This window comes from Zea mays, chromosome 6 (assembly GCF_902167145.1).
Source record: "Zea mays cultivar B73 chromosome 6, Zm-B73-REFERENCE-NAM-5.0, whole genome shotgun sequence".
Lineage (NCBI taxonomy): Eukaryota > Viridiplantae > Streptophyta > Magnoliopsida > Poales > Poaceae > Zea > Zea mays.
This window is the reverse complement of record NC_050101.1, coordinates 20,618,648-20,690,736: the sequence shown is the minus strand read 5'-3', so window position 1 is coordinate 20,690,736 and position 72,089 is coordinate 20,618,648. Positions and strand designations below refer to the sequence as shown.

Here is a 72,089-nt window from a genome sequence, read left to right as displayed (position 1 = left end):
GCGCCCTCCGACGGTGAAAGGCGGCGACGACCCCGGCAGCGGTGAGGCCTCGGTCGTGGAGCCTCAACAAGGTGTCCAGGAGGGGCTCCAGCTTGGGCTAGTGCTCCCACGTAACGCCCCACCGCCAGCTCTCCCCCACAGCAGTTACGACCCGCTTGGTATACCAGGGCAGCCTGCCATCGTCGTTGCGGAGATAGAACTAGCGGTTCTGCCACCCCTTGTTCGAAGAGGTCAGGGAGGCAGGGATGTAAAGGTGCGCCCGATCCAACCGCAGCTGGAGCGTACAGCCACCGGCCCTCACCGCAGTGCGGACCTTCTTCACCTCCGTCGGCAGAGAGAAGGGCTCCGCGTGGCAGAGGTGGACCCATAGATCCCAATGGGGGTCAATCCCGAGATACCCCTCGCAGATAGCCGCAAAAATCGCCGCCTGCGCGATGGAATTCGGGTTGAAATTGTGGAGTTCAACCCCGTAATAGTGCGGGAGCGCTCGCATAAAGCGGCTCGATGGTACCCCGAACCCACGCTCGTGGAATGATATGAAGCTGACGACATAGCCCTCAGGCGGGTTCGGCTCCTCTTCATCCCTGGGCACAAGCCACTCGGGGCGCACTCCAACGGTGGAAGGGCGGAGCAGACCTCCATCGACAAGAATCCGCAGATCCTCCGAGGTCACGGTGGAGTAAGGCCATGGGTCACGGGGCGGAAGGACGTTGACTCTCTCGGCCATGGCAGGAACGAGAAGGCGACGGCAGCAAGGTATGCGGATCTCTTGTCCCTCTCGCTTCATTCGATTACAAGCTTTGGCCGTGGCCGAAAAAACAGAAGAGGCTGAGGCTGAGTGCGAGTGCGGGGTGAGAGCCACGGGCAGCCTCCTCTCCCAAATATATAAAGGAGAAGAGGAAGGGGAACCGGCGAATCCGCTGAAATTCGAAACCGACCTCCCCGCATTTAATAACGAATCCAAAATGATTTCGTTCCTCGAATCCCGCACGCACGCGCACGACGGCGGATTGCCCGCGGGCGTCACGTCCTGTCACACCGACTCATGCCTGCGGGCCACACGTCTCGCCCGACTGAGAAAACTATGGACGTCACTCTGTCTCCCTAGGGTGAGCGCCTAAAAAGGCACACCCCTCTCTCTTTCCCTCTCTCTGCGGATGATGGAATGAGGGATTTCGTGGGGACTTCCTTCCCGGCGAAGGAAACGGGCTCCGAGCCCTTTACTGATCATGGGTTCGAAGGTTGGCCCCTCGGCGGGGTTCGACAACCGCCCCAAAGCAAAGAAAAGGATAAACTTGAGTTCATCCCATGGGCTCCGAGCCCTCTACTGTTCAATGGTTCAAAGGTTGGCCCCTCGGTGGGGTTCGACAACCGCCCCAGAGCACAGAGTCAGTGATGAACATGGGTACGTCCATACACGACCGAGGCTCAGGCTACAATCCTGAGGTACCCTAGGGCATGTCCGAGACTAGCAGGAACGATTCATAATGGTATCCCACCGGAGGGAGGCGCCGAGCCCTCGGATCCTATCGAATGGATCCGGGACCAGTGAATCACCAGCAGGTACGTTGGAGCGCGTCTCTAGACCGCTAGCCGACCCCTATCGAACGGGGCCTAGGCCTCCACTCGGATTACCCATTAATAGCTCACCCAGGAAACGTCATGCTCGTTGCCCACCGAGGGTAGCATGACGCTTTCCCCCTCTTCCTCCTTGCGGAAAGGCAACGTAAGAGGCGTATCATAAAAGTCAAGGCGGTCCCTGATCGTCCTCTTGCCCTGTGCGGAGGCTCGGGGGCTGCCCTTGCACCAAGGCTGCGGCCAAAATGTCTCCACAAAGGAGAAACTAAAAGGCCTCGAAGGAGTAACCACTCCTCCAAGGCCTCGGGGGCTACACCCGACGGCTGCGCTCGCGCGCACCCATCGGAAAAAATCTACCAACTCCCAAAAAACCTGGCAAAACGCCCAAAAGATTCCGCAGAACCTCCAAGCAAGAGCCTACACTTCCTTGGAGGCTCGGGGGCTACTGTCGGGTACCATAATTAGGGGTACCCAGATCACAACCCTAAAATGCCTAGACAACCGGGTAAGAAGAGGTCACACGCAAAAACGATCCCACCCTTGCCAAGGCCAAAAGGGACCTAAAACGCGGTTCGCCCGAGGTCCCCCTGGGCTGACAGAACACCTACGGTTCGCCCGAACCTCACCACAGGGGAAGGGCGCATTCGCGACTCGCCTGAGGCCAGCCTCGAGCGGGAAATGCATTTTCGTCTCGCCCGAGAGCACCTCGGGTGAAGCTCCAGGGCGTGCCCGCCTCGGCCCACCGCTCCGACCCCAGAACGTGCGCATTTAATGCTGTCTGTACGGCCACCTGCCCCACCGCAGGTGCCAAAGTCAACAAAGGACGACATGACTACGGTCTAATCTACTTTTACCGCCCATGACGATGATCAGAGCGCGAATACAGGGCACTATTCCTCCATTCCGAGCACTATTTCAACCCCCCAGAGCGTGGCTATAGGCAACGCCCGACCCCGGCCTCGGCCTCGGGAGAAATCCCCGCCTCGCCCGAGCACGGCCTCGGCCAACTGCCCCAACAGGGAAGCTCGGCTGCTCTACTGCAAACCCTGCTAAAGGTATGGGGGCTACAGAAACGACAAGACCGGTGTCACTGTCCAAGATGACGACCGGACCGGATTACCACACGCTTTTCCGCCATATTGAGCGCTGTTTCAACTACTCCGACTCGACACCCTCAGATACGTCCCATTCGCACCTCTGTACAAGACGGGCTCGGGTAGGCACCCATGCTCCCGAGCTAGCCTCGACTCTCTACCTAATCAAAGGACGACTCAAAGGAGAAGGCCATCCCATTGACCATGCTGCCACAGGGATCGGACATCCGCTACAGGGATCGGCCATGCCGCTACAGGGCTCGGATGCGCCTCCGGCCGGCCATGCCGCTACGGGGCTCAGAGACGCCGCCTCTGACCACAAAAATAGCACAGCAAACATCTGTACACATGGGCCTCCTTGCGACTATAAAGGAGAAGCCCAGGGCCTTCTATAGGTAAGGTCAACCATAACACTTCACCGCTCACTCCTCACTCCGCTCCTGATATTGGCACTCGCCTTAATCACACTTAGAGACTTGGGACTCCTTCCCTCTCTCGACTCGCTTGTACCCCCTACTACGAGCACTTAGGTGCAAGATAATACAAGTCCCCTCCCCCGCTGGAAGTAGGGCCTTCTCTTGCCGAACTAGGATAAACCTTGTGTGTCTTCTTGCATCAACCATCCGGGATAGGGACACGCAGCATAAATTTACTAGTTGGTCAGGACCCTCGGGTTCCAAACACCGACACTAAGGGAATGCAGAGCTAAGGTTTGACGAAAAAAGCTCCGAAGTCGTTCCTAAGGGCATGCAGAGCTAAGGTTTGACGAAAAAAGCTCCGAAGTCGTTCCCAAGGGAATGCTACGAAGCTTCGGGTGAACTTCGTACGCTTTGTTTCGAGTGAAAAGAAGGGAAGGTGTTTTTCGCCTTCGGCTCAAAATATTAGTAAGATTTGGTTTCACACGCAACAAAGCATTTGGAGTAAAAGAAAGGGCAGCAAAGAGTAAAGTGTTATATTACAGCAAGCATAAGTGTTTATCTCAAAATTACAAAAGATCTCTTCGGCTAAATAGTCAAGCTAAGCTTCGGTCCTTTTTTACTTCTTCACCATCTTTGCTTTCTTCGTTTCTTTGTTCTGCAAAAAAAAGAAGCAAGGTAAGTACCCAAGAAAGTTTATGAATCAAGCTTCGGCGGTACTAGTTGAAGGACGAACATTTCTGGTATACTCTTCGGCTTCCAAGGCAGCTAACTGATAGCCACCTTTGTTCCATAGCTCAAAGAAAAATTTATTCGTCGCGCTGAGTATGTTTTTTGAAGGAACCTTGATATCTTCAACGGCTATGCCGAAGCCAGCTTCCCCAATGGCCTTAACATGGTCGCAGCCATATTTCTCAAGTACCGAGGCCATTCCGCGCGACCCAATCATCGTGCAATAATCACTTCAGGCATTGATAATGTTTTCAACTTCGCTTAATTCTTTTTCGATCCAACCAAGGGCCCCTTCGGTGTTGCCGCTCGCGAAGGAGGTGGCCTTCGAAGTTGCAAAAATTTCTTCATATTATCACAACACCGGGAGGCAATGGCGAAGCATTTGTCTCGGAGCTGGTTCAAAGTCGCCAGTAACTTCTGATTTTCTCCGTCTTTACTAGCAATATCCTCTTTTGTTGCATCAAGGTTTGCACGAAGCTCATTGATAAGGTTGTCTTGTTCCTTCGCTTTCGTCACATCGGCACTGTGAATTCTTTCAGCCTCGGCTACCTTCTCTTTCAAAGATTTTACTTCAACTTCTTTTTCTTCTAGAGAGCTACGAAGTTTTTCAACCTCGTCTTGAAGTGTTGACAGCTCCATGTCTTCCTTCTCTTGTTGTACTCTTAGGGCCTTACTTAACATTAGTCCCTGCATTACGAAGACACAACAATCTAATTGAACATAGTTTTACCCCCAAAGTTGCTTCGGAATAAAAAAAAGAGAGGTTTCTTGTTACCTTAATGCTAGTATAAGCCAAACTATGAGAAAGCTTCCTCTTCTTAACTTGACTAAGCCGGTCCTCAACCTCTGGGAAACCAATGCTTCGGGTGATATTTCTTACAATCCTTGATTCATCACGATCAGGCACACACACACTACAGGAATTCACTTAATTCCCGTCGGCCAGAAACCGACGGGAATAAGCATATACCGACGGGAATTACTTAAATCCCGTCGGTTTAGGGCTTATTCCCGTCGGTTTTCAGCCGCCAGGCGTCCCTTGTCGGGGATACGTTTATCCCCGTCGGCGGCCGACGGGAATTATTAATTCCCGTCGGCCACTAACTAGCCGACGGCAATTAATGCTAACTCCCGTCGGCCCACAAGGCCGACGGGAGTTATGAGTTAATTCCCGTCGGCCCAGTAGGCCGACGAGCGTTATTAGTTAATTCCCGTCGGTTCCCCAGGCCGACGGGAATTAACTGGGCCGACGGAAGTTATTAGTTAATTCCCGTCGGTTCGACCATAGCCGACGGGAATTAACTGGGCCGACGAGAATTACCCTATACTGCTACAAAAACAGCACTAAATTAGGACACTATTTCTGCACACATAACATATATCACACATAACATAAATAACAGATAACAGCCACATTTCAAACACATTCATTCATAATAAAATCACGCATTATAAACATAACATCCACCAACATTTCAAATATAAGTTCAACCACCACATCGAGTCAACGAGTACGACATAGTATTGAAATATAAGTACGACATATGTTCAAGTACGATCAAGAGTCCACGAGTTAAGAAACATGTTCATGTATTTAGAGATAACCACCACTTTGGTGGTTAGAGCTTTGACCGCTGCCGCCACCACCACCAGGAGGAGGGAACGCGAAGAGCGAGTCAACAAATCCAGTCCCTACTGCTGGATCAGACCCACTGCCACCCGCTTCAGGCGTAACCTATGCAAGTTAGCAAATATCAACACGTTAAATGCAAATATCAAAAAGTATACAAGTGTATAAATTAATGGAGAGTTATCAAACGTACCCTATCTCCAGGTGCAGGTATATGTGTCGGAGGGGTGGTGAACTGTGGTGGTGGAACTGGTGTGTTTGCAAATTGGCTCCATTGTGGTGGCGGTGGAAAATTTGATGTCATGCCTTGTTGCTGCATTAACTGTTAAACACATATGTGTTACTACCGAAGATGTTGTATTGAAATATAATAATTTAGAGTTCGGATTATGTGTACTCACTTGATACATCGCTTGATTATGAGCATTGCAAGCTTCCATAAATTCGCGTTGTTGTCTCATCTCTTCGCGCATCCTCATAATCTCCAACTCCTGCTCGTTCGGTCGATGAGAGCATGAGCTACGGGAAGATGAACCCGTCCTCTGAGATCTCACCGACGACGAGTCAATGAATCCGTCGAAGAGTGCGTATCTATAAGTTATTCAAAAAATGTGATTATTGTATAGTCAATTTAGTGTCAACCATATAATTTCATAAGTTAGAGCTTACCGTCCATGCGCTTTGCCACCACCACTTGCGTACACCACCGAGGGATCCACCGGTTCATGGCGCCAGTCGAAGTCAGGGCCATGGCGACGAACCATCTCCTCCCCATATGCCGCCTATACATCATTGACAACCTTACAAATGCAGGAATTTATATACTTTGAACGTTTGAACTTTTGAGCCAAAACTCACCAAGCGATCCGTGGCTGTCTGGCTGCAGAGCTGGTCAGGGTTGTTCGGGTCTGGTCCTTTGTGGCCCTCCTGGTAGACCTCAATGTCACTAGGCTTTTAGCCACTCGTAGCTTCCTGTATAAACAAAAAACATTCATAAGCAATCGTATTATTTGCTGATCGACATAGATAGATCAAACTTACCATTCTTTTAGCTTTTCGTATCATGTCGTCACCGCCAAACTTGTGGTTAGGATTGGTTCCTCGACATTGTCTGTGATGCGCTGACGCTTTCTGGAAGCCTTCGGAAGCCCAATATCGACACCAAGCATAGTACGCATCAGGCACGGGCGCCATCCATGGAACCATCACCTGCACACACACAATGTTACATATTATCAATCACAACAATAAATATAAAGGGTAAAACAAATTGAATACTAACCTCACGATATTGATCCTCAGTCAAATATATCTTTGACGACCCTTCCTTTTTAGTCAAGGGGCCTGCTTCTTCCAGATGCTTTTGAAAATACAGGTTTGTAGCCTGAATTCTCGCATAGTATATGGCATCCTTCACCAGCTTCTTTGCATTGTTTTGGAAGACACGTTCAGCGTGCCCCATGTAATCCTCTCCGTCAGGCAACCGATATCGAAGCTACAACATAAAGAATACAAATACAATGGTATAAGTCATAGATTTACAATATTAAGAAACATAACAAAAATAATAAAGAATTCATACCCAAAAGTCATTACGCACAAGTCCCTGTCTGTCGGTGTGGTTTCGTTCCTTTTTAAACTTGTACTCGTCCCAGGTACTGACGAGCACCTCATCCTCGGTATCACCGTTTGACACCTTCACTATACCAGGGTAGTGAAGGCGGCAAAGAGAACCCAACGTAAGGTTAACCTGAGTGTGGTGTCCCTTGCCGTCAAAGGACAGGTCCTCCCAATTCCTGCATTACACAAAAACATTAACAATACACATAATAGTTATATGAGATAAGTTAATATATTACACTCACCGATCTCCATGTGGCATGATTAAAGTCCTATCAGCCTCTCGCTCTATCGCGTGACGAGGCTTTACTGAGTGGCTTTTTCTTGAGCGACGTGTGCGTGTCGCTGAAGAGCCTCCCGAGCCATCATCCATCGGGTTGTCAGCCGGTTCGCCCTATTGGCCCCACTGGTCCCACGCCTGTTGCTGCTCTCTCTGGTGGTCCCACTGGTCCCATGGCTGGTGATGCTGTGCGGCCTGGTCCCATGTCACGTGCTCCACCTCCTCATTGTGCTCGACCTCCTCATTGTGCTGCTCAGCCTCATTGTGCTGCTCCTCCTCAATGTGCTGCTCCTCAGTGTGCTGCTCATCCTGGTACATACAACTCAAGATTTATTTCTAAATATATAAACAAATTTATTTGTACAAGATATGTTACCTCATCTCCTTGTACCGCGCTCAACAGCTCTCGACGTCTGCTGCTGCTCGAAGAACTGCCTTGAAAAAGGCCCAGGCCCTTGAACAGCCCCTTTACTGACTTCTTTGATTTTGGCGGCATCCTGCATAAAAAATAAGAAAACAACTTTACTTGTTAAATATAAACAAATTAGGATCAAAAATGACATAATACTTAAAATATAAACAAATTAAATAACAAAACAACTTTACTTGTTAAATATCATCAAAATCAGGATCTATTTGTTCTCTTCTATGCAGAGGTCGCCATGTTACTTTTCTCCTAACAGGTTGTCTTCTCCTTTTCTCGGGAAAAGTTAAGTCGTTAACGTCTGCAACTAGTGAATCTAATGCCGGTGCAGGATCAATATGAAAACTAGTTGGCAACTCTTCTTCTTGAAACACCTCATCAACCTGCTCAAGGTGACCAATTTGATATTCGTCCTCACCAGGAGTGTATAGGCGGTCGCGGGGATTTACATTGTACACAACCCTCCATTTAGACAACTTTTTGCATGGATATGTCGAGAAATAAACTTGGTCTGCTTGATGGGCAAGGATATACGTGTCGTGTCCTTGAAGCAATTTTTCAGGTTGGATCTGTGTCATCCCAAATTCGGTCCTATAATACTTCGGGTCATACCATTTACACTCAAAGAAAACTAGCGCTAAAGGCTTATTTCCAGCAAATGTAATCTCGATTATATTTTTGATTTTCCCGTAATAGCAGGCTTCGTGTCCTTCCATGTCGGTTGCCCTAGTAACGACTCCACTATTTTGAGTGGTGGCCATAGGATGACTTGATTCGAAAATGCTTGAACGAAAGCGATATCCATTGACGTCGTAACGTCCATAGCTTTTGGCAGTTACGCTTCCAATAGATAACTGACGTAAGTCATCATTCAAATTCATTTCCTCCCCAAACATCTATGGCAATCAAAGTAACATATCTTGCCACCAGCACTAAGACGAAAACAATCTGTATCTTTAGCACAATAAGGACACGTCAATCTACCATGCACGCTCCATCCAGAGAAAATACCATACGCCATAAAATCATGAACCGAGAACAGATATGCAACACGAAGATTGAATTTCTGCTTCTTGAAGCAGTCATAGGCTTCCACACCTTGCCATAGCTTCTTTAACTCTTCAATCAGTGGTTGAAGCATCACATTGAGGCGTACGCCAGGATGCTCAGGCCCAGGTATAACAAGACATAGGAACATAAACTCATATTTCATGCAAAGAGCAGGTGGAAGGTTGTACGGTATGGCAATGACAGGCCAACATGAATACGACGCAGCGGTCATATTGAACGGTGTGAAACCATCAGTTGCCAATCCGATACGAACGTTTCTTGCATCGCTGGCAAAATCTGGATCAAATTTGTCAAGAGCCTTCCATGCATCACCATCTGACGGGTGCACCATTAACCCATCTTGTCTGTCCATACAATCTTTATGCCACCTCATGTGCATAGCGGTCTTCCTCGAGAGAAACAAACGTTTCACTCTAGGAGTGAGAGGCATGTACCGAAGCTGTTTATGTGCAACCTTTGTCACCACCTTCTCCCCATCTTCATTTACAAGCTCCACGTACCTTGACTTCCCACATTTTAAGCATTTTTGTTCTCTGCCATGTTCCTTCCAAAAAAGCATACAGTTGTCTTGGCAAACATCAATCTTCTCATACTCCATACCAAGACCTTCAAGCAATTTTTTGGACTGGTACATGTCTTTGGGCATCTTGTGACCCGTAGGAAGAACCTCGCTAATCAAATCCACAAGCTCCTTGTAACAATTAATTGAAAATGCAAATTTTGACTTGATTGACATCAGTCGGGTCACGAATTCGAGGACGGTCACGTCAGTTTGCCCGTGAAGAGGCTCTTCTGACGCTTTGAGTAGGTCGAAGAACTTCTGAACCTCCGGTGTAGGTGCATCATGATGATCTGGTGCCAGTTCAGGCTGCAGATCCTCAAGCATCTGGTCCATCCTATCAACATCATCTTCACCGTCATCAACTTCTACTTCTGTTGCTCGTTCAGCATCTTCACCATGGAGATACCAGACCTTATAGCCTGGCACGAAACCATGCGAGCACAGGTGTAGTGTGACCTGCCTCTTGGTGTGGCTCGTCATATTTCTACATTTATTGCATGGACACCTAATATTATCTATTTCTGACAAAGCAGCTGCATGGTCCAGAAACATCTGCGTCTTGGCAAACCATTCACTAGTGTGACACCCACCCTTCTTGAAACCTTCATACATCCAATCACGTCTATCACCCATTATTGCGGCTGTGTGTACGAGTAAAGAGTGTGTGAGACAATATCACGTTTCTAAACGTAACACATACATCTATAGGTAAATAGTAAAACTATATGTATATACATAAATAACTATATATATACATAAAAACTATATATATATACATAAATATATAGTTATATACATAAATAACATTAAATTTATTCAATAAATAACATCAAATTCAACAATTTAAACCTTAATACAACCTAATATGATAAGTTAAATCTATTCAATAAATAACATCAAATTCAACAATTTAATAGAATAAGTTAAATTTATTATAATAATAGAATATAATTAATACTTATACGTAACATCAAGGCACACATGTGATATTAAACTAACTCTATGCCCACTCTAATCACATGTTATATTAAACTAACTCTAATTACACTCTAATCACACCCTAAACTAACTCTAATCACATGAAAGTTAACTCCCGTCGGCCATAAAAAACCGACGAAAATAAACATTTATACACACATTTAACAATATCACTCGCATTTATATTAAATAATTCAAACAATAATATACCTGGGCGGCTGCGGCACTCCGCGGCGGCGGCGTTGGTGGCGGCGAGCAGCGGGCGATGCTTCGGGGGTGGGCGGCGCAACGGGGACGGGCTACAGACGGCGCTCCGGGGCCGGCAGCGCGGCGGACAGCGCTCCGGAGGCGGGGCGGGCGACGGTTGTTGCTCCGGGAGCGGGCGGCGCTCCGGGGGCGTGGGCGGGCGGCGGGCGGCGCTACGGGGGCGGAAGCGACGCGGCGGGCGGCGCTCCGGGGCGTTGGCGGTTGCGGGCGGCGCTCCCGTGGCGGTGGCGGCCGCCGGGCACGCTCCTAGGCGGTGGCGGGCGCGCGGCCGGGTCGGTGGTGGGCGGCGGGCGGCGCCGGGGGCAGTGGTGGGCGGCGGGCGCGCGGCCGGGGCGGTGGTGGGCGGCGGCCGGCGTCGGGGGCGGCGTTTCTACGGCGGCGGCGAACGAGCAAGCTTGGAAACCGAGAAGAGAAGAGAGAATGAGTCGCGCGGGTGACCGCCCGGCACATAAAACATTAACTCCCGTCGGCTATCGTCAGGGCCGACGGGAGTTAACTAATTCCCGTCGGCTGGCGGGTGAGCCGACGGGAGTTAAACTGAAGCACGTCGGCTGGCGGCTGGGCCGACGGGAGTAACACTAAAGCCCGTGGGCTGGCTTTTAGCCGACGGGAGTTACTTAATTCCCGTCGGCCCGAGCAAAGGCCGACGGGAATTAATATTGCCGACGGGAATCTTCTTGATTCCTGTAGTGACATAAGCATTTCATTCCCCCCGCCGACGAGCATAGCTCTAGCTTCGTATCCCATAGCTTCGCCTTTATTTTCTAGCTCTAAGACTTCCTTGTCATTCAGCTTGCCACCGCCAAGATGTCTCACAAAGAATCCAAGCTCATCTATTTCTTCACCGGTAGTTTGGGTAGCGATAGCTGTATCCGTTCTAGCTGTAAGGCTTGGCTCTTCTGGCTCCCCCTCTACCTTCTCGTGCCCCGAAGATCCACCACCTTTGGCGGACTTTTTTCCATCATCTTCCTCGGAGGATGATGAACCGCCGAAGGCAGCACCTCCAAGACCCAGAATGCGCGGGCTCTCTACTTCCTCTTTAGACAAAATATCCTTGCTTTTCGATGATTGGCCACCTTCGTCAGTACCCTTCGTAGTTGGCATAAACCGAGTTAATGTCGGTCCCAACGGACTTAGAGTGGAGAATGGTAATGGTCGAGTCATTACCTCGAGAATCCGGGTGCAACCGAATGACGAGGTAGTCGTGGTGCTATCCTTTCCTTGCTCTTGGGCAGCTGCAGCTTTTTTCGTAGCTGGAGTTTTCTTCGCAGTTGTACCTTTCTTCACAGAAATTTTGACTTTCTTCTTTGCCAGGCCCGAAGGTGTCTCTTCGTCATGTTCGGATTCATTATCATCCTCTGTTTCGGCATCGGCATTCTTCTTTGATGTTTTGCCAGCACCTTCAACACCCCTTTTTCTCTTTTCCCCGGCTTCGGCATTGGCTGCCGGATCTTCGTAATCCGGGTACTCAAACCCTGTGGCATTCATAACTCTGTTAAGACGAAGTTTCCCTCGGCCTCCGAAGATAGAATGCATATCTTCGTGCTCCCTAACAAGATAATTTCCGCAGATCTCGTTACACTTCTCCTCTATCAACCTAAGCCAACCAACCGAAGGAGCTTTATACGAAGATTGCTCTTTAAAGTCAAAAGCCAACGTAACAAGTTCTCCATCCTTCGACTTCACCTCCTTCGGGAGTTTCCACCCAGTCTGAGTTGGGTAGATATTATAGGCAAGTGCCTCTTGAATCAGATCTCGAGATCCAATCTTTTTGATAACTGTATTAAAAGCTTTGAAACACTCGTCAGCAACTTCGTTCATCTCACATTTCGGCCGCTTCAGAGCAAAGCTAACCTTCAAAGGGCTCATCAATATACCCTTGAAATCTTCACGTTGTTCTGAGTCAACTTCGGCATAACACCATTCCTTCGTCCAATCTCCATGCCACTTGGTTCGGTATGCAAGAACGGGACCAGTTGTGTCCTTTCGATATGCGAAGTTGTAGCATCCGAAGTTGTTATGGAGGCCTGATTCATCCTTAGCCTTCGTCTGATAATGCAAATCATGAACTTTGCAGAATGCATCAGCATCGGTATGACCTCCCTGGCTTCGTACAGCCCAAATAAAAACGCACAGGCGAACCATTGCATTTGGAGTTAGCTGATGCATGTATACCTCATACCGTTGTAGCACCTTTAAAATCATCTTGTACATAGGAAGCCAAAGTCCTGCCTTGAAAAAACTCTTATAAACGACAACTTCGTCCTTCCCTGGCTTCGGCGTTGTCTCCTCCCCAGGGAGGCGCACGTTGACCGTGTTGCTAAAATAGCCAAGCTTCCTCATTGCTTGCAGGTCTCTTTCCTTCAGTGTAGAGCCGCCAATCTCAATATAGCTCGGTTTCGATGGGCTATCCTTCGGCATCTCTTGAGCAGGCCTCGATGATGACGAAGCCCTCATAGCTTCGGAGATCAGCAACGTATCTTAGCGTGCCTCCGAAGAGGTAGGCGTGATCAACTTAGCAGTGGAGCGGATTCTAGCCATCTGCGAAGCTGCACTCGCCGAAGCTAGTACTCGAAGTGCAAATAGATGGAAAGCTTCGGAGGCGCAAAAAATTTTGACAGTAAGTGGCTATGGGCAGTAAATGTGGCTGGCTCCAGTCGGCCCGGTCGCTTTTATAGTGAGCATCGGGCGCGAAGCGGCGCGAAAAGGCGCGATACGCAGGAAAAATTCCCGCGTAAAAACCACAACACCCTTACCTTCTCCATAACGAGCTTCGGGAAGGTGTTTTTCGTACCTTCGGCATAAGGCCACCCAATTTTGATTTTTGCAATCTAAGCTCGTTATGAAGAAACGAACTCATCCCGCAAAGGGCTACTGTTGGGGGCCTACCTTGCCGAAGGTCCTCAAAACACTTGTATTTCGGTATAATAAAGTGTGTTTCAGGTGTACAAAGAAGGCTGGACAAAGCTGGCTTTCGGCCGAAGCAACAAATACGCAAGCTTCGTCTATACGCGCAAGAGGTGGAAGAACGAGCCGAAGCCATCAGCTTCAGCAGGAGGAAAGCTTCGAGCGCAAGCTAACGAAGGAAAAGAAGTCCAAGACTTGCACAGCAAGAAAGAAAGGGAAAGGACAGCAATATCCCTATATCATTTGTAAATCATGTGTGTAAACCTTAGGGCTATGAATGTAATTTGCTAGGAAGCTATTCAACTTCCCTATAAATAGGTGAACAGTGCCCTGCATAAATTCACCTTTTTGGGTGCCGTAGCTTCGTTTTACTTAGCCTCCGAAACATCTTCGCCCTATCTTGTGTCAAGAAGCCGAAGGTATGATTGTAATTTTATTCAATATGAGAGGAGATGAAACAAATACTAAGGCATATAAGATGAGTTCTTGCATCTTTTCTTACATTGTTTTCCCATACAATCGTACTTCGTCCTCGCACATTATCAAAACCTTCGTCCTTGAGTTATTACTCCGAAGGCGTATTAACTCAAGGACGAAGGTTCCCGTATTTTAACTTTGTGTTGTCTTGTTTTTGATGCCATGTAGCAATTGAGAACAAGTGACCAACAAGGCCGGAGGAGTATCATCGTGATCTAGTTGTGTGTTGAGTGAGTTCTTGCATATACATAATGAGATTGAAGACCGTACAATTCATAAGCTACTTCGTGATCTTTGGTGGAGCATTTGTGGCCACGTCATGGTGTGTCGTAGTGAGATTTAAATTTGTTTGATTATATGGTTGTATGTGGACATGCTTGATTATTTATGGTCATATGTGGACATGCTTGATTATTTATGGTTCAGACCATTTCTGCATCCAAGATCTTTGTTCAGACCATTTCTCCATCCAAGATCTTTGTAAAACTAAAAATTAATATCAAATTATTTGTATTGGCGCTATGTTAAGAAACTGTCACACCCGGATTTAAGGGCAAACCCGGGTGCGTCTCAAATGTCTGCTAGGATCAAGTCTCACACATATGATGACTCAGGGTACAGAAATCAATGTCACATCTTTATTAAATAATAGATGTTCTATACAAAATAACTAAATAAGATACACCACATGTTAACGACGATCCTCCACACCAACATAGTTGACTGGGAGACGACGACCTAGATCTCTCCGAAATCATCTTCATGATCCTCCTCTTCTGGATGCACCTGTTCTTAACCTGTGTTGGGGGTTTAGCAAGGGTGAGCTCCCATACGGTCATCGCTCAACAAGTTGTGGGGTACAGTGTAGTGTAAGGCTTACCAAGGATAATGGTTAAGGCTGGGCATTGCTTTTAACTTTGTTGGTCAAAATTTTATTAGCAATTACTAAGTATAGGTGAATACACCCCCAATTAAAGAATTGGTCATAAATAAATAACAAATCCCACATTGCAATGCATGACAGGTTAAATTTAATTCCATAAATTACTCATGTGAGGGTCCGAGCCGCTCTTGACCGTGAGCACGGCTGATATACCAGTTTTACACTCTGCAGAGGTTGCGCATCTTTACCCACAAGTCATGTATCCCATCTAGCCAGGGTTTGCAAGGCCCTTAGACACTTCCGAGGTGAATGGCTAGGGATCCACTATGAGGCCTTTACAAAGTTCCACTAGCTTCAGAAAACCCGCTATGGTTTCTTGAGAAGGGCGCGATATAGGAATCCCTCGTCCGAAAAGCCATCGCAGCATGATCGACCCGAGAACCCCCTATACCGGCAGCTCCTCATACCGCCCTTGCCCCTTTCGGGTAAGGTAGTCCTCCACTAGCTTTCCTAATTAATTAGCCAAGACCAGAGCCATATAGTCTTGTGGTAGCACTGTTTTATCGGGTGGTGCTCCATGTTCCAATTAACAAAAATTATCTTATCATGCATAATAATAAAGCCAACAATAATAAATCATAATGGAACATGGTCATGAATCATAAGTATCATTAACCCAAAACCTGGTAAAGCACTAGCAATACTACCCAATAATTCATTTGTATGCAAGGTGTAGGGTAAACAAAACTAGGTAACCTATTAGGTCCCATCAGCTTAACCTAACTGTGCCACAGTGATTAACATAACATTATTAGGCAAAAGTATGTGATCAAGGACACAACTTGCCTTTTTGGTGCACCTCCAGGTACTTCTCCAAGTAGGTTCCTCGTGACCTCACTTCTACTCGTAGCAATATATACAAATAAACAAATAATGGATATGATAACATTACACCAAAATATGAGAACAAACTATGTAGGAATATTCTACGCGTCACTACGAGGTCGTAGGTTCGAGAATCACTAAAATCGGAGTTACGGTTTTAAAAAAAATTATGGTTTTCGGAAGACCTACGTGATTAAGCAATTCAAACTAGGTCTTATGTTGATTTTATAAATCATGTGAGAAAGATATCCCAGAGAAGTAACTAATTTGACTTCAATCTAAGTTATAACTTGATTATAGATTATATCTTAGTAAGTTTATAATTATGGACAGAATAACTTTGATTAGCAAGATTAATCTACTAAACATAGGTTAAATAAATATCTAATAAAAGTATGTGATGTGATACAAGTAATGTTGTTACAGCATAGGTAATTTTATTACGAAGCTAACGCAACTGGAACGGGTTAAATCGGAGTTAAAATGAGAAATTTATGAATTAAACAAGTTTGAGTTGTTTTTATTATTAATTTTGATGCCAAAATAGCTACCAGGGGCATAAATATAAATACCAGGGATCTAACCGTAAGTATATTTAACGTGAGAGGGACGGTGGGTTGATTCTAAGAATCTCCAGGTTTCTTTAGAAAAATGTCGTGGCTGTGTTACATGATGCGCTCTGGGCCGTTTGATGAGAGATCAAGGGCCCAGATTAGATGACAAAGAGGTACGCTCCCAGAGCCACTGGATCAGAGATCCATGGTACAAAATCCTATGATGGAGCGATCCGATCTAAACCATCCTTTAGCCGATCAATGGCGCGGATTTTATGCGCCGAAACGGTATGGCTAAACCTAATCTCAACCGTCCAAACACCGATCGATGGCCAGAATCCGTCCTCCTCAGCCACCGGCGGCCAGAGTGGCAGCGCCGCCCCACCACGGTGGCGAGCATGCCGGTGATGCACCATCTCGCTCCCTGTTGCCCTATTCTCTAATCCGAAGCGCTCTACACGATGCCCGGAGGCTTGCGAACTGCCCGAGAGTGACTTACCGGCGATTGGCGTCGCGATGACCCATGTCCCCGTGCGGTGGCGGATGATAGACTACGGTGAGCAATCATTGGTGACCTGAGGCCTTATCTCGCCCACCAACGCCACCGCAAGCTTGCACGCGCACCGGCAATCGTCCTCGACCACACCATACCCGTAGAGCGACGATGGAGGAGCGGGACCACGGTGGTGCCATCTCTTCTCCCTCTCTCTCTCTCTCCGCTCTTGGTTTTTTTTGGTGGCGGCTGTTCGATCTATCGCAGTTTATGGCCAAAGGGGAGGCAACCTCGACACTTATACCCGGAGCAAGGAGAGGCCGTTCCGGGGTGCTCGGCTGGCGAGGATCTTTTGTGAATTCGTTTTACGATCCACCAGAGTTTGTTACGGTCTTGCGGAGTTCGTTACGATCCTGAGCTAGGAGACGATGACGCTGACGAAACGAGGCCACAAATCAGCTGGGATCGTCCCACGCGCGCGCGCAACGGGGCACTGAAGTGCGGGCCCCACCGGTCGGCGATCTGTGTGGGGCTATGGGCTGGCGCGGGATAGGGTAAGTGGGCCGGTGGAGAGTTTGCTTAAGTGGGCCGGGGCAGGTTCCAGCCCGAGAATCAACAGGCTTGTTTCTTTCCCTTTTCTATTTCTGTTTTCCCATTTCATTTTCTATTTGAAATTCAGAATTCAAAATTCAAATTTGCACACAGATGCAACAATACAAAATATCAAGCATGTATTCAAGGTTTATTTTTATATTAACCATTTATTCATTTGAATAGGTACTTCTCATTATTTAGTTCATGAAAGAAATAATTAAATAAACAAACTAAAAATCTTTCCCATTGTTTTTATATTTCAAACTCAAATTCCAGTGTTAGAATTCAAATCTAAATTTGATTCATCTAATTTTTTCCGTGTATTTATCTTAGGAGACTAACCTAAAAGGTGAGAAAATCCTTATTAAAGGCACTCTAAATTTTAAATCTTCAGAAAAACCTTCTAAGTCACCATAATAGGATTTTGAGGTGTTACAAATTCTACCCCCTTAAAAAGAATCTCGTCCTCGAGATTCATAGAAAAGGGATGCAGACGGTTTAGTTTGCAGTTTAGCTTTTAGTTTCTGATTAGTTCAAGAATCAAAGGTTTTCTTTTCTTTAATATTAACTAGTAGGTGATTAGGAAAGGCATGGGTATCTTTTATGTCTAGCCACTTATTAGGCAAGATGAGATTTGGTTAGAGCAAGGATAGGTCGGGATAAGAAAGGTTAGGGCAAGGAAAGACTCCATCACGATTCACGGATAGTGGAACTTGATTCATCTGGTGATCTGTTTGACTCCTTCCTTGATGAGGTTGATCTATTTCTTCTTCGGTCTTGGTGTCTTCATCCGAGTTAGGAACATGTAGTTAAGACATATTGGTAGGTAAACCAAATAGCTTAGTAGGTAGAGCAGATGGCTTAGTAGGTGGACTACGCTAAATGAAATTAGGCAGAGTCTGGTTTGGTTGTTTTGTTTCTAGATTAGTTAGATAGGTTATGTAACCTATTATGTAGGTCAGGTAGTTCTATATGGCCGAGTTGGTCTAGGGCACCAATTTAGGTTTAAGTGAATTAGGTGAGAAAAGAGTTTCTAGGTGTAGAGTTTAATGTATTAATTAATCTTGGTTATTTTGCTCTACCCTACAAATTGGTGCAAGAAATGTGAACCGATTGACTAGACCTTATTAGATTAGATTGGATCTGTGTAAGTTAGATTAGTTAGGATATGATTAATCTGTTAGGATAAGATAGAATCTTTTAAGATGGGATGGATCTATTAGAATAGATTTATCTTTTAATGGGGGATAATCTAAGTTAAGTAGTTTATCTTATGAATATATCTTTATGCCTAAATATATATGCAGATGCAATTGCGGACAAAACTCCACAACTCGTCACACTCAATCAAACAGCCAAATCAAACAAGGTTCATAAGAACAAGCACTCAAGCGCATAGATACCTACAAAATAGTTTCTCTTTTTTTCTAGGATTAGGACTCCTATTCCCTATGGTCACTTTAGGTGTAGGATTCCAAGGTGTGAAATCCTCTTTTGTCTTTAGAAGAGAAAAGATAAGAATAATCAGAGTAAAGCAGCAGTAGATGAGAAGAGATCAAGGAAAGTTTAGAAAGAATCAGAGTAGCAAAGGTAAGTAGGTAAAGGGTTTGTCCAGGTCCATCTAGGTTACGTCCTACAGTCAACATTGTTCTGATACCACTTCTGTCACACCCGGATTTAAGGGCAAACCTGGGTGTGTCTCAAATGTGTGCTAGGATCAAGTCTCACACATATGATGACTCAGGGTACAGAAATCAATGTCACATCTTTATTAAATAATAGAGGTTCTATACAAAATAACTAAATAAGATACACCACATGTTAACGACGATCCTCCACACCAACATAGTTGACTGGGAGACGACGACCTAGATCTCTCCGAAATCATCTTCATGATCCTCCTCTTCTGGATGCACCTGTTTTTAACCTGCGTTGGGGGTTTAGCAAGGGTGAGCTCCCATACGGTCATCGCTCAACAAGTTGTGGGGAACAATGTAGTGTAAGGCTTACCAAGGATAATGGTTAAGGCTGAGCATTGCTTTTAACTTTGTTGGTCAAAATTTTATTAGCAATTACTAAGTATAGGTGAATACCAACCCAATTAAAGAATTGATCATAAATAAATAACAAATCCCACATTGCAATGCATGACAGGTTAAGTTTAATTCCATAAATTACTCATGTGAGGGTCCGAGCCGCTCTTGACCGTGAGCACGGCTGATATACCAGTTTTACACTCTGCAGAGGTTGCACATCTTTACCCACAAGTCGTGTATCCCATCTAGCCAGGGTTTGCAAGGCCCTTAGACACTTCCGAGGTGAATGGCTAGGGATCCACTATGAGGCCTTTACAAAGTTCCACTAGCTTTAGAAAACCCGCTACGGTTTCTTGAGAAGGGGGCAATATAGGAATCCCTCATCCGAAAAGCCATCGCAGCATGATCGACCCGAGAACCTCCCTATACCGGCAGCTCCTCATACCGCCCTTGCCCCTTTCGGGTAAGGTAGTCCTCCACTAGCTTTCCTAATTAATTAGTCAAGACCAGAGCCATATAGTCTTGTGGTAGCACTGTTTTCTCGGGTGGTTCTCCATGTTCCAATTAACAAAAATTATCTTATCATGCATAATAATAAATCCAACAATAATAAATCATAATGGAACATGGTCATGAATCATAAGTATCATTAACCCAAAACCTAGTAAAGCACTAGCAATACTACCCAATAATTCATTTGTATGCAAGGTGTAGGGTAAACAAAACTAGGTAACCTATTAGGTCCCATCAGCTTAACCTAACTGTGCCACAGTGATTAACATAACATTATTAGGTAAAAGTATGTGATCAAGGACACAACTTGCCTTTTTGGTGCAACTCCAGGTACTTCTCCAAGTAGGTTCCTCGTGACCTCACTTCTACTCGTAGCAATACATACAAATAAACAAATAATGGATATGATAACATTACACCAAAACATGAGAACAAACTACGTAGGAATATTCTACGCGTCACTACGAGGTCGTAGGTTCGAGAATCACTAAAATCGGAGTTACGGTTTTAAAAAAATATGGTTTTCAGAAGACCTACGTGATTAAGCAATTCAAACTAGGTCTTATGTTGATTTTATAAATCATGTCAGAAAGATATCCCAGAGAAGTAACTAATTTGACTTCAATCTAAGTTATAACTTGATTATAGATTATATCTTAGTAAGTTTATAATTATGGACAGAATAACTTTGATTAGCAAGACTAATGGGGACATATCCTGTGCAATCGCTCATTTGGTGCAAGCGTGCAATCAAGCGATCTGGTGCATCCAATCAAGCGATCTGGTGCATCCACCTGAAACCTAGTACTTTTTTACTTTTAACCCCTTTCATATGTAACAGTTGGATGGTTTGATTGGATGCACCAGATCGCTTGATTGCACGCTTGCACCAAATGAGCGATTGCACAGGATATGTCCCCAAGACTAATCTACTAAACATAGGTTAAATAAATATCTAATAAAAGTATGTGATGTGATACAAGTAACGTTGTTACAGCATAGGTAATTTTATTACGAAGCTAACGCAACTGGAACGGGTTAAATCAGAGTTAAAATGAGAAATTTATGAATTAAACAAGTTTGAGTTGTTTTTATTATTAATTTTGATGCCAAAATAGCTACCAGGGGCATAAATATAAATACCAGGGATCTAACCGTAAGTATATTTAACGTGAGAGGGACGGTGGGTTGATTCTAAGAATCTCCAGGGTTTCTTTAGAAAAATGTCGTGGCTGTGTTACATGATGCGCTCTGGGCCGTTTGATGAGAGATCAAGGGCCCCGATTAGATGACGAAGAGGTACGCTCCCAGAGCCACTGGATCAGAGATCCACGGTCCAAAATCCTATGATGGAGCGATCCGATCTAAACCATCCGTTAGCCGATCAATGGCACGGATTTTATGCGCCGAAACGGTATGGCTAAACCTAATCTCAACCGTCCAAACACCGATCGATGGCCAGAATCTGTCCTCCTCAGCCACCGGCGGCCAGAGCGGCAGCGCCGCCCCACCATGGCGGCGAGCATGCCGGTGATGCACCATCTCGCTCCCTGATGCCCTATTCTCTAATCCGAAGCGCACTACACGATGCCCGGAGGCTTGCGAACTGCCCGAGAGTGACTTACCGGCGATTGGCGTCGCGACGACCCATGTCCCCGCGCGGTGGCGGATGATAGACTACGGTGAGCAATCGCCGGTGACCTGAGGCCTTATCTCGCCCACCAACGCCACCGCAAGCTTGCACGCGCACCGGCGATCGTCCTCGACCACACCATACCCGTAGAGCGACGATGGAGGAGCGGGACCACGGTGGCGCCATCTCTTCTCCCTCTCTCTCTCTCTCTCCGCTCTTGGTTTTTTTTCAGTGGTGGCTGTTCGATCTATCGCAGTTTATGGCCAAAGGGGAGGCAGCCTCGACACTTATACCCAGAGTAAGGAGAGGCCGTTCCAGGGTGCTCGGCTGGCGAGGATCTTTTGTGAATTCGTTTTACGATCCACCAGAGTTTGTTACGGTCTTGCGGAGTTCGTTACGATCCTGAGCTAGGAGACGATGACGCTGACGAAACGGGGCCACAAATCAGCTGGGATCGTCCCACGCGCGAGCGCGACGGGGCACTGAAGTGCGGGCCCCACCGGTCGGCGATCTGTGTGGGGCTGTGGGCTGGCGCGGGATAGGGTAAGTGGGCCGGTGGAGAGTTTGCTTAAGTGGTTCGGGGTAGGTTCTAGCCCGAGAATCAACAGGCTTGTTTCTTTCCCTTTTCTATTTCTGTTTTCCCATTTCATTTTCTATTTGAAATTCAAAATTCAAAATTCAAATTTGCACACAGATGCAACAATACAAAATATCAAGCATGTATGCAAGGTTTATTTTTATATTAATCATTTATTCATTTGAATAGGTACTTCTCATTATTTAGTTCATGAAAGAAATAATTAAATAAACAAACTAAAAAATCTTTCCCATTGTTTTTATATTTCAAACTCAAATTCCAGTGTTAGAATTCAAATCTAAATTTGATTCATCTAATTTTTTTCCGTGTATTTATCTTAGGAGACTAACCTAAAAGGTGAGAAAATCCTTATTAAAGACACTCTAAATTTTAAATCTTCAGAAAAACCTTCTAAGTCACCATAATAGGATTTTGAGGTGTTACAGAAACCGCAAGTATAAATGCATATTTATTTTCTGTTTTCTTAAGACTACCTTCAATAGAAATAATTTATTTTACTGCGGTGGTGTTAAGCAAATAACCAGCAAAAATATATTTACAATGGGGAAAAAAATTCTTTGCATCCGTGATGCAAACAAAATCCTTTGCAGCCCCTCACATTCACCACCTGAAGGCCCACAAAAACAGATCAAAATTTATAACTTAACCCCTTGGTAATTTGTTTTTCTTCTATTCATGTGGGTCTTCAGGTGGTGGATGTGGATGTGAGGGGCTGCAAAGGAGTGCATTTGATGCAAAGAATTTTTTTTCCTACAATGGCGGTTGGTGGTCTGGATCCACAGTTTCATTTCTAGTGGCGCCTATACATTATGAACGACGGCCAGTAAAATGAATAGCAACTATCAACGAAAATCAATTGTGTACTAGTGACAGATTGAGTGGGGGAGCTAAAGCTGTTTTCATAAAATATTTGGTTGCACAACTTTTCATGGTATAAAATTAGAGATTTGCTAAAATTCAAGTGTCTAAAATTTAGTTTTTTTTAGGCGACAGTTATTGCATACATCTTATACTAAAATTGCAGATATCGGTCGTTGCAAATTTCTGTAAGCGCATTCTATAATTTTAGCTACCGATAATAAAAAAAGTCGTTAGACAAAACTACAAATCAGACAAAATCTGACTTGTGTTGCCACAAAAATAATTCTCTACTACTTATTAAGGCTCTAAGGGTAGCCTGCCGTTCTGCCTTTGTTCAATCTGGATCGTCCATCGCTGTTGTTCAATCTGGATCATCCATCCGCATCGCTGTTGTTTAATCTGGATCGTCCATCCGCGCCCGCAAAAAATTGATTGTAGCAGGGACGTTTATTAATACCACTAACTGATTACACAAGCTGACTGCTTTCTCTGTAGCAGACACGTTTATAAGTTGCTACCGCACTTTTTTGCTGGCCGATATGGTACCATTTATTTGCGCCGCGGTAGAGAACATGTGTCGAATTTATTTGGCTGACCGTTATGAGGCCCATCTATCAATTCAATTGTATACCGCTAAGGCCCAATCGCGTCAGCTCCACTCCCGCGGCATCCCTCACCACGGCCTCCACTTCTCCGAGTCAGTTCCCCTCCGCGCCCACAACCCCCGCCGCGCCCACCCCCACTCCCGATGCGTCCGCTCCAACCCCGATAGTCCTCGCCCCTCCCCGGACAGGGCCAAGGAGGAGCAGTACGGCCAGCCCCTGCAGGCTGAGTTCTCCTCCCCCTCCCCGGACTCCGGCGGCGGCGGCGGCTCCTGCGTCACCACCGAGTCCGACGAGGACGCCTCCTCGCCTTCCCCGGACGTGGTGCGGCGTAGCCTGGCACCGCAGGAGCGCACGGTCCTCCTGGAGCGGGAACACTCGCTGCCGCCGTCGCAGGCCGTGGACGGCGACGACGACGACGACCTGGACGCCAACGTGGAACGCCATCATGCAGAAGACGCGCCCGGCGGATCCGACTGCTACCCCTCCAGCTCCAGCTCCAGCTCCCGTCACGCACCATCAGCAACGGCCGCCGCCGAGGGCCCGGGACCCGTCGGTCGGCGCCGAGGAGATGAACAGGCGATTCGACGACTTCATCAAGAAGAACTGCAACTCCTTCGGCCGGCAATAGGCGACCTCTGCTCCGTTACGATTCGGCCACCTCCCCGCCGTACGATGCGTATATACAGTACAAGCAGGACGCATGCATCTTTGGTTTTCCATCTCGGTGTGCCGCCGGAGCTAGCGGAGGGAGGCGGGTCATTCGATTCGCCATGCTTAGGGTTGGAGAATCACTAGAGTAATAGTATATACGTACATGGTGGGGAGTCAAACCAACAGAGGAAGAATCCGTTCTTGATCAAGATTAGTCGGCTGCTTGGTTAGCCGTGATGATGAGCTGTCGTGTTCGATCGGCGCCGCTTTCCGCAAGAAAGCAAGGAAATTGGTCGGCTTCTGCGCTACCAGTCTGGTCCACTTCGTTCACCTTTCCCTTTCGGTGCCATCAACATCTAACTGTACATGCATGCTTGCTTAGTGCTGACCGCCGCTAATGCGCTGGATATTTCTGGGAGTGGAAACGAAAGTGTACTCTGAATTTCAAGTTACTGTCAAAAGTAAGATCCTCTGATGAAGGTGTGTAGTCTGAATTTCAAGTGCCAGCAATCTATGTTTTCCAGTCAAAAAGTATTATTACATGACAGTGCAGATGTACTAGGGTTGCATGTCGCCTGGTCGCACTAAATGGCTAAAACGAGCAAGAGATGCCTGCAGTCAAATTCGCCATGAACAAGCGGCCAAGCCAAGCCAAGACACAAGCGGATTCATTTCAATTTGAAAGGCGAGTTTTCATTCTCCTTAGATAACTAGAACTTTCCTATAACAAGTCAGAGAAGCCACCACAGCTAACCAGAAAGCATATTTTTACATACCAGGCAGATCATTTGTGTGCTGCTACCAGCTTGCTTCAGAATTTGTTAACACTGTATTCCTGTTCTTAACTAGCTTCAGAAAAACTTACCCTAATTAACTGCTGACAGAAATATTGCGGAGGACGCGATCAATATTACATAAACTGAAGGAACAGATCAGTGACGATACTCCAGTTATTCGAGCTGGTGCTGGAACAGGCATATCTGCGAAGTTATTCGAGCTTCACAGACACCTTTGTCATGCCGCCGCGGCTGCCCTCTCCATCCAGGTACCTCCTACGTCACCATCCAACGCCCCCTTCTTCGCCCATCATGTCTAATGAGGTCTGAAATCTGCTCGCTGCTCACGGCACGAATTTTTCTTTGAGTTTTCGGGTAGTTTAATCGACCTGCGAGTCTGTGCTTCGTTCCAATGATACACATGATTTTTGTGATGTCTGTTTCAAGGGAGAGATGCTTGCAATGGCTTATGAAAATGTCTTTCTGTTTTAGTTTTGCACTATGTTCTGTTGTGCAAACCTCTTCCTTTTCTTGTTTGGTGAATGACTGCAGAACCAAACTGATAGCAGCACCCAGCTCCTCAGGTTGTCGTCTAATGCCTACGCATCATTTTTTTGTTGGGAGGGGGGGGTCATATTTCATATTTGGCACCTGAATTAAAAAGGAAATAATTGTTGTACCAATCCTTAGGTGTGCAAAATCATGGCTCTATTTTAAATCGTCAATAATACTCCTCATCCTGCAATTTGTACAAATGGTTAAGCGAAACAAAACATGATAGTTTTGATAGAACTACATTACCATGCTTGTAAACTATTGAAGGAAATAGAGGGTTCACAAGGATTTATGTTCAAGTTTCATTCGAATAAAAAAATGTAACAGCCGCCTCATAGTGGAGGGAAGGCTTGTGAGTAAAAATCAATTTATAATGATGGTGTTATATATTATTTCTATTGAAGCATTCATCCAAGCCCCTTTCAATTTAGCCATGGAGTACAAGGGGAAAACGACTTCTAGAAAAGAAATGAATACCCATTGTGCTCACCATGTCCCCCTATGGTAGCAGACGCAATTTCGCAAAGGGTAGATCAAGATCATCGTATATCTATAAAGAATAGGAGAATAGTTTAAGTGAGAAATGATTCTGGGAACATGACAAAGTACTAGCTCAAGGACAACATTTACCACAACTAAATGATTTAATGGTATCTTGAAGTATGAAACCAGCTGCCCAACCTACATAAACAACAGTAAGGAGAAAAGGGCTAGGGAGAACAATTGATTTCCAATCTGCAGTGGAGTAATTTCACTTACAGACTTACCACTTGCACTCATAAAAGTCTGTGGCTTGGCAAGCATTACAGGGACATCACCAATGAGGCCTAAATTAGAGTGAAGCATTATATTTAGAAAAACATACATGCCTATTTTAATTACATTAGATACATATCTAATATGTATTTCTTTGATTTCAGTGGTTTATACTGTATGTTGTTTTCAGGTCATATTCACCAATGATTGCTATGTGTTTGCGCTGTGCCCTTTCGCAGGACCTCAATTTCAGATGAATTTAAAAGACGAGGAGTACTAATTTTGTATACGGTTATATTTCTTCTGTTAATCTTATAGGATAACACTAATTGGATGTTACTATGCATAAACTTATATATCAATGATTTATGGTTTTAATATAGTATAGGAGTATCAAATTAGAAGAGTTGTTTCCCTCACGTTTTCACATTGTTCTCCTTTTATGGTATGTCACTTGCAGAACATTGGAATAGATACAACATTGGCAACAATGGTGAGGGACGAGCATGTTAAATTTACACTGAAATTTGAGTACGGATTTGGCTATGAGTAAACAAGCAGGTGACAACAGTACCTTTGTGCTCTACATCTCTACTACTTATTAAGTAAGTAATAGTAGTCTGCCTCTGACTGTTCTGCCACCGCCCCGTTCTGCCATGGACAGACAGTCCCGCGCCGCCCAAAAATCTGAGTAACAGACAACACACTAACACTTTTACTATGAGCAACAGACAACACACACTAACGCTTATAAGCCATGTTTCTACGCTCTCCGTGGCCGATATGGCACTAATAAAAAAACCCATAGCAGCGTCGCGGTTTATGCAGCCCAGTTTGTGCGGCCCAACAGTTGGTGCGGCCCATTGTTGTCGATTTGTGCGTTCACATCTTCTCCCTGGCAACTGCTTCCGTCGTCTCCACCACCGTCCCACGTTCTCCTCCCTCCGCCTCTCGCTCTGCACACATCCCCATGCCCACGCCGAGCGCTTGCGCCTCACCGCCCCCGTCGCAACCGCGGCCGTGGCGGCGTCGACGACCTCCCCCGACTTTCCTGCCGTGGGCGCCGTCCTGGGGAAGCCCACAATGCTCGTAGGTAGTGGCTGAGAAGATCGGAGCCGCGAGGTTCATGCTGAAGGCTCGTCCATCCTCAGCGCCGCCACCTCGCCCCCGTCCTCGGAGCCGTCGTCTCCACCCTGTCCTCGGAGCAGCATACACCATCGCGTCCTCGAGCACCCCCGAGATCTCGCTCCTTCCTCTGCAACTGCAGCCGCCCGGCGTCTCCCCCTCCGCGTGAGCTGGCCCCTCACCGCTCGGGCCCCAGACCTCCTCCTCCAGAGCTTCACCGCCCGTCCTACCGCCGTTGGCCAACCGTCTGGTGGCCCCAGACCTCCTCCAGAGCTACCGGCGACTACGACTGTCCAGGAAAGGTGCATTCGAGCCCCAGATCTATATTGACCCCCTTTCCTCGTATATGGGCTATAACTGCTATCGAATCCTTGAAGCCAAAGCTAAAGGTGAATTTTAGCTCAGCTGCACTACACGTTTTTGCTTGCAGGTTTCATACATTGTGGTTAAAGCAAGTTGTTTGTTGCTTGCAGAGAACGCCCCATCACCAGCTTCCCCCTCGCAAGCCGACCTATGCGTCCAGCTGAGTTGAAGACAATGCAAAAAAAGATCTAGGTATGTGCCCGTGCAGGGTGTCCGTGCGTTGTTAACCATGCAGTATTTGGCATCATTTGAATTTGGAGAAGAAATTTCCAATGTGTTTGGAGATTTGAAAGATGACAATGGATCCGATACTGGCATTAAATTTGATAACATTTTTTGGGCAATAGTCCATTTTACGCATATACAATTAAAGGTAGTGCGTTTCAAAAAGAAGGGGATGATAGTATATCATTTTAGCACATGATAGGGGAATGCTTCCAATTATTTACTTGGTGCTTATCGGGATGTTTGTTGTCACAGGAGCTTCTGAAGTATAGGGATGCAACACAAATGGTTGCTGTTGAAACCACGCAAGAAGCTGCTATGGCAGAGATCCTTGTTCGATGTTTAAGGTAATTTTTTTCCAAGCATATAACTTGTATTATCTTGCCACTACTAATTTATATGTAGTTCAAGCCTTTAAGGCGTCCAAAACTGCCACCATATGAACACTCTCTACTTGATAGGTATGCTCTGTAATTTATAAAAAAGAAATGAACAAAACATGTCAATATTGTAAAATTTGGTATTATGCAATTTGAGGTTGGTCTGACCGTTGTATTGCTTACCCACTTAGACCTTATGGAATTGTAGGAACAAATGCCTCTGTGTCTTTAATACCTAGACATTGCATTGTTCTTGGAGCCCTCCTAGAGACAGGGTGTGGACAGGAAATGCGGTCATAAAAGTTATAATAACTAAAACCGTTGTCCTAAAAAGATCAATCCAGATCGAAGGTATTGCATTCTTTTTTTGCTTCCTTTTTATGTACATGCATATGTTACTTCTTGTTGATGCTTTCAGATATTATTAGTTATGACATCTCTCATGTTGGTGGTTCACCATTTTGTTAAATATTTTATTTCTCTCTCTTGTACAATAAATTGTGTAGCCATTTACCATTTTAACTCTTCACATTGTTTGTTCCTCTGGAAACAAACACATCAAATAGGACAGGTCTTCCTATCCACTATGTTGCAAAATAGTTAGTGCTGCATAAGTCCCAGCAACAATTCCACGTTCGATCATTTTATGTCTCAGAGAATACCACAAAGGCTCACTCATTTTGAAACGCACTACCTTTAATTGGTGGATTTGTGGTTAGTGATTTCCTCTCTTCTTACCACCAGGACAGAGCAGCTTCAATACCTTCTTGACACACCCATATCCTTGAAGATATCATTTGAAGGTTAATCCAAAGTTATATAGTACTGCAGTCTGCTCTCCATTTCCCCCTACATCCATTTTTGCGTTTGGTTTTGATGTGTGTTTCAAATATTCAAATATTCAAATATCCAAACCTCATTTGGAGTTGTGATACCAGCAACCGTTGACATGGATTCAAGATGCTACTGGAGTGTTATTCGTGTGAGTGTTATTTAGTACATGATCCAACTGGTAAGAAACTTTATGATACTAGCATATGTGTGTAATAATGAGATTACTAGAAATAGCCCATTTTACTGAATATAGAAATTTCAGTTCTATTGTTTTTACACAAATTTGTTTGTGATGCTTCAAACCGCTAATTTATTTTTTAAAAAAGTTGTGCAATGAGCATATCACATAATAAATGAGATTCTTAGGAATATCCCAAGTTGCTAATGAGTAAAATTTCAGCTTTGCTTTTTAAAAAAATATGGGTTTAAGTTGTTCCTAACATTCGGACATCCGTCAAATCAGATGCCACTGCACAAATGGACATTATAGTGACCACACTGTCACGTGAGCTAAGCAAACTACAGCCTGCAAGAGCTACACGTGGTAGCCTATATTCCTGCCTTGCTATAATTTTATTGTTTTTCTTTTGTTAATGAGTGTAGTTTCTCTGGCTAATGGTAAAAATAATCTGTTCTATAGGCATGCTTGACCACATCATGGTGGAGAATGCAAGTGTTAAAGTTGCATTGAATCGCATTGCCGTTGTTTCTGTCCTAGATGCACATACCCTGTCAGTGATGTCTTATGAAGTTTGGAGGCTCATACATCCGTTTCTGTTGGCTCTCTCTAGCTATATGCATAGTGGAGCTGCTAATATGCATGAAGTTTGGGCTAGGTGAGCTTCCTCTTTCACTTGTCAAATCAGTATAGGTATTGACCGGTGTCAAGAAGAGAAGGCCGACGGCGAGAGGACGACAGCGTGCAAGAAGAGAAGGCCCATGTTAGGCGCAATTATAGGTATTGGCCTCGCGTGTCCCTCTGCTTGATGTGTTCTCTTTGCAAAACCCACCCAACTATCATCACCATCATATAGGTGCAATTAAAGAACTTTTATTTAGAACAAAACTAAACCAACAAATTTTAGAATGGAGTAATTGATAAAATAGAGACCTATCTTTTTATCCCAAAATCAACCAGGAAATTCGTTTTTTGGTTATTTTTGGGGCTAAATTTTGCTACATGGTTCTCCAAGACATTATCTGATTTTTATGGGCTCATTCAGTCCATGTTTCTCCAAGTGTTTATCTCTAACATAGACACCTAATTTGATTGATGCATGGTTTGCCTGCTGAATCTCATTCAGTTTATGGTCTGAATCTGTTGTTCCTCTTCTTCAGGGAAGGTCAATCAGTTGTGGTCACACTTTTCCATTTTTACGTTTAGCTAAACTGACTCCCCTGTCTCATGGTGTGCCAGTCCCCATGTTCCTCTTCTTTGTTTTATCCATTGTTTTTGCTTTGATGAGACTAGGAGTAGAATTACCATTTCCATAGATGAACTCAAACATATCCTGGAAGCAAGTAAACTAGGAGTAGAATTATCCTTATCTAGGATTCCATACATAAAAATACATTACCTTTTTTTACTATAGATGCATTATGTATTGCTCCTTTACTTATTCAAGGAATAACTCTAGCATGTACGTGTTCATGCATTGGAAGCAGTGATGAGTTACTGGGAGCTACAATAATCTTTACAAAACCTATCAGGTAGATTATTTTTCTTTTTTAAATCTTTTGTTAATTCAGAAATGTGGTTGAATCCTTTAGATATACATTTGTTTTTACCATTGTAGCCTTACCGTGGTTGAACACGTACAGATCTAAAACTGAACATCCCTGCACTGCACAAGAAGATGAAGTACATGCGGAGGATTGGGTGGAGGAGTGGCCATGGTCTAACTGTTCTACATAACAAGTGTTGTAGATATATGGTTTCTGAAAACAGTTTCAAATGACACTAACATAATAAAGTTCTCATACTGCCTGAGACCCAGTTCAACCATCTTACAACGATTGTGTTTCTTGTGTCCTTTGATTTGCTACTTTGCCCCCATATATACAACAAGGATCCACGAGAACGCCCTTGTCTAGCTGCATCAGTTGTTGCGGTTCGTCCTAAACCTTGTACATGTTACTTCCCATTATGAATAAAATAAATGCCTGATGTGTTTCCCTCTGCAAGTATAATTGTATAGTTGTTTTTGTTTATTTCTTAGGAAGAAAAGAGAAATAGCCTCAATATTCCTAATGAAACCATTGATTAGTAAAAACTGTCACTCCTATCAACCGGTGTCAGATCACAACAAGCACCGATGAAATTTTCCCTAATACAGGTTGCCAATTTCCTTGTGCGATTCAAGTCCATTCGCAGCATAGCCGAGCTTGATAGCTTGAAGGTTTCTGGTGACGTCTGGTTTGGCCCTGGAATTACACTCAAGGTAAACTTTGTTCTGGTACTACAATGTTTCATTTCCTTCATAGTTGTGCTTGAGAGATAAAGAGAGAACTCTCAATCTTGGTTTTTCTGTAAAATTGGTTGTTCTGTTTGGAACTGTGGTGTGGGTTCGTTAATTATTGGCTTGTGGTTGTTCTTCTATTATTTTTGTTCTAAAGTTTGTTCTTCACTTGCCTTACAGCCGCACCTATGATCATGTCACACCCGGTTTTAGAAGGCAAACCGAATGCGAACCATGTACGTGCCAGGATCAGTTATTCACGTACACAGCAGTTACATAATATGGACATCATCACACAGTGCTCAAAATAGTATTAATAAGGGAAATAGTCGATTACATCATACGTCTGAGACGTCCATATAGGTCTTACAATAAATCAAAGTGCGGAAAAGAAACGTAGATGACGCGGCCTTCACAGGCAGCCGACTGGGGGTTGCCGCTAACCCACACCTAGAACTCGTCGTAATCTTGGAACTCCTGGAAGTCTCCTTCCACAGCTTCATCTTCGCCTGAGCAGTGGTTGCAATGCTGACAACCTGGGGGGGGTTTGGTGTGTAGAGCAAGGGTGAGTACACATCAACGTACTCAGCAAGTATCCTGTTTGGCTGTAGTGGACTAGCTTTATGTGGGGATAAGTCAAGCAGTTGCTTTTAGTTGGTCAGGTTATTACTTACTAGTAGAAAGCCAAGTTTTAGCATTAACCCAAGTTATTAACCCGATGTACCCTTTCCAAACGGAAAGAATACCACTTACCAGCACCATAGTCATAACCAGAACCATCAATCTCATAACCACCTGTACCACAATGTCTCTGATCAAGTACCACTAATCACTGGAGCTCCCTTGGCCGCTCATAACCGCGAGCACGGCTGATATATCAGTTTCATAACACTCTGCAGAGGTTGTGCACTTTACCCACAAGCCGTGATTCCCTCTCTGGCCCGGGCTTGCAAGACCCTTATTCACTCCCGAGGTGAATGGCCAGGGATTCACTACGAAGCCTTTACAAAGATTCCCCGGGGCTGTAGCCACCCGTTAGGTTTCCTAAATGCACCGCACTCCTCCCCAAGGGACAAATCAACCTTGGCAGAGCGAGCCGCATACACCGAGCCCCATTGACGGCACGACGGCTAAGTGAACTACACCCCGGATCCTCTAATTATTCAGCTAAGGGCACCCCATTCCACCCTCATGGTTGCACTGTTTTCCCGGGCGGTCATCCATAGAACAGGTCCTTACGGAGAGGCACTCGAGAAACCGCTCGAGCCCCCTTGAAAACCACAAGTATAATCATAAAGAAGAACGGGAAAACAGCGTATCATAGATAATCACATCATGTTCATTGATTAGAGTTGAGCAATAGCATCAGACTAAGTAGTAATAATCCGACCCAAATAGGTAAACAAGGACATGGATAACAAAAGCTAGTCAATCCTTAGGTATAAATGTGTAATGCGGGAGGTGAATTAAAGAATGAATAGGACATAGATAGGTCAAAGGACACTTGCCTCCACCAACCGACTGCTGCTCAGGGGCTTCTCCTGCGAATTCCTCGGGCTCTTCGACCGGATCGTTCTCTATGCGAGCGCAAACATACATACATACATCCACATATTTAATACAAAAGAACAGTACACCATACAAGATAACAAATAAAGCGAATATGCATCAAGTATGACATTCGATAACGCATTTGTTATGGTTAGAGAGAAACGGGAAAGGTCTCGCAGGGGGGTTAAATCTTATGCACTAATGACACAATTGGTTTTTAACAAAATAATTCTGTTATACATATTTATATCTACTAATGGAAACCTAATCACTTTTAGTTGATCAACATTGCACAGGGTAAACAATTAACTACGTGAATCAATAGCATAACGGAATTTTAAATTAAACTTCCTATTTTCTCATAGCATGAACAGTGATTAGCCTACTTAAAATACAGTAATTATGATCACAGAAAGTAAATAAAATAAAATAAAAAAATAAAAAAACAGAAAGGGGGGGCGGTTGAACCGGCCCTAGGGCGGTTGAACCGGCCCTAGGCGGGGCGCGCAGGGGCGGCCGAGCTGGCGAGGGCGGGGCGGCCGAACCGGCGGAGCGCAGGGGCGGCCGAACCGGCGGGGCAGGGGGCGGCGCAGGGGGCGGCCGAGCCGGCCGTGGGGCGGCCGAGCCGGGCGAGGCAGGGGGGGCGGGGCGGCCGAGCCGGCCATGGCGGCTGGGCTGGGCGGCGGGCGGCCGGACCGGGCGGGCAGGGAGGCGGCCGAACCGGCCATGGGGAAAGGGGAGAGGGGATGGGGGAGGGAGGAGAGGGGGAGGGGGAGCTCACCGGGGAGGGGCGCGACGGCGAGGGGCGGCCGGCGGCAGGGGCGGCCGAGGGCGGCGGTTGGGCAGGGGGCGGCGGCGGCTTAGGGCAGGGGGTAGGGGCGGCGGCTTAGGGAGAGGGAGAGAAAATGAGAGAAAATGAGAGGGAGGGAGAAAGAATTGGGGGAAAAAGGGGAGGTGGGGGGGGGCGGTTGGGCCTATTGGGCCCAAGGGGGGGGGGGCGCGCAGGGGCCTGGGCCGGCCGGGGTCGGCCCACGGCGCGGGAGAGAGAGGAAAAGAGGAGAGAAAAAGAGAGGGAGGAAGAAAAAGAAAGAAAAGATCTTCTCCACATTTTCGAAATCCGATCTTTCTACATGAATGCAATTGCGCTTTCAAAGCAATCAAAAGAAATGCAAGGTTCGGCATGGTGCATCAAACAACATAAAGTATTTAGGGTTTTTCTTACACGGGAAATCCAAACCGAATCCCGCTAGAACTTTGGAAAAGGTCAAGGTTTAGCGAGGGGAAAAAGAAAAGGAAAAGGTAACGCCCGAATTTTGGCGAGTAAAGAAAAGAAAAAATTCAACTGCAAAAATTCGGGGCGTTACAAACCTATCCCCCTTAAAAGAATCTCGCCCTCGAGATTCAGGGCTGGCTAGCAAAGAGCTCCGGGTACTTAGCCATCAGATCATCTTCACGCTCCCAGGTTGCTTCTTCCTCAGAGTGGTGACTCCATCTGACTTTGCACATTCTGACGGTCTTCCTTCGGGTGACTCTATCTGCAACCTCAAGGATCTGAGCTGGCTTCTCAATATAGGTCAAGTCCTCCTGGACCTCAAGACCTTCCACTGGCAACTGCTCTTCTGGCACACGCAAACACTTCTTCAATTGAGACACATGAAAGACATCATGCACAGCAGACAAATTCTCTGGCAGGCTGAGCTGATAAGCCACTTCTCCACGCTTTGAGAGAATTTGATACGGACCAATGTAGCGGGGTGCTAGCTTGCCTTTCACTCCGAATCTTCTGACTCCTCTGATCGGTGACACTTTCAGATAGACAAAGTCTCCGACTTCGAAACTCAGCTCTCTTCTTCTTGTGTCTGCATAGCTTCGCTGCCTTGATTGCGCTATCTTCAGATTCTCTCGGACCATCTTGATGTTCTCTTCGGCTTCAAGCAAAATGTCTGGCCCAAACACTTGCTTTTCTCCAGGCTGATCCCATTGCAACGGAGTTCTACAACTCCTTCCATACAGCGCTTGAAACGGTGACATCTTCAAACTGGCCTGGTAACTGTTGTTATAGGAAAACTCCGCATAAGGCAATCTCTTGTCCCATCCGGACTGATCTTGCAACGCACAGGCTCTTAACATGTCTTCGAGAATTTGATTGGTTCTTTCGGTCTGACCATCTGTCTGCGGGTGATAAGCTGAACTGAAATTCAGATGCGTGCCCAAGGCTTCATGCAACTGCTGCCAGAAATGAGAGGTGAACTGTGTTCCTCTGTCTGACACTATCTTCTTTGGCACACCATGAAGACAAACGATCCGAGACATATACAATTCTGCCAATACTGCACTGTTGTAGTTGGTCTTGACAGGTATGAAGTGGGCTGACTTGGTCAAACGGTCCACCACTACCCAAATGGAATCGTAGCCGGCTCGAGTGCGAGGCAATCCGACTATGAAATCCATACCAATTTCATCCCATTTCCACTGAGGGATCTGCAATGGTTGCAACAATCCAGCTGGTCTCTGGTGTTCTGCCTTAATTCTTCGACAACTATCGCACATAGCCACATGCTCTGCGATTTCTCTTTTCATTCCGTACCACCAGAATTTCTTCTTCAGATCCTGATACATCTTCTCACTGCCAGGGTGAATCGAATAAGCTGTCTCATGAGCTTCCTTAAGAATCAACTCCCGAATAGACTGGACATTGGGAACACACAAGCGGTCTTTGAACCATACCACACCTTCTGCATCTTCTCGAAAATCTTTGCCTTTGCCATCTAGAATTAATCGCCGAATCTCACTGATCTTTTCATCATTCTTCTGCGCTTCTTTGATTTCGCGCTCCAAGGTAGGTTCCAATTCAACTGTGACTCCTCGCGAATTGTTCAGAAATCCGAGACTCAACCTGTCAAACTCCTTGGCCAACTCATAAGGCATCGGACGAGCGACCATTAGATTGACTTGACTCTTTCTGCTCAGAGCATCTGCCACTACGTTTGCTTTGCCTGGATGGTAATGAATCTCCAACTCATAGTCTTTAATCAACTCTAACCATCTTCGTTGCCTCATGTTCAACTCTGACTGAGTGAATATGTACTTCAGACTCTTGTGATCTGTGTAAACATCGCATTTCTGTCCATACAGATAGTGCCTCCATGTCTTCAGTGCGTGAACCACTGCTGCCAACTCTAGATCATGGATTGGGTAGTTCTTCTCATGAACCTTCAGCTGTCGGGACGAGTAAGCCACAACTCTTCCCTCTTGCATCAACACACATCCCAAACCTGTGTAACAAGCATCGCAATACACCGAGAAGGGCTTGTGCACATCAGGCAAGACTAGGACAGGCGCTGTTGTCAACTTCTCTTTCAGCGCTTCAAAGGCCTCTTGGCATTTCTGGGTCCACTTGAACTCAACCTTGTTGCCTAGCAACGCTGTCATTGGTTTCGCAATCTTCGAAAACCCTTCAATGAATCGCCGATAATATCCGGCCATTCCAATGAAGCTCTTGATTCCTCTAGCATCCGTTGGCGCTTTCCAGTTTAGAATGTCTGCCACTTTCTTCGGATCCACAGCCAATCCTTCTTTGTTGATTATGTGACCCAAGAACAGGACTTCACTGATCCAGAACTCACACTTGCTCAACTTTGCATACAACCGGTGCTCTCGCAATCTCTGCAATACCATCCTCAAATGATCTGCGTGCTCTTCTTCACTTTGAGAATAAACCAGAATGTCATCAATGAATACCACCACGAACTTATCAAGATAATCCATGAATACACTGTTCATCAAGTTCATGAAGAATGCTGGCGCATTGGTCAAACCAAAAGACATCACTGTGAACTCATATAAACCATACTTGGTAATGAATGCCGTCTTCGGAATGTCCGAAGGTCGGATCCTGAGCTGATGATAACCTGACCTCAGATCAATCTTGGAGAACACACTGGCTCCTCTCAACTGGTCGAACAGATCTTCTATTCTGGGCAAAGGATACTTGTTCTTGATCGTGACCTCATTCAAAGCTCGATAATCGATACACATCCTCTTGGTGCCATCTTTCTTCTCCACAAACAAGACAGGGGCGGCCCAAGGCGAGGTGCTTGGCCGGATGTAACCTTTCTCTGACAGCTCATCAATCTGCTTCTTAAGCTCAACCAACTCTGGTCCAGATATTCTGTAAGCTCTCTTGAAGATAGGAGCGGTTCCAGGAAGAAGCTCTATAGCAAACTCAACTTTCCGCTCTGGTGGCATACCCGGTAAATCCTTTGGAAACACATCTGGGAATTCAGACACAACCTTGATACTCTCAATTGGATCTGCTTCACTGCTATCGACAGCCATCTGATAACAACTTCCTTTCTTTGGCTCAGGCGGGACTAACTCGGTCACCACTTCCTCTCCTAGTGGGGACACTAACTTGATTGTCCTTTTATCACAACTGATAACTGCCTGATACTTATCTAGCCAATTCATCCCTAGGATGACATCTATTCCCTGAGTACCCATTACTATAAGGTTGGCGGGAAACGCTATCCCCCTTATTTCCACACTTACATTCAAACAAATGCTATCGGCTCGAATTCTACCACCGGCTGAGTCAATTTGAATGGGGGTTGACATGGTAGTAGTTGGAAGATTATGTGCTTCTACCCATGATGCAGTAATGAAAGAATGTGTTGCTCCAGTATCAAATAACACTTCTGCAATATGGGAATCGACTGGGAACATACCTACTGTCATGCCGGGGGTCTCCTGAACTGCTTCAGCTTCCAAGTGATTCAGTCTTCCATGATTATAGCGCTGCTGAGAGCGATTGCCTGCTCCAGGCTGGGGCACATTCTGCTTTGCTGGGGCATTGGGGCCTGACTGCTGCTGGGCTGCCTTCTTCGGACATTGCATCACCCAGTGGCCTTGCTCTCCACAGTGGAAACACGCTCTGTTTCCAACTTGAGCTGGTGCTGCCTGACTGTTCTGCTGATTTGCTGGGGCAGGAAGACGAGGTGCTTGCTGATTCTGCTTCTGAAACTGACCTCCTGACTGATTGCTCTGACGGTTCTGGTACTGATTCTGAGGGTACTGCCTTTGGAACTGCTGATACTGCTGACGCTGCTGATGCTGCTGAGGTGGACGCTGGTTCTGCCTGAACTGCTGAGGTTGATTGCCTGAGAAACGGGGACGACTGCTGCTTCCAGGCTGGGGTCCACTGATCTTGCGCTTACGATCTTCCATCTCCTTGCGCTTTCTCTCTGTCATGATTGCTCTGTCAATCAGGTGCTGGAATGTCGGGAAGGTGTGATTCATCAGCTGATACTGCAGAGGGTCAACCAAGCCTCTCAGAAAACGGTACTGTCGCTTGGCGTCAGTGTTGACATCTTCAGGAGCATAGCGAGACAATTGCAGAAACCTGTCTCGATACTCACTGACAGACGATGACCCTTGCTTAAGGGCCAGGAACTCCTCCTTCTTCACTGTCATCAGACCTGCAGGCACATGGTACTGACGAAAACTACCCCTGAATTCTTCCCAGGTGATGGTGTCGGGGTTGGCATGGGTGGCGAGGTAAGACTCCCACCATGACTGGGCTGCTCCTCTCAACAGACGGGGACCATACAGAACTTTCTCCCTGTCATCGCACTGAGCGGTATGCAACTCCCGCTCCACAGTGCGCAGCCAATCTTCAGCATCCATGGGGTCAGAAGAATGAGCGAACGTTGGTGGATGACCTCTCATGAATTCAGCACGCTTGTCTCTAGGCATCTGAGGCATCTGAGGCTGGGGTGGAGCCTGCTGCTGTTGCTGCTGCTGCTGCTGCTGAATGGCGGCCAGAGTCTGACCGATGGCTTGAACTGCCTGAGTCTGCATCAGAAACATCTGCTCAATCGACATCGGGGGCGGGGGCGGCAGGTGCTGCTGCTGGGGCACCTCATCCTGCGGAGCGGCTCGCTCCTGCTGAGCACGCCTTCCTCCTCTACGCCTGTTCTCTGACATCTGCAGAACGCAACCACACATCAGAACTGATCTGGCAAAGCTTGCAGCATAAGAAAAGAGTATAGAATTCTCCAACAGCACTGAACAGATGAGCATCTTCACTGATCTCCAACATAGACCACACAGCTTCTCAGATAAAGAGGAAAGGAGAATAATGGGTTTCCCAACTATATAACTAACTTTATTGACATAGTATGTAAACCAAAATGCAGGGGATACCCACACTCTGGTGACAATCATTACAAAGATCCAAACCAAACATAGTTCATCATGACAAACATAAATGCACAGGATATAGCAAACTACCCTGTCTAACTAAAACTAACTAAGACCGAGACTAACGCTAAGACTGAAGCTTCCATGTATATATTTATTTCGTATTAATTACAAGATCCAACTCTAACGATCTATGGTTCTAGATTTATCTTGGTCTTGCAGGCGGGATTGCCATAAGTCTGGTGTCCACGCTGAGGTGAGCGGTACGGGTGCTGAGTCCCAACGGGAGCGGGGGAACCACCGTCCAGAAAACGACGTTCCGCGCGCTCAGCCCGCAGCAGGGCGATCTCAGCACGAGCCCTACTCAGCTCGTCTAGTGCATGGTCCAGCTCCGTGTTTAGCACGGCGGCTAGGTTGACTGTGCTGCTCAACCTAGGATTGCCCTCACCGACAGGTGAGACAATCACGCCTCCTGTGCTGCCAGATGAACGGCGGGGGTAATACTTCAGGTCAAGACCGTCAGCTGCCCCACCGAAAACCGAGCAGTAGTGCGAAAGCGCACGCCGTGCAGCATCTTGCATGGCTGCCTCAGCTGAGTCCCGCTCAGAGATAGAATAGTGCTCTGAACAGGCCTCTGCACCCTGGAGACTGTCCTCCGGGCAGCGCACCAAGCAAGTCGCCTCCCAGCGGTCCGGGTAGACCCCGCGACTATGCTGGTAGACCACACAGCGATACTCGACGGACCAAGTATGCCGGTCAAATGCCCGACGTAGCAGGGTGTCGAGCGCATCGTGGAAGTGACACCCGCGAGCAGCGTCGCGAGTGATGGGTCGAGCAACCCATCCTTCCGGCTCAGGGTTAGCAGAGAAGTCGGTGTCGTGGCTCGAGCTGTCGTCGCCATCTCCGTCGTCTGGGTCTCCTCCAGCAGCTACTCCAGAAGCTGGGACGCCCAGTGGTGGTGCAGGGGGCGGCTCCAGAGGAAGCACAGGGGAGCAGCTCCTCACAGACTCTATCTCCTGGTGGAGCGAGAAGGAAGAGCTCTGCTGCTCCTGTCGTCGACGCTCCTGCTCCTCACGCAGGCGGTGGTGCAGTCTCTCCAAGTGGCTGGACTGTCCGGCCACGGGACGGCGAAGCGGACGCTCAGCAAGGCGGGAGGGTAAGAAAGGGATGACTGACTTTCGTGCAGTGTGTCTAAGTCGAGCCATCTACAAAAGACATCGCAAGCAAAAGGGTGAGAACAGAATTAATATGACCAGCAAGTAATGAATCATAAGTAAATGAAGGATTAGAATAAAACATAATTTTCAGCAAGGTATAATATATAGTAGAACATAGGTTTGGTCAGTAGGACCAACTTTTGAAGAGATATCAAAGTCAAGGTAGGGACAGAGGTCTATAGTCCTTAGAACGACCATTCTACTCTAGGTTAGCGGTCCTACAGTCAGCACGGCTTTGATACCACTTATGTCACACCCGGTTTTAGAAGGCAAACCGAATGCGAACCATGTACGTGCCAGGATCAGTTATTCACGTACACAGCAGTTACATAATATGGACATCATCACACAGTGCTCAAAATAGTATTAATAAGGGAAATAGTCGATTACATCATACGTCTGAGACGTCCATATAGGTCTTACAATAAATCAAAGTGCGGAAAAGAAACGTAGATGACGCGGCCTTCACAGGCAGCCGACTGGGGGTTGCCGCTAACCCACACCTAGAACTCGTCGTAATCTTGGAACTCCTGGAAGTCTCCTTCCACAGCTTCATCTTCGCCTGAGCAGTGGTTGCAATGCTGACAACCTGGGGGGGGGTTTGGTGTGTAGAGCAAGGGTGAGTACACATCAACGTACTCAGCAAGTATCCTGTTTGGCTGTAGTGGACTAGCTTTATGTGGGGATAAGTCAAGCAGTTGCTTTTAGTTGGTCAGGTTATTACTTACTAGTAGAAAGCCAAGTTTTAGCATTAACCCAAGTTATTAACCCGATGTACCCTTTCCAAACGGAAAGAATACCACTTACCAGCACCATAGTCATAACCAGAACCATCAATCTCATAACCACCTGTACCACAATGTCTCTGATCAAGTACCACTAATCACTGGAGCTCCCTTGGCCGCTCATAACCGCGAGCACGGCTGATATATCAGTTTCATAACACTCTGCAGAGGTTGTGCACTTTACCCACAAGCCGTGATTCCCTCTCTGGCCCGGGCTTGCAAGACCCTTATTCACTCCCGAGGTGAATGGCCAGGGATTCACTACGAAGCCTTTACAAAGATTCCCCGGGGCTGTAGCCACCCGTTAGGTTTCCTAAATGCACCGCACTCCTCCCCAAGGGACAAATCAACCTTGGCAGAGCGAGCCGCATACACCGAGCCCCATTGACGGCACGACGGCTAAGTGAACTACACCCCGGATCCTCTAATTATTCAGCTAAGGGCACCCCATTCCACCCTCATGGTTGCACTGTTTTCCCGGGCGGTCATCCATAGAACAGGTCCTTACGGAGAGGCACTCGAGAAACCGCTCGAGCCCCCTTGAAAACCACAAGTATAATCATAAAGAAGAACGGGAAAACAGCGTATCATAGATAATCACATCATGTTCATTGATTAGAGTTGAGCAATAGCATCAGACTAAGTAGTAATAATCCGACCCAAATAGGTAAACAAGGACATGGATAACAAAAGCTAGTCAATCCTTAGGTATAAATGTGTAATGCGGGAGGTGAATTAAAGAATGAATAGGACATAGATAGGTCAAAGGACACTTGCCTCCACCAACCGACTGCTGCTCAGGGGCTTCTCCTGCGAATTCCTCGGGCTCTTCGACCGGATCGTTCTCTATGCGAGCGCAAACATACATACATACATCCACATATTTAATACAAAAGAACAGTACACCATACAAGATAACAAATAAAGCGAATATGCATCAAGTATGACATTCGATAACGCATTTGTTATGGTTAGAGAGAAACGGGAAAGGTCTCGCAGGGGGGTTAAATCTTATGCACTAATGACACAATTGGTTTTTAACAAAATAATTCTGTTATACATATTTATATCTACTAATGGAAACCTAATCACTTTTAGTTGATCAACATTGCACAGGGTAAACAATTAACTACGTGAATCAATAGCATAACGGAATTTTAAATTAAACTTCCTATTTTCTCATAGCATGAACAGTGATTAGCCTACTTAAAATACAGTAATTATGATCACAGAAAGTAAATAAAATAAAATAAAAAAATAAAAAAACAGAAAGGGGGGGGGCGGTTGAACCGGCCCTAGGGCGGTTGAACCGGCCCTAGGCGGGGCGCGCAGGGGCGGCCGAGCTGGCGAGGGCGGGGCGGCCGAACCGGCGGAGCGCAGGGGCGGCCGAACCGGCGGGGCAGGGGGCGGCGCAGGGGGCGGCCGAGCCGGCCGTGGGGCGGCCGAGCCGGGCGAGGCAGGGGGGGGCGGGGCGGCCGAGCCGGCCATGGCGGCTGGGCTGGGCGGCGGGCGGCCGGACCGGGCGGGCAGGGAGGCGGCCGAACCGGCCATGGGGAAAGGGGAGAGGGGATGGGGGAGGGAGGAGAGGGGGAGGGGGAGCTCACCGGGGAGGGGCGCGACGGCGAGGGGCGGCCGGCGGCAGGGGCGGCCGAGGGCGGCGGTTGGGCAGGGGGCGGCGGCGGCTTAGGGCAGGGGGTAGGGGCGGCGGCTTAGGGAGAGGGAGAGAAAATGAGAGAAAATGAGAGGGAGGGAGAAAGAATTGGGGGAAAAAGGGGAGGTGGGGGGGGCGGTTGGGCCTATTGGGCCCAAGGGGGGGGGGCGCAGGGGCCTGGGCCGGCCGGGGTCGGCCCACGGCGCGGGAGAGAGAGGAAAAGAGGAGAGAAAAAGAGAGGGAGGAAGAAAAAGAAAGAAAAGATCTTCTCCACATTTTCGAAATCCGATCTTTCTACATGAATGCAATTGCGCTTTCAAAGCAATCAAAAGAAATGCAAGGTTCGGCATGGTGCATCAAACAACATAAAGTATTTAGGGTTTTTCTTACACGGGAAATCCAAACCGAATCCCGCTAGAACTTTGGAAAAGGTCAAGGTTTAGCGAGGGGAAAAAGAAAAGGAAAAGGTAACGCCCGAATTTTGGCGAGTAAAGAAAAGAAAAAATTCAACTGCAAAAATTCGGGGCGTTACAGATCAGCTTCCATATAACTACAGTCTAAGACACTCTCCTCTCCCTAATCCCTAGAAATCTGGTTTTCGCACATACATTACAGTGGTTTAGTTCTTTTTGGTTTGAATAAATTGCTGGTGTGGAAGATCATTTCATTATGGATCATTTCATTACAGTTTGAAATTGGTTTCCTATTTTTAGTTCCTATTCTATTTTCATTACAGCTCTCCTGCGTTTTCGAAAAAAAAGGATAGGTGCTGGTGTGGCAGGTCATTTCATTCCATGACTGTTCCTATAGTTGTGGCCATAGTCTAGATAAAAAAAATTAGGTGTAGAGCCGAAATGGTAGCATTTCTATACGTGGCCTTTTTTATCTATACTGGAGAGAGTTTTAACTTCAAAAACAAAGACAGTTTTAACTTCAAACTGCCAGTCACAACACAGTAGGGAAGATAAAATATAAAGAGTTTAGTTCCTTTTTGTCACAGCTGTAGGAATTATTCTACCATGTAAATAGGAGAGGTCGCTTTGTAGATTGTGGCTGAAATGTATTGAGTATGGCTGCGTAGAAGCAAAAAGGTGGCACATATGAGTGTGAATACATGCAATTTGCTTATTGCTTCCTGTTTCTTGATTTTATTGCTAGCTGTTTACGTACAACTATGTGAATAAGGTGTCATCACTGTAAGTTTGTGTAATGCTGTATCAGTGTTAGTTAAACTACACTATTTCGACTTAGCATTTAGTGTGAATAAGTTACTGGTGTGGCAGATCATTTCATTACAGTTTGAAGTGAAGGATCATATAATTGCCCATGTTTTACACAATGTTTAGAATATGCCATAATAATGACCAGATGATTGTTTCCCTATCATTGATGTTTTGACTATTATAATCTATCAAAGTGTAGGCCTCTCCTATTTTCAGTTTAAAAGATAGGTGCTGGTGTAGCAGATCATTTCATTCCATGAATGTTCCTATAGTTGTGGCCATAGTCTAGATAAAAAAAATAGGCGTAGAGGCGAAATGATAGCAGTTCTACACATGGCCTTTTTAAGCTCCATTTTTATCACTGGCAAACAAATACCTAGGATATATAAAGTTTGTTTTCTCAGTTCCATTCATGTGATTCTCCAGTATCTCCCTCAGTATAAGTTCCTTGACACCCTCTTTGGTCACCTTTGTTCGCTCAAACTCGAACTCCACTTTTGTTATTGGCTGGCATGATGGTTCTCTCTCTACTTCTGCAAGACCTTTAAAATATGGATCAGCCAGTGCCTGATTGTACACCAATGACAACAGAAACATCACTTATGGATTTTAAACAGGCATTGGTTTATGAGTCAATTTTAAACATGTTGGGTTATTTTCGACACTTGATAATACACAGTCTGGCCTGGAACCTTGGAATAAACTTTGCATTGTCTTAAATCACTAGCCAACTGCTTTATTCAAGAAGATGCTGTATCAATATGTACTTAATGTCATGGTTTGAAATAGCTACGACTTGAGTAGATTCTGTATTCTATTTTTTAAATGGGTTGTTATATGTTATGCTTGAATGCTGAAATGGTTTGGGTTAGCTGTTATCTCAATCTTTCCAGTTGACCTTTGGCGAGCAAAACACAGAGAAGCAAGCACATGACATTCTCGCTTATTCTTTGGATCAAGGTGTCAGTATCCTAGACTGTAACACCCAAACACTTAATTTTGGAATTATGCTAAAATTCTTCCAAAGTTTCACATAAATGTATTTTGTAGTAAGAGAGAGTTAGGTTAAAAAAAATATCATAAACTTTGATATAAATAATTAAAAAAAAATTATTGGATTGGATTAGACATTGAAATGTTCTCAAAATAAAACCATTGTGTGTATACATTAATATTACATATTTACAAGCATTTGTCGACATGAATAAAATAAATAAATTTCACTTTGCATTGGCATGTTGGAGTTTTCGGAGTATGCATTAACCCTTTAGTTTGAAATTCAAAATTTATTTGAATGTGAGTTGCAAATTTGCATTAGCAAATGAAATAGAAACTAAATAAAAGAAAAAAAAACCATTCACGGGCCACCTCTCGCATTGGGCCCAATGCCACTCCAACCTAACAGCCAAGTGCTAGCCAACACGACATTTTTTTTGTTTATTCTCTAGCCGAAAGTGACATTGGCATGACATCACGCATTACATCATCATGCAAATCCCTCAGACCCTCACGCCGCGCAAGGGACGCTCGCGCATGGGGCCATGCAGGCAGTCGGCTTCTTCCTGAAGCTGTTGCAACCACCCGCATGCACCGGATCTCACCTAGACCTTTTCTCCGCAGACTCCCAGCCTCTATCTCCATAGTCGCACGTAGCCTATCCTCTGCGCTTAGCTCGCCAGCTGGGTCGTCGCTAGCTGTTGCGCTGGCATCCTTTCTCTGCGGCATGGTCTAACAGCGGACTCGCGCGTTCATTGTTACCGGCGAAAGCCCTGGCAACCGACCGCGCAACGGACTCCGAATTTCTGGGCGATTCGCTCGGGATCCGCCGGCTTATGCGGCTGGAGTAGGCTTTCCCTGCGGTCAGTATATAAGAAGTTGCTGCCGCCTTACCATGGCAATCCAAGCATATTGTGAAACCTCTGAGCACTCGGGGAATCGGGAGAGAGAGAGAGAGTCGCCCGGTGGCGCGTGAATTCCGGTCCGCGCCATCGACCGTTCGTAAAACGACTGCGCTGGGGGCTCGGCAGTGGCATTGCGGGATCGGCGGCGGGCCTTGAAGCTTGCGGTGTCATCGGTGGGAGGAGAAGCGGTGCGCCAGGCCAGATCGGGATCTCGACGTGGGCTTCCTCGGCAAGCAGAAGTCAAGGTCTGCTTGGTGTACAACTTTACCAAGGGTGAGTGTTCCTACCTATTGATTGTGGCCGTGTAGGATTTGAGTAGTGGCGTCCAGGCTGTATTTTGGGCTCGGATGGCGAGCACTGACCAGCATGCTGCCGCGGCTATGGCGCTCGGTCGCAGAGGGTTGGCTGGGGAGAAAATAGCGACGGAACCAGGGGAGGAAGACGGGTCCCTGGCCGTAGGATTGAGATGGACGGCTGGGATTAAAAGTAGCATTTACCCCTTCGCGTACTGAATCCAAGCCTTTGGCGCCTGATCGAGTGGATGGGGTTTGAAATCGTCTGGAACCGTGGATGCCGCATCCAAGGGTTGTGGGTGATTCCTGTTCACTTTAGGGGGGGATCTAATCCCGTCGGTTGATGGGCGATCGGATGGCTCACGGTGGTTGATACCCCTTCGGCCGTGACAAATTCTTAAAGAGCCCTGTCCTTTTCTAAAATCAACCCGCCGTCCTGATGCGTGTAAAGGAATTATAAAACAGGCCCGGAATTTTGCACAGAGCACCCTAGGCTTAGTTAAAATAGTGTCCACAGTCCAGAATCCTTGGGAAATTCAGAATTTATTTAGAAAAAAAAAAGATTTTTAGTGCAAAAATAAATCTAGGAATTTGCTTAATTCATATTAAATTCATTTTAGCTCCAAATTAATTTATTCCGGAGACATTAATTTTGTTTTAATATTGACTACCACTTAGTAACTCCATTTAGCAATGGAATATGAATTAACATTATTCATCTGAATTAATCTATACCATGTACTCAATAACTCCAGAAATTCATAAGTCAATAACCGTAACTCTGTTTTGATCCATTCTAGTTTCATTAGTCTCACAATAATATTTATTAACATCTGGTAACTTTGTTTTGTCATGAAATATAGGTTAAAAGGTTGCACTTAGTCTATTCGATATTTAACCACGTGGATCTTCGGAAAACCATAACTTCACAACCGTAACTCCGATTTTAGTGATTCTCGAACCCATGATCTCGTAGCGACGTGTAGATTATTATTATGCAGTGTATTATTATGTTTGGTGTGATGTTAATTTTGCATATACCATGTTTGTATGTATTGCTACGTTTAACAGTGAGGACACGTGTCACCTGAACAGCAAGTTGGTACCTGGAATCTCAAGTCCCAGGCAAGTTGTGCCCTTGATCACTTCTTTTTACCCAGCCATGTTCTGATTAATCATAATGATCTGCATAGGTTAATTTTGATGGGACCCAATAGGTTACCCTAGTTTGATTATCTTTATACCTTGTTTACCACTGAACCTTTTTGGGTAGTACTTGCTAGTGCTTTATGTGGTTTTGGGTATGAAGATACATTATTCATGATCACATTTTTATTATCTGTTTATTATTACTGTTCATGATAAGATCATTATGTTAATTGGAACATGGAGAACCACCCGGGAAAACAGTGCTACCACAAGGGAGGAATGGGACCCCTTGGCTGATTAATTAGGAAAGCTAGTGGAAGACTACCTTACCCGAAAGGGGCAAGGGCAGTAGGGGAGTGGTCAGTGTAGGGAGGCCCTCGGGAGGATTTTGCTGCGATGGCGGTCCTGCAAGGGATTCCTGCATTGGAACTTCCTATAAACTGTAGCGGGTTTTCTGAAGCTAGTGGAACTTTGTAAAGGCCTCGTAGTGTTACCCTGCCTCGCCTCCTCGGTAGAGGTGTATGGGAAGTCGCGATCCCTTGGCAGATGGGTAACATGACTTGTGGGTAAAGATGCGCAACCTCTGCAGAGTGTAAAACTGGTATACTAGCCGTGCTCACGGTCATGAGCAGCTCGGACACTCACATGATTAAATTATGGAACTAAATTCAATTTGTCATATGCATTGCATCGCAGGTGATGTTGTTACTTTTGTTCTATTACTTAATTGGGTTTGGTATTTACTTATACTTAGTAATTGCTAATAAAATTTTGACCAACTTTAAAAGCAATGCTCAGCTTCAGCCATCCTCTTTGGTAAGCCTTACACTTCACGTGAGCTCCCACTTTTGGCGAGTTCATGCACATTATTCCCCACAACTTGTTGAGCGATGAACGTATGTGAGCTCACTCTTGCTGTCTCACACACCCCACAGGTCAAGAACAGGTACCATCGGATGAGGCGCTTGGAGGATGCTGCGATGTGTTCGTAAGAGGTCTAGGTCGTCGTCTCCCAGTCAACTTTGGGTTGCTGGACCGTTGTCTCCTTATAATGTAATTATTTATTTTGTATAGAACTCCTGTTATATATAAAGATGTGACATTCGATCCTGTGCCATGATTCATCATATGTGTGAGACTTGGTCCCAGCACACCTGGTGATTATGTTAGCGCCCGGGTTTTGGACCCCTAAAATCCGGGTGTTACAGAAGTGGTATCAGAGGAATGTTGACTGTAGGACGAAACCTAGATAGAACTGGACAACCATTATCTACTTACCTTTGCTACTTTGATTGTTTTCTAAACTTCTCTTAATCTTTCTCATCTATTTCCGCTTTACTCTGATTATTCCTACCTTGTCTTTCTAAAGACAAATGTGGATTTCACACTTTGAAATCTTGTGCCTAAAGTGACTTTAGGAATAGGAGACCTAATCTTAGGAACAAAAACAAAACTATTTTTATAAGTATCTATATGCTTGAATGCTTGTTCTTATGATATTTGTCTGATTTGGATCTTTGATTGAGTGTGATGGGTTGTGGATCAATGTCCACAATTACATCTAGGCATAAAAGGAGAATATTTATAAAATAACTAGACAACACAGATTATTTCCCATTAAAATATATCTTATCTTAATAGATCCATCTTATCTTAAAAGATTTTCTCTTATCTTAATAGATTCATCTCATCTTAAAAGATTATATCCTATCTTATCTTGTTACATCCTAACTACTTTGCTTATCTCGTACTAAGTGTAACAACCACGATCTATTCTAAAATAAGTAGATCTTAACTAGTCTAATCTAGTTATATCCAATCTGTCTATTCCCACCTAACATCAAACAGGATTTTGACCTACATCATGTAGTCTATCTCATCCATATCTATCCTAACCATATTTCCCATCCCCGATGATATACACTAACCTCGAATCAATGAGACCAAGACCGGAGAAGAAAAGATCAACATCAACAAGAAAGGATATAACAGTCAAAGCGAATATCGAGATGAATCAAGACTTAAACATTTTTGTATGAAGTCTTTTCCTTGCCATAATCCTCCTTACACCTGGTTATTCTTGCCCTAACCTATCCATCTCTTATTCCACATAATAAATAGTTGGATACATATGCTCTCCTAATCACCCACTATTGGAAAAAAAAGACTCTGAATTCTTGAACCAATTATAGACTAAAAGCTTAATTACAAACCAATCTTTTTGTATCCCTTTTCTTACAAATCTCGAGGGCGAGATTTCTCTTAAGGGGGGTAGAATTTGTAACACCCAAACACTTAATTTTGGAATTATGCTAAAATTCTTCCAAAGTTTCACATAAATGTATTTTGTAGTAAGAGAGAGTTAGGTTAAAAAAAATATCATAAACTTTGATATAAATAATTAAAAAAAAATTATTGGATTGGATTAGACATTGAAATGTTCTCAAAATAAAACCATTGTGTGTATACATTAATATTACATATTTACAAGCATTTGTCGACATGAATAAAATAAATAAATTTCACTTTGCATTGGCATGTTGGAGTTTTCGGAGTATGCATTAACCCTTTAGTTTGAAATTCAAACTTTATTTGAATGTGAGTTGCAAATTTGCATTAGCAAATGAAATAGAAACTAAATAAAAGAAAAAAAAACCATTCACGGGCCACCTCTCGCATTGGGCCCAATGCCACTCCAACCTAACAGCCAAGTGCTAGCCAACACGACATTTTTTTTGTTTATTCTCTAGCCGAAAGTGACATTGGCATGACATCACGCATTACATCATCATGCAAATCCCTCAGACCCTCACGCCGCGCAAGGGACGCTCGCGCATGGGGCCATGCAGGCAGTCGGCTTCTTCCTGAAGCTGTTGCAACCACCCGCATGCACCGGATCTCACCTAGACCTTTTCTCCGCAGACTCCCAGCCTCTATCTCCATAGTCGCACGTAGCCTATCCTCTGCGCTTAGCTCGCCAGCTGGGTCGTCGCTAGCTGTTGCGCTGGCATCCTTTCTCTGCGGCATGGTCTAACAGCGGACTCGCGCGTTCATTGTTACCGGCGAAAGCCCTGGCAACCGACCGCGCAACGGACTCCGAATTTCTGGGCGATTCGCTCGGGATCCGCCGGCTTATGCGGCTGGAGTAGGCTTTCCCTGCGGTCAGTATATAAGAAGTTGCTGCCGCCTTACCATGGCAATCCAAGCATATTGTGAAACCTCTGAGCACTCGGGGAATCGGGAGAGAGAGAGAGAGTCGCCCGGTGGCGCGTGAATTCCGGTCCGCGCCATCGACCGTTCGTAAAACGACTGCGCTGGGGGCTCGGCAGTGGCATTGCGGGATCGGCGGCGGGCCTTGAAGCTTGCGGTGTCATCGGTGGGAGGAGAAGCGGTGCGCCAGGCCAGATCGGGATCTCGACGTGGGCTTCCTCGGCAAGCAGAAGTCAAGGTCTGCTTGGTGTACAACTTTACCAAGGGTGAGTGTTCCTACCTATTGATTGTGGCCGTGTAGGATTTGAGTAGTGGCGTCCGGGCTGTATTTTGGGCTCGGATGGCGAGCACTGACCAGCATGCTGCCGCGGCTATGGCGCTCGGTTGCGGAGGGTTGGCTGGGGAGAAAATAGCGACGGAACCAGGGGAGGAAGACGGGTCCCTGGCCGTAGGATTGAGATGGACGGCTGGGATTAAAAGTAGCATTTACCCCTTCGCGTACTGAATCCAAGCCTTTGGCGCCTGATCGAGTGGATGGGGTTTGAAATCGTCTGGAACCGTGGATGCCGCATCCAAGGGTTGTGGGTGATTCCTGTTCACTTTAGGGGGGGATCTAATCCCGTCGGTTGATGGGCGATCGGATGGCTCACGGTGGTTGATACCCCTTCGGCCATGACAAATTCTTAAAGAGCCCTGTCCTTTTCTAAAATCAACCCGCCGTCCTGATGCGTGTAAAGGAATTATAAAACAGGCCCGGAATTTTGCACAGAGCACCCTAGGCTTAGTTAAAATAGTGTCCACAGTCCAGAATCCTTGGGAAATTCAGAATTTATTTAGAAAAAAAAGATTTTTAGTGCAAAAATAAATCTAGGAATTTGCTTAATTCATATTAAATTCATTTTAGCTCCAAATTAATTTATTCCGGAGACATTAATTTTGTTTTAATATTGACTACCACTTAGTAACTCCATTTAGCAATGGAATATGAATTAACATTATTCATCTGAATTAATCTATACCATGTACTCAATAACTCCAGAAATTCATAAGTCAATAACCGTAACTCTGTTTTGATCCATTCTAGTTTCATTAGTCTCACAATAATATTTATTAACATCTGGTAACTTTGTTTTGTCATGAAATATAGGTTAAAAGGTTGCACTTAGTCTATTCGATATTTAACCACGTGGATCTTCGGAAAACCATAACTTCACAACCGTAACTCCAATTTTAGTGATTCTCGAACCCATGATCTCGTAGCGACGTGTAGATTATTATTATGCAGTGTATTATTATGTTTGGTGTGATGTTAATTTTGCATATACCATGTTTGTATGTATTGCTACGTTTAACAGTGAGGACACATGTCACCTGAACAGCAAGTTGGTACCTGGAATCTCAAGTCCCAGGCAAGTTGTGCCCTTGATCACTTCTTTTTACCCAGCCATGTTCTGATTAATCATAATGATCTGCATAGGTTAATTTTGATGGGACCCAATAGGTTACCCTAGTTTGATTATCTTTATACCTTGTTTACCACTGAACCTTTTTGGGTAGTACTTGCTAGTGCTTTATGTGGTTTTGGGTATGAAGATACATTATTCATGATCACATTTTTATTATCTGTTTATTATTACTGTTCATGATAAGATCATTATGTTAATTGGAACATGGAGAACCACCCGGGAAAACAGTGCTACCACAAGGGAGGAATGGGACCCCTTGGCTGATTAATTAGGAAAGCTAGTGGAAGACTACCTTACCCGAAAGGGGCAAGGGCAGTAGGGGAGTGGTCAGTGTAGGGAGGCCCTCGGGAGGATTTTGCTGCGATGGCGGTCCTGCAAGGGATTCCTGCATTGGAACTTCCTATAAACTGTAGCGGGTTTTCTGAAGCTAGTGGAACTTTGTAAAGGCCTCGTAGTGTTACCCTGCCTCGCCTCCTCGGTAGAGGTGTATGGGAAGTCGCGATCCCTTGGCAGATGGGTAACATGACTTGTGGGTAAAGGTGCGCAACCTCTGCAGAGTGTAAAACTGGTATACTAGCCGTGCTCACGGTCATGAGCAGCTCGGACACTCACATGATTAAATTATGGAACTAAATTCAATTTGTCATATGCATTGCATCGCAGGTGATGTTGTTACTTTTGTTCTATTACTTAATTGGGTTTGGTATTTACTTATACTTAGTAATTGCTAATAAAATTTTGACCAACTTTAAAAGCAATGCTCAGCTTCAGCCATCCTCTTTGGTAAGCCTTACACTTCACGTGAGCTCCCACTTTTGGCGAGTTCATGCACATTATTCCCCACAACTTGTTGAGCGATGAACGTATGTGAGCTCACTCTTGCTGTCTCACACACCCCACAGGTCAAGAACAGGTACCATCGGATGAGGCGCTTGGAGGATGCTGCGATGTGTTCGTAAGAGGTCTAGGTCGTCGTCTCCCAGTCAACTTTGGGTTGCTGGACCGTTGTCTCCTTATAATGTAATTATTTATTTTGTATAGAACTCCTGTTATATATAAAGATGTGACATTCGATCCTGTGCCATGATTCATCATATGTGTGAGACTTGGTCCCAGCACACCTGGTGATTATGTTAGCGCCTGGGTTTTGGACCCCTAAAATCCGGGTGTTACATAGACACAGTAGAAATTGTCAGTATCGATTCCTTCCTCACTATTATTAACTATCCCTCTCTCTGTTTTCAAATCAACTGATGGGATATACTTCTCCATTTTTCCTTTTGGCTGTTACTACCCAGTTCCAACTAACAAGGAAAATCGAGGGACAACTGATCTTTATATTAGCAGGTGGATGCAATAAAAACCAAGATGCAAGGTAACCTAAATGGATTTTAAATTTTATTTTGGATTGTTAAATCTTTATTTCTGACTACTATTGTTTTATGTCGGTTCTGATTACAATGTGCATGTACTCCATATATTACCCCATATATTATTTAATTATCACTTTATCAGATATAGTTCATTTGGTTAATTTAATGCTACCTCGTTGTAGTTGCAAGTCTGGAACGACCGACTACCATTCACTGTTGCAAGTGATTTCTATTGTTAAGAAGCTATGAGCGAAAATTTTGTGTCGCAAGTATGAACGCTTATGCTTTTCTGGATTAATTGAAATGTCTTTCATCTTCTATGACTATGCATGTGTTTTTCAGGCAATACTTGGTACTCGAGCATCAGAGATCATAAAGCTTGCTCCTTTTTGTCTCCATTTATCAGTCGAGGGGGAGTCACCGACGAACGACCCACAATTGGTAAGCCTCGTTATTCGACTGGTTTTTTTTACTTCGCCTCTAGAGAATACTTCTCATTACCTAACCGCTTTGTTCTCTTGCCATTTCTGATTCTGCTGTTGTGATACTCGATTGGGCCTGAGAAGATGATGGAATCCTCATTCACCGCTGCTAAGGAGTTTGAGCAGGACCAGAGAGGAGATGTCAGTTCTTCCTCCGCTCAGTGCGACCATTCTCCCTGTCCCCCAACTCTGAACTCTTAGAACAATGATGACCACTGCCACTCCTCGCTCATTTTTTCTGAAGGGGAAATATCTATCTTCTTGTTGTTTTATACTGTTGGCATCATTCTCATACTGCTAGGAGTGTAGGTAAGGAGTCCACACATGAGTTTGTAAACACCATGTGGATGGGAGGTCACCAACGTGCTGTGCCTCACCTATAGGGGTGCTGCTTTGTCACCACCCTTGTGCCTTGTCCAAGTGCTGGTTACTAGCCTCTTTTTTGTTTCTGAATTCAGGATCTTATGCTGGTCCTACAAGTAACATTAAAGCACTTCCCTCCCTGTTGGCATTAAAACCCCTGGTGTGGTTGTTGTGTTGTACTGTTGTTTGTACTAGGCGAGCATCACTTCCAATTTGTTGTAGTAGCTTTTTCTTGCTACTTCATGGATCTTGGGTCTTCGGTTGTTGAGTTATTTGCTTCAGCATTTGGGCTTCTGACTTAGAGCTTTTGGATTTGTAGGCATTGATGGTTGTCTTGAAGAAGATGATGGTGGGCTCTTCCCACCACTAGCAGCTACAGAGGAAGGGGAAGTCTGTGGCTGACAAGGCCCACCGCCGCTACTGTGGTGGCAGAGAAGGTGGTGGTCGCGGTTAGGGCAGCCACAAGACACCCATCATCTGGGTGAGGCGATAGCATCATACTTCTCATCATCCTATCACATAGCTTTGGTATTATTTCTGGTTTTTGGCTCATGTGCACGTTTGCTGGTATTACTAATCGTTTTCACTTTAGTTACAATGATCACCTAAATCCATGGTTTTTATTGCCTATAGTTGTTAATGCTTCTCTGGTTCTGCAGTAGTTGCCTGAAAACTAAAACTATATGCACACTTCTCTATTTTAGGCAGAAAGTTCTGGGGCTTTATGCTGTTCGTTGGAGACTTTACATGTGGACATAAGTGTATGTTGGATCAGAAATGTGATTTATTAGAGTTAAGAAAATTGATGTGTATGATATAGACTTTGAAGCTGGGACTAATGCTCGTTTACATCTTATTATTGTTGTCGTATGCTTGTGTGCTTAATTTGTTGTTTCTATAGATTAATGTGAGGTATAATCTTGTTTTTGGCTCTTCTGATGTTGTAGGTGTTGAGTGCAAGACATCACATGCAAGCTGGATTGTGTTAGACAAGTAATGGTCAACTACTAAATCAGTAGTTTCTTTAATACATCATGCATTATCTAATTGTTATTTTTTCTTATTAAATTGTATGTTGCTGCTGCTCAAGGATTTGAAGCATGAGAAGCGTTGTGGGGGAGAAGCTTCAGTGCAAAATTGTTGTTCTATAGGGATCAACATCCTCAAGATCACTTGGAAAACTTTCACGAAAAACTCGTAATGCAAGCATATGTTTTATTGGAAAAGTTTTCCAAGCTGAATTTCTGAAAGCCTCCTCACTGTTTTAGTTATGCTGAATTGGAATTTGCAACTAGGGGTTTCTCACGAGTAAATTTCTTAGCTAAAGGTGGATTTTGGTCTGTTCATCGACATGTCCTTTGTAATGATGGTGGTGTTTGTTAGCTACAAAATCATCAATCAAAGATTGTAATTATATTACATCACTGTTTTGTATCAATTTTTAAGCTGCCGTAGCAACGCACGGGCACCCTACTAGTAACAATTTACAAGGACAAATAACAAATCATAAAAGTAACAATTTACGTACTAGTTGGTGGTATAAGATTGTTGTCTGAAATTATCTAAAATTTCAAGCACGTGACATATTGGAAAAGTGATAAAAATAGTGAAATGTCCTTAATATCTTTCTCTAGTCCTTCCCTTTCTTTTCTTTTTCTTTATTTATTTCCGGTTATTATCTTCCTCGTCCCTTTTCCCTCCATCCACCCTCCTCTGCCTAGAGATGGCAATGGGTCCCATTCCCCGATTCCCCACGGAGAATTCACCTATTAGGGGACAGGGCATGGTAGGAAATTAATCCCCACGATGAATTAAATGGGGGCGGATCTTGTCACCGTCGGGTATGGCGGGGCCAGGGATGATTCACCGTCCCCCGTCCCCGTAGCCCCGACTGATTTCAACACCAGCAGCCCATCAAAACGAGGCCCAATATGAGAAATATAAAACCCAGCTGAGAAGTTCCAAACCCTAGTCCATAATATCTTTCGTAGCCGCCGCCCGCCTTCCGTTCCTCAGTCCCTCATCTTCTTTCCTTCGTATCCACCGCCCGGCGACCACACTAGGCCCCAGCCTCCTGCGCACTTCTGTCGCACGCCCAGACCCTGCCGTGTGCCGTCCCACCGCACACTTGTGCTGCACGCCGAAGACTGCCATGGCGCCGCGCAAGGTTTGGGTGGCGCTTCGACCGCGACCATCAGCGAATTCACAGATGATTTTTGCGTATCAATAACACTAGCTGTACAGCTTTGTCTTCCACGCCCACGAGCTCCAACCTAGCATCACGACAAGGAAGGGTGAGAAATAGAGTTTGGCTTGTGGTAGTGGCGTTGTACAGCTGTTGTGTTGAAAATAGCTTAGATTTGATTGCCTTGATTATTAAACTATGCTATACGGTGGTGATGTAACATTTGCGGACTTAGTTTTTTTATTCGACTTGTTTATTCCAACACACTTTTAGCTGATGATGTCGATTTTTCCTTGACGCGAAGCTGTTTACTGTGAAAATTTGCGGGGACAAATTCCCCGTATGAAACCCGTCGGGGACAGGGATGGGAAGGAAATGATCCCCGCGAGGCTTTACGGGGACGGGGGCGGGTATTTTTCTTCCCCACGGAGACGGAGATGGGGGAGTGTCCCCAGACGGGGAATTCCCCGTTGTCATCTCTACCTCTGCCTCAGACATTGTGCCCCTAGGGCAAATCTGATGTGTGGCTCCGTAGGGGCCTACCGAAACGAGGGGGAGTTGGGAGGATCTGATATTTCCCTCTTGCCTGCTGCTATATAGAGAGCGGAAAATTTGGTGCTTGGCCTGCGAAACTGGACCTCGAGTTGACATTTGGTTGGAGAAGCCATGGGGCTACTGATGGAGCTGGTGGTGAAGCTGGACCCTAACAGACAGGAGTTGTCGGGTCTTGTTATATTGGATTAGATGATATCACTATATCGCGAATGCCTAATGGTACGGTACCAAATGCTTCAAATGTTTAGTAACTGAATATTTAGTAATCAGGGCAGAAAAATAGCGCCCAGATTTTCATTGACTGGATATTCGTGAATCCGGACAGAGAACGTTGCCTACTCTTGTCTCTGTACGGACGTTTGGTTCATGAGTCACCCTATGCTTCTTCAGGTGAAGCATCGTGAGTCTATCCCATAAATTTTGGTCGAATCAATCCATTTCTCATGTATATACTAATTATTTGCTTCTTGAGGTGATGCATCGTGAGTTTATCCATTAAATTTTGGTAAAATCAATCAATTTCTCATGTATATATTAATTATTTGTTTGTGAGGAATGAGACGATGTTAGATCAACTCATTCTATTCCACAAACCAAATAAAAAAGTGAGGAGTGAGAAGAAGATGGACCACATCAACAAACACATTCAGGGTGTCAGTAATTTGATGGCAAAGCTTCGCTTCAGTTGCCCAATCGAGGGTTTTCTTTTTGAAATAATCAGGAGTTTATGCAACAATTAGGTAGCAAACCTTGGGAAAACACATATACAAGAGCAAGTGGGCTGCATCAGGCGCCCCAGGTTGAATCGACTTGTAACCTGGCCCATGATGTGTTGTTTAGTTACTATGACCTGAATTCTAATTAAAAAAACATAGCCTTGTGATTCTTTTCTTTTGATGCTCTGGGATTAAACATTGACCAAGTATTTAAACGTAACTGTTAAGAATAATAGTCGTGGTTGTTAGTGATTGACACAGGTATACCAGAATTATATGTAGGAATTCAGTGCATGGAAACTGGACCCCGATCTACCCACGTTTGAAAATTGAGATTCTAACATCCTACACTAAAGGTTTGTTTGGCACAGCTTCACCAACATCTTCACGAGCTGTTGTGACCTATTTTAGTCAAACACCCCTTTTCAAAATAGCTTTATGGGTGAAGCTGTTTTTATTCTCCTCTCCACTAGTACAGAAAAGCTTTACAGAGGCGGTTCATAACCCATTTTCACAGGTGTTTTTCAGCGCCGCCAGTGGGAGAGGCCAATGAAAATGGAAACTTTCCACTGGCGGTCAAATGAGAACCGTCTATGGAAATAGATTTCCATAGGCGGTTGTCTTAACACAACCGCCTGTAGAAATTTTCCCGCCTTTTTCCAAATTTTCAAATTATCCTGCCAGTGATTTCCAAACCCAGTTTTATATATACATCAATTATACATCAAAGTTTAATTAAACAAACATGCAATTTAAATATACCATACATTTATATACATCAATGTCTTGGGCTTGCAATCATAAAGTCACACGTATATACATCAAACATTATATACATCAATGTTTATAATCTCTGCTCTAATAACTATCTCGACTAAGGCTTAGGCTACTAATCTCTGTTAGCGGCCTAAACTCTGGCCTTGCTAACACGCTGGTAGCATCGCGATATTTGCCCTCGCATGGAATGACTTCTTTTAAGAGAAATGTGCACAGGTCCTCGACTATGTTGTATAGAGCATCTTCGGTCATGTTGATCACCTTTTCAATTTGCTGTAAATAAACATCATATATTTACACTTGATAATACATTTGCAACTTTAATGACAGAACTACATACATGACTATTACTTATATTACCTTATCAGGATTGCTGATGTATCGTTCGTTTTCTCGCATGAACTCGCACACGTAGAATCCACAGACAACCGATCCTTTTGGTTGCTTGTGGCACTATATAACGGAATAGGGGTTAATTAGCTGCAACACTGTCCTATGTATCGTACATGTATGATACGTATTCATGAATTTACATACTTATCAGCCAGTTATAAAATATTTCCAATGGTAGCCCCTTTTTTCGACGTGTCGTAACTTTCACCTTTATACTTATAAAACCTATATGCCCTATGATCTCGAATAGAATCACCATGTTATTCTCAAACTCTCATCGATAAAAGTAAGCATGCATACCTCAGCTTACCGCTCTAAGTGGACCAAGAATGTTGCATATGTTGAAGGCGCGTAATCTGCGGAGTCTAGAACCAGCACCTTTCCATCCCTGGTATAGATGATGAAGCAGATCCAGTGGTCCCTACGCGAATCAAATTTATGATGCATGTGTATTGAAATTATTAATTTTATGTACGCAAACTCGTGCTTACCCAAAGTTGTATGGTGCCACTATGAATTCCCTGTGTTGATACTCAAGCATGGCTTTTGCTATGTAGAAGGCGCATTTGGCTTCAAGATTTTTCTTCATCTCTTGTACACGCTTCTTAGCTTCATCAGGTGACTTCCCCTTTAATTCTTCGTGGTCCTAACCGATTCTGAATTTGTGCTCATTCTCGCATATTTTCATTGGGTTCAGAAATCCAGCCCTTCTACCAGCATTTGAACGAGGATCCGGACCGTAACGGATCTCCTGCTGATTATGTTGCATTCTGCAAGGCACACGTGCTTGTCAGATATTAAAATTAATACAACTGACTAATAATAACACATATATGTGTAAGTATGAATGGCACTTACAATGCAACCACCGTTACGAGTTGTACGTCGAGTCTCTAGAGGTTCATCATCAACCACATGTCCTCGAACGTAACAATGGCCATTTCACGTTCACCAATAAAAGCAGCTGGTGGGATAGATACGTTGATCGTGTCGATGCCAACCGATGATGCTCGCATGTACCAGCCATGCAACCTTTTTATACGCGCTGGCACCTTTTTCAGTTTATCCCAGCTTAGCAGAGGTCTGCCCGGCACATATGTCTTAGGGACATCTCGGTAGTCCTCCCTCGTTGGCTTCCTGATCATTTCGGTTCTAATCTCAGCCTTTTCCGCTGACTTCTCGTATTCAGCCAAGTCAACGATACGCGACGTGCGCGTCCGTGCTATTCCTGATAAAAACTTGGTCGTGCGAGCACTTTTTTGCTTCGTTGCTTGGATGGGGGAAACCAATTTTCGTACCCCAGCTCTCTTTTGTGGCTCACTTCTTGTTTGTTCAGTTTCTTTGGGCAGAGGGAAAGGAGGAAAATTGGATGGCGATGCTGGTGGCAGAGGGTTAGGTGGTGACGGTGGGTCTAGAGGAGGCAGGATCGGTGATGTCTCCTCAGTTAGTGGGATGGCTAGAGAGGAAGGTGGTGGGTCACTCAGCTGGACATCCCGTCGAGGCCAAAGAATGAAATTCTTGATTGCTTGTCCAAGTTTCTCAATCCCCTCGGGACCGGAGATCTCTAGCATGTCGTCCTCGTATCCTTGGACGACCTTCGACACTTCTCTACCCTACAGTAGTCTTCTAGAATGTCGTGACCATGGTACTGGCGTCCCAGGATCGCAAATCCTGTGGCTACTTCCCTCGTACAAATATTGTTGAGACCATATCTTATGACAAGGGAGCAGGGCGCAGGCCTATCGATGTCGTCAACCGGATAGCGAACCTTGGTTGCCGTAGACGCGACACTGCTAGGATATTGTGTTCCCAATGGTTGTGACGTTGTTGGAACTATCTGCATCTGGGGAGATTGAGTGCTCATCTGTTGAACAGACATCGCACTAGCTAATTGCTGCATCAATTCCGGAGGAGGGTTGGATAGCATTTGAGTCCACATGTCTTTGAAGCCTTTCTTAGCCTCCTCCCAAAAATCCGAAATGGTCGATCGCGTTTCCTATACATGTCTTCCCACTGCGGTCCGAATCCTTCTTTCCATCCTTGTTTGGATGAGATCCCCCTTACATGACCAGGATGCTCGGGGTTACCCAGACCAGCCGTAAAGATGTCCCTCTCCCTTTGCGGCTTGAATGTTCCTTCCTGTTGTTTAGCTGCTGCCTCAAAAAAGCTCTTTGTTACTTCTTCGAGCAATGGGTCATCAAAGGACAAACCGGTGTCGGTTTCTTTTGGTTTCTGAGCACGAATCCAATTAGTGGTCCTTTCGCCAACTTCCTCAGACAGTGCCGGCAACCCTATGGCTTTCTTCGCAGCCTCTTCTTGCCTCCATTTCGGGAGCTATCGTTGGTAACCACCTGTGCCTAGGTGGTGGTGGTGGTACTTGTTCTTCTTTGCGAGTTCTGAATTGGCTTCGCTTTTAGCTAGGAACTCTGGGTTACTCCTCTGCTCTAGGAAAACCGTCCACCGAGCTGCCGAAATTTTGTACCTTTTGGTCAGATCCAAGCCTTTCTTCGCCCACTTGGTGTTCATCTCCGACCTCTAGTTTCGGAACATGGTGGCACACTGCTTCATTGCATATCCCTTAAGTAGTTCTTCTGTACCCCGAGGCAAAACGAACCTTGTCAGCATCTTATTCCACATTAGAATCTTGACATCGGCTGACACATCTTTCCACTGCTAGATTGTGATGTCAAGATTATCTCTAACTAAAAAACCAAGTGCGTTCCGAAACTTAGCTCGGGTCTCCTCAGGAGCCAGGGGCTATCCTATCGTGCTCACTTCTGAGACTCTATATGTAATACCCAATTTTGGAAAATAAGAGAAAGAAATAAATCTTCATGTGTGGTACCTTTTCATTCATGATAATTATTAGTAGACATAGATAAAGTGGAAAAATCCTTAATAAAATGTGCATCATGCTGGACTTTTTCTTGTTTGTGCATCAAAATTTAAGGCAAGTCTATCATTGAATTCACAATTAGAGCACTAAGTAAAATGGGAAATTAAATCTTAAAAGAAATTCTAAAACTAAAACCAAAAAAAGAGAAAAGTTACAAAAAAATATATATTCAAAATAGTACTGCTTATAGCTCAATATCATCTGAGAATCTTTGGTCACAAAAGTTTGAATTAAATTTGAATCCCATTTGAATTTGAATCAAGAAAGGAAATTAGAAAGGTTAAAAGAAAAAGAAAAGGGATTTTACCTATCCTGGGCCGGAATACTCTCGTGCGGCCCAGCTCCCACTGCCTTACCGCGTCGCTCGGCCCAACTCACCTTCCCATCCGCGCGCCCGCCACCCTCGCTGACAACCCGGGCCCACTATCAGCCGCTCACATGCGCCTGCCTTCTTTCCGCGCTGCGCGCGCGTTCCGTCAATGGCTCATGGGACCCACGCGTCAGACTCTTCCCTATCCCAAGTCCGCTTCACGCAACGAATTCGACCGCAGCCTACGCGAGTTCATCGGAGCAGCTCCGAACTCGGTCCTCGTTCCCCCTTTCGCGGACTCTTGCGGTGCCCTCGCGGGTATAAGATTGGGCGTCGCTATCCTCTCGAGCATCTACCCCATCTAGCCGTGCTCTGGTGAGCCCCGTCGCCGTACACCCCCATGGCCGGATGAGAGAAATTAGTCGCCGTCGGTGCCCTGCTTTCCTAGCGACAGCCGGGTTCCAAGGAGAAGACAAGAAGGGTCGTGAGCGCATGTGGAAGCTTCTGCAACCCTCAATTCGACGTTAAGAGAGCTGGGGCACCGCGAATTGCTCACCGGAAGACTCTGCACCGCCGTGTCGCCGCTCCGTGCCACGGGCCGACCTCACCATAGCACCTCAGCCGGTAAAACTTGGCTCATTAATTCACCTTCGCCTCCGCATTGTTTTGCGTGTATCCAATCGGGGGTTAACTCACTGATCGACGATCGGGGCGTCGGCGGGGGAGGGGATCTCCACCGTGGGCCGCGGCTCGGTGTTCATGGAGTCGGGGGGAGGAAGAGAACTCCGTGGCCGTTGATCCATGGATGGACGGTCCCGATTAGATCAAGCTTACCCCTTCGTCCAATCCAACTGCGTCCGTCGATGCGAGATCCAGCGGTGCAGAGTAGATCTTTGATTCATTAAATCCGTGCCGTTAATCTTTAATCCAACGGCTCTGGGCGCGTACCGATTCGATATGTAGTAGATCTAATCCGAGCCATCTGTGAGTGATCCAACGGTCCAGATTAGAAGTTACCCCTTCGCGGGTCGATTTTGCTAAAGAACCCCTCGGGTTTCACTAAATCAACCCGCCGTCCATATGTGACTGTGCTCTGAGTCTTAGAAGATTTACCCCGAGCCCCCTGACCTTTCTTATAATTGAGGCCCAGTCCAGAACATAATAAAATCAGAGAAAATGGTTATTAAATGAATTTTTAATATGAAAATAATTGCTAAAACTTAGATAATTCATAGAAAATTCATTTTAGCTCCAAATTGAACCATTCCAATTCCTAAAATTTTGTAATAATATTCTCTATCATTTAGAATCACTGTTTTGACATGAACTCTGTTAGGGAATTAATTTATCATCTAATCCTATTATAATCACCTTAAATCTTAGGAAATTCATAACTTGAAATCTATAACTCCAAAATTAGTAATTCTTTTTCCTGTGATCTTATTTTAATATGTATATTATTACTGTGTATTTTGTTCTTATGTTTGGTGTAATGTTAAATTTGCCTATACAATGTATGTTTGTATTGCTACGACTAGCAGTGAGGTCACGAGGATCTGAAGAATCATCCTGGTACCTGGATTCTCAAGGCCCAGGCAAGTTGTGCCCTTGATCACTTCTTTCACCTATTCATGTTCTAATTAATCATAATGATCTGCATAGGTTAATTTTGATGGGACCCAATAGGTTACCCTAGTTTGTCTATCTTTATACCTTGTTTACCTGTGAACTTTTTGGGTAGTACTTGCTAGTGCTATATGTGGTTTTGGGTATGGAGATACACATTACTATTCATGATTATACTTTTGTTATCAGTTGTTATTTATGGTTCATGTTAAGATCATTATGTTAATTGGAACATGGAGCGACCACCCGGGAAAACAGTGCTACCACAAGGGTGGAATGGGACGCCCTTGGCTGATTAATTAGGAAAGCTAGTGGAAGACTACCTTACCCGAAAGGGGCAAGGGCAGTAAGGGAGAGGTCAGTGCGGGGAGTGCCCTCGGGAGGATTTTGCTGCGATGGCGGTCCTGCAAGGGATTCCTGTACTGGATCTTCCTATAAACTGTAGCGGGTTTTCGGAAGCTAGTGGAACTTTGTAAAGGCCTCATAGTGGATCCCTAGCCATTCACCTCGGAAGTGTCTTAGGGCCTTGCAAACCCTGGCGACATGGGATACACGACTTGTGGGTAAAGATGCGCAACCTCTGCAGAGTGTAAAACTGGTATACTAGCCGTGCTCACGGTCATGAGCAGCTCGGACCCTCACATGATTAAATTATGGAACTAAATTCAATTTGTCATATGCATTGCATTGCAGGTGGTGTTGTTACTTTTGTTCTATTACTTAATTGGGTTTGGTATTTACTTATACTTAGTAACTGCTAATAAAATTTTGACCAACTTTAAAAGCAATGCTCAGCTCTAACCATCTTCTTTGGTAAGCCTTACACTTTATGAGCTCCCACCTTTGGCGAGTTCATGCACATTATTCCCCACAACTTGTTGAGCGATGAACGTATGTGAGCTCACTCTTGCTGTCTCACATACACCACAGGTCAAGACCAGGTACTGCAGGATGATGCTCATGGAGGATGCTGTGATGAGTTCGTGAGAGGTCTAGGTCGTCGTCTCCCAGTCAACTTTTGGGTTGCTGGACCGTTGTCTCCTTAAAATGTAATTATTTATTTTGTATAGAACTCCTGTTATATATAAAGATGTGACATTCGATCCTGTGCCACTATACATCATATGTATGAGACTTGGTCCCAGCATACCTGGTGTTTATGTTAACCCCGGGTTTTGGACCCCTAAAATCCGGGTGTTACAGAAGTGGTATCAGAGGAATGTTGACTGTAGGACGAAACCTAGATAGAACTGGACAACCATTCTTTACTTACCTTACTCTGAATCTTTCTAAACTTATCTTAATCTTCTCTCATCTATTTCCGCTTTACTCTGATTATTCTTACCTTTATCTTTCTAGAGACAAATGTGGATTTCACACTTTGAAATCCAGTGCCTAAAGTGACTTTTAGGAATAGGAGACCTAATCCTAGGAACAAAAAAAAACAAAACTATTTTTATGGTTATCTATGCACTTGAATGTTTGTTCTTATGATATTTGTCTGATTTGGATTTTTGATTGAGTGTGATGAGTTGTGGAGTAATGTCCACAATTACATCTGCATATACATATAGACATAAATAGAATTCATAAGATAACTAAAGAAACTAGATTTTCCTCCATTAAAGTATATCTACCTTAATGGATCTCTCCTCACTTAAAGGATTCTACCTTATCTTTAACGGATCTCTCTTATCTTAAAAGACTCTCTCTTATCTAAATAGATCCATCTTATCTTAAATGATACTCTTCTACCTTAATAGACTCATCTCATCTCAAAAAGATTTTCATCTTATCCCAATAGATCTAACTAATCTCAAAAGATTTAATCTTGGAAACTTATCTTGTTCTAATAAGCATACTTATCTCCACCACTTTGCTTATCTCATAATAGTGTAATGCTTATCTCATAACAGAGTAACCAACATGATCTATTCTGAAAATAAAGTACATCTTATCTAGTTCATTCTGATAACACCAATTTAATTCTGACCCCATCTAATCTGATCAGATCTAATCTAATGGACAAACACGTTAGACAATGCTGGTAAAATAAGATTTGATCCTATTCTTATAAATATGTTTTAATCCAAGTTGAACTAAGATTCCAATTTAGACTAGACCACATACAACAAACCTAGCCATATGCAACTATCTTAACCACCCAATAGTTGCATAATCCCTTTGTTAGCATGGACTCTGACCTGCATATACTATACAATCCATCCTATCTCAAAGGATTCTAGCATATCCTAATAATATATATCCTACCCTAATAGATCTATTTAACATTAAACTAGTCTAACCTAGTCATATCCAACCTAATCTAGATTTTATCTAGTCTATGATCTAATCTAGAGTAAGTTACTTAAAGCTGGTATACAAGATAAGGCCATACCCCTAAATCACTTAAGCCTAATTTGGAGACTTATATCAACTTGGCCATACACAACAACTCGACCTATATAACAAGTTACATAACTTACCCAATCAATAGAGTCTTAATGGATTGCATAATCTATCAACCACCACCTGACATCAAGCCAAGATTTTGACCTATATCATGTAGTCTATCCTACCACATATATCTTAACCATATGTCCTTAACTCGGATGGCAACTCCAAGAAGAAAGGCCAAGGGAGACCAACCACGTCAAAGAAGGATAAGCATCAACTCAAGACTTCAAAGATCAAGCTGAATCGCCAACGGAGTCAAGATCCACAATCTTGGATGAAGTCTTTCCTTACCCTACACTTTCTTACCCAAACCTATCTATGCTTTAAAGACATCTTCTATCCTACATAATAAAGTAGACATACATATATACACCCATGCTTTCCTAATCACCTGCCAATTTGGGTTTAGACAAAAAAAAAATCTTTTGGTACTAAAACCACTTAATATAGATTTCAAACCAATTTCTCTGTAACCCTTTTCTTACAAATCTCGAGGACGAGATTATTTTTGAGGGGGGTAGGATTTGTAATACCCAATTTTGGAAAATAAGAGAAAGAAATAAATCTTCATGTGTGGTACCTTTTCATTCATGATAATTATTAGTAGGCATAGATAAAGTGGAAAAATCCTTAATAAAATGTGCATCATGCTAGACTTTTTCTTGTTTGTGCATCAAAATTTAAGGCAAGTCTATCATTGAATTCACAATTAGAGCACTAAGTAAAATGGGAAATTAAATCTTAAAAGAAATTCTAAAACTAAAACCAAAAAAAGAGAAAAGTTACAAAAAAATATATATTCAAAATAGTACTGCTTATAGCTCAATATCATCTGAGAATCTTTGGTCACAAAAGTTTGAATTAAATTTGAATCCCATTTGAATTTGAATCAAGAAAGGAAATTAGAAAGGTTAAAAGAAAAAGAAAAGGGATTTTACCTATCCTGGGCCGGAATACTCTCGTGCGGCCCAGCTCCCACTGCCTTACCGCGTCGCTCGGCCCAACTCACCTTCCCATCCGCGCGCCCGCCACCCTCGCTGACAACCCGGGCCCACTATCAGCCGCTCACATGCGCCTGCCTTCTTTCCGCGCTGCGCGCGCGTTCCGTCAATGGCTCATGGGACCCACGCGTCAGACTCTTCCCTATCCCAAGTCCGCTTCACGCAACAAATTCGACCGCAGCCTACGCGAGTTCATCGGAGCAGCTCCGAACTCGGTCCTCGTTCCCCCTTTCGCGGACTCTTGCGGTGCCCTCGCGGGTATAAGATTGGGCGTCGCTATCCTCTCGAGCATCTACCCCATCTAGCCGTGCTCTGGTGAGCCCCGTCGCCGTACACCCCCATGGCCGGATGAGAGAAATTAGTCGCCGTCGGTGCCCTGCTTTCCTAGCGACAGCCGGGTTCCAAGGAGAAGACAAGAAGGGTCGTGAGCGCATGTGGAAGCTTCTGCAACCCTCAATTCGACGTTAAGAGAGCTGGGGCACCGCGAATTGCTCACCGGAAGACTCTGCACCGCCGTGTCGCCGCTCCGTGCCGTGGGCCGACCTCACCATAGCACCTCAGCCGGTAAAACTTGGCTCATTAATTCACCTTCGCCTCCGCATTGTTTTGCGTGTATCCAATCGGGGGTTAACTCACTGATCGACGATCGGGGCGTCGGCGGGGGAGGGGATCTCCACCGTGGGCCGCGGCTCGGTGTTCACGGAGTCGGGGGGAGGAAGAGAACTCCGTGGCCGTTGATCCATGGATGGACGGTCCCGATTAGATCAAGCTTACCCCTTCGTCCAATCCAACTGCGTCCGTCGATGCGAGATCCAGCGGTGCAGAGTAGATCTTTGATTCATTAAATCCGTGCCGTTAATCTTTAATCCAACGGCTCTGGGCGCGTACCGATTCGATATGTAGTAGATCTAATCCGAGCCATCTGTGAGTGATCCAACGGTCCAGATTAGAAGTTACCCCTTCGCGGGTCGATTTTGCTAAAGAACCCCTCGGGTTTCACTAAATCAACCCGCCGTCCATATGTGACTGTGCTCTGAGTCTTAGAAGATTTACCCCGAGCCCCCTGACCTTTCTTATAATTGAGGCCCAGTCCAGAACATAATAAAATCAGAGAAAATGGTTATTAAATGAATTTTTAATATGAAAATAATTGCTAAAACTTAGATAATTCATAGAAAATTCATTTTAGCTCCAAATTGAACCATTCCAATTCCTAAAATTTTGTAATAATATTCTCTATCATTTAGAATCACTGTTTTGACATGAACTCTGTTAGGGAATTAATTTATCATCTAATCCTATTATAATCACCTTAAATCTTAGGAAATTCATAACTTGAAATCTATAACTCCAAAATTAGTAATTCTTTTTCCTGTGATCTTATTTTAATATGTATATTATTACTGTGTATTTTGTTCTTATGTTTGGTGTAATGTTAAATTTGCCTATACAATGTATGTTTGTATTGCTACGACTAGCAGTGAGGTCACGAGGATCTGAAGAATCATCCTGGTACCTGGATTCTCAAGGCCCAGGCAAGTTGTGCCCTTGATCACTTCTTTCACCTATTCATGTTCTAATTAATCATAATGATCTGCATAGGTTAATTTTGATGGGACCCAATAGGTTACCCTAGTTTGTCTATCTTTATACCTTGTTTACCTGTGAACTTTTTGGGTAGTACTTGCTAGTGCTATATGTGGTTTTGGGTATGGAGATACACAGTACTATTCATGATTATACTTTTGTTATCAGTTGTTATTTATGGTTCATGTTAAGATCATTATGTTAATTGGAACATGGAGCGACCACCCGGGAAAACAGTGCTACCACAAGGGTGGAATGGGACGCCCTTGGCTGATTAATTAGGAAAGCTAGTGGAAGACTACCTTACCCGAAAGGGGCAAGGGCAGTAGGGGAGAGGTCAGTGCGGGGAGTGCCCTCGGGAGGATTTTGCTGCGATGGCGGTCCTGCAAGGGATTCCTGTACTGGATCTTCCTATAAACTGTAGCGGGTTTTCGGAAGCTAGTGGAACTTTGTAAAGGCCTCGTAGTGGATCCCTAGCCATTCACCTCGGAAGTGTCTTAGGGCCTTGCAAACCCTGGCGACATGGGATACACGACTTGTGGGTAAAGATGCGCAACCTCTGCAGAGTGTAAAACTGGTATACTAGCCGTGCTCACGGTCATGAGCAGCTCGGACCCTCACATGATTAAATTATGGAACTAAATTCAATTTGTCATATGCATTGCATTGCAGGTGGTGTTGTTACTTTTGTTCTATTACTTAATTGGGTTTGGTATTTACTTATACTTAGTAACTGCTAATAAAATTTTGACCAACTTTAAAAGCAATGCTCAGCTCTAACCATCTTCTTTGGTAAGCCTTACACTTTATGAGCTCCCACCTTTGGCGAGTTCATGCACATTATTCCCCACAACTTGTTGAGCGATGAACGTATGTGAGCTCACTCTTGCTGTCTCACATACACCACAGGTCAAGACCAGGTACTGCAGGATGATGCTCATGGAGGATGCTGTGATGAGTTCGTGAGAGGTCTAGGTCGTCGTCTCCCAGTCAACTTTTGGGTTGCTGGACCGTTGTCTCCTTAAAATGTAATTATTTATTTTGTATAGAACTCCTGTTATATATAAAGATGTGACATTCGATCCTGTGCCACTATACATCATATGTATGAGACTTGGTCCCAGCATACCTGGTGTTTATGTTAACCCCGGGTTTTGGACCCCTAAAATCCGGGTGTTACACTATACGTGTTCTTCGGCCACTTGTTCAATCCTCTGTCACGTCGTTTCCGATCGCTATGCTTCCTTTTCCTTGAGGTCTCGGTGGTCTCTATCGTTTCCGGTGCGTCTTCTTCTGGCACTTGTTGTTCAGCTACCGCCGGTCACATTTTAGACAACACCTCCTATTCATGTAATAACATAGACACGAAATCATGGATGTGTAATAGACATTGTGAAATCATCTAATTATGTACACAAACAAACTCATGGATGTGTACTTTACCTCATCTTCTTATGGATCGTAATTAGGGTCACGCTGCAGTTCACGATGAGCGGCCCTATCTACGCTAGGCGCAGGGTCGCTAGGGGTGTGGTACGAACCGTCGGATTGGTGGCCTTGTGCTTGCGAATCACCTTGGTCGGTGTGGTGGGACCCTGATCCTTGGTCCTTGCTTGGAGAACTCATTGAGCTAACAAATATAAAGCCATAATAATTTATTTATTTATTTATTATACACATCATACATATACAAAGACATATTGAAAGTCAAATACATATACAAATGGCTTTGGAAATACTATTTCCAAGATTTGTCAGTTTGGCACTTAGGGTCATAGTTAGAAATGGCACCAGCATATTTATTATAACATGTCATGTTCCATTCAAACTGAGCTATTGTCTAAATAGTGGCAGTATGGAGAAAGAAAAGGACCGTTTTTATCTTTATTTCCTTGAAGGAGTTGAATATATAAGATAAACTAATACTATTTCCATTTTTCTCAAAGTTCCATCTTAATTTGCACCTAGAGAGGGCATTGCGTGTTTTGCCAGTTCAATTGTGTACATTCATACGATCCTTTAATTTTGTATGTAAATTTCATGTATCTTAGCCTTTAAGAGGTTCACCTTGGATCGGGATTGTTAGAATCCAACCGGTCATGGATATACACATGTGACATATGTTTAAAATTGAAATTACAATTGTACTTTGACGATTGATTGATGTGTAATTTTAGTAATATAACTTTTTGTGAACTTGTTTCAAACTATGTGAGTTTGTGAAGACAATGTGAGAATATAGACTCTAAGGTATGCTTCGGTGATTAATGATAAACTTTGATGTAACAAAAGAGTTTGTGCATGGAAGGACATTCATATTTATTAATGCTTGTTGGTTATTAACAAAAGGAGGCCCCTCAATGTTATTATCGCTTTGTGGTCATGGACATCATAGTATTCTATCAAGACTAAGGATTCTTCTAGTGCTAAGTGTCACAAGGTGGAGAGGACACTTAGTTTAGTACATATATCTAGTTTTATAGAGGCCACACTATGATGGTTAGTAGCTCCATCATTGTTCTAATAATATGATGCATGCACACCATAGAGTCTCTAGCCTGGTTCCATATCAAAACAACTTAATACACATCAATATTGAAGACTTGACAAAGATGGAGCTAAAGTTCAAATCAAAGTTGTCAAGTCAATTGAAAATGGCAACATTAGGCAACAAAGTATCTAAGCACCAAACAATCCTCATAGTGCAAAGTACAAACTCAAGAAAACTCCTAAGCTGTTAACCAAGGACTGTCTAATGTTATAAGGATTACACTCATGGACAATTAGCCAACATTTGATTGTGAGTATTGGAAAAGTAAATATACCAGACTGTCTGATGTATTCAGCAAGCAACTTTATACATCAGACATATACAAAGACATATTCAAAGTCAAAATTTAGAATCA

The 72,089-nt window shown here is 44.7% G+C and overlaps 1 long non-coding RNA gene and 1 pseudogene across 3 annotated transcripts; both read left to right on the top strand.

The window, feature by feature from the left end:
• The first annotated feature begins 23,625 nt into the window (after positions 1-23,625).
• LOC103630894 (uncharacterized) lies at positions 23,626-24,319 on the top strand (annotated as a pseudogene).
• A 29,297-nt stretch (positions 24,320-53,616) lies between these two features.
• LOC103629094 (uncharacterized) lies at positions 53,617-56,099 on the top strand. Of its 3 annotated transcripts, none has more exons than XR_002748612.1 (7): positions 53,617-53,653; positions 53,761-53,837; positions 54,178-54,276; positions 54,402-54,458; positions 55,000-55,161; positions 55,628-55,673; positions 55,771-56,099. It is a non-coding gene; the product is annotated as an uncharacterized lncRNA (long non-coding RNA). The 3 variants fall into 3 exon arrangements; XR_002263008.1 differs by having other exon boundaries at positions 55,000-55,208; XR_002748611.1 differs by lacking the exons at positions 53,617-53,653; positions 53,761-53,837 and adding an exon at positions 53,844-54,104 and having other exon boundaries at positions 55,000-55,208.
• Positions 56,100-72,089: the final 15,990 nt, after the last annotated feature.